Source organism: Camelus ferus, chromosome 2, assembly GCF_009834535.1.
Source record: "Camelus ferus isolate YT-003-E chromosome 2, BCGSAC_Cfer_1.0, whole genome shotgun sequence".
Classification (NCBI taxonomy): domain Eukaryota; kingdom Metazoa; phylum Chordata; class Mammalia; order Artiodactyla; family Camelidae; genus Camelus; species Camelus ferus.
In genome coordinates, this window is record NC_045697.1 from 38,621,661 (window position 1) to 38,692,137 (window position 70,477).

Consider the following 70,477-nt stretch of genomic DNA (forward strand, 5'->3'; position numbering starts at 1 on the left):
GCAGAAAATCACAGTTTTAGCCGCTATTGGACTCAGTGATGCTAAAACAAACAAATCAAAAGGCAGCAATATTTGCCCTGAGGGCTGAGGTAATAAAATTCGAACCATGAAGTTTTGTGGTCCAGGAGTGAGGTTTCCTTTGTGAGGTTTCCTGATGTTCGTTGTGGAGCTCCTGTGACTCTCCTTGAAGGCTTGGACAGTGAGTTGTGTGGCAGAAATTTTCATTCCTAAGACACTTGTCACCTCAGAACCTAGATTACCTCACAGAAATGATTCCCAACGATAAAAGGACAAAGGATAGCTTTGGGTTTTTTCCCTGCTTCCACATCACACAAACCCAGTGGGTACTAGTCAAAGAGGTAACACATCTAAGATGCGGGTGGAAATTTAGATCATGGACCCTTAGAGTCTCAGAATTGGATTATCATTTATTCCACCAGTACATGGTACACGAATTAATGGAAAAGTTCGACAAAACAGGTAGTGGATGTGTCTTTTTGTGTCTCTCCAGAATAGGACATTGCCAGCGTGAATCTGTTCCCTGTCTGAGCTGTTGTCTGAGATTGACTCTGGGAATGAGAGAGCTGGTGGGAGGGCAGTGATTCTCGAAGGATGGCTTCATCCCCACAGAGTGCTCTCCAGTGAGAAGAGAGTAAGGAGCCAAAAAAAATAAACGTGCTATTAGGGGGGAAAAATGGGGTTTGGCTCAAAGAATAGCCTGGCAGGACCACCTGACACAATCTGGAATACTGAGACTATAGAATTTTATTGGGAAATCTTTTAAAATAGTTTTAGGTTTTTTTGGTTTTTTTTTTTCTGTTTTCAGAAATGATAGCTCTACCCTTTGGTAGTCACAGAGGACCAGGTGAGGTCTTACTCCTTTCCTAGACCATGTGAACACTAATGGTTTCATTCTGTTACCACTTGGGTCTGTATTTCCTGGGTCATGTACTCAACAAGCAACAAGCACTTTGCCCTATGGGTCCAGGAGTGTCACTTTGACCTTGATTCACTTTCAACTAGTACCATCTAGAATCCCTGCTAAATTTATCAATAATTGATGCTCACATAATAGAACCTAGTGACTTCTGTCACATCTCTAAGAATTTTACAAAGGTGTGGTTCCAGAATTTGACCCTCAAGTCATCTTTTATCTAGAAGGAACTAAAATTGCACCTGCCCCTAAGTTAAAAAAGAAAAGTATTAGTCAATCAAATCATTCTGAAATCTGTAACTTATTATTTAGCTAACCTTAATTGAATCTTGTATTGTCAATAATTACTACAGTTTTTCTTATAATTTTCAACTGTCTAACCATTTAGCTCATTTCGCATTAAACTTGTGATAGTCACATAAGTTAACAGAAAATCCTCCATTCAACAAGCCTCAGTAAACATTGACATTGTTCAGGGCTCTTCTCTGGTGTATCAGTACCACTCAGCTCTCAATTTAATGAAGGTACCAATGTACAAACATAAAGATTTTGAAATTGTTAACAGTTCAGGATTGAAAGAATATCAGACTGAGACCACTGAATCTTTTAAAAATCAGTTTGTTTTTAAAAGAAATAAGTGACACATAATGATGTCACAGAGGCTACAACCTTGCAAACGTGGTGATTGGACCCGGTGAGCAGGAGGCAGCAATCACTCTAGACATACTGGCCAGACATTTTTGTGACAGAGGATGGGAAATAAATTCCACTGAAATTCAGGGGATTTTCACATTAATAAAATGTCTAGGGGTCTAGTAGTCTGGGGCATGTCATGATAATCCCTCCTAAGGAGAAGGCTAAGTTGTTGTATCTGACCCCTCCTGCCACCAGACGTCCACTGCCTGGTGGGTTTTGGAGGCAGCATATTCCTCATTTGGTCTGCTTCTCTGGCCCATTTACCAAGCGACTCGAAAAGCTGTTCATTTGGAGTAGTGCCCAGAGCAAGAGAAAGTTCTGCAGTAGGTCCAGGCTGCCGTGCAGACTGCTCTGCCCTTTGATCCATGGGACCCAGCAGATCCAGAGGTGCTTGAAGTGGCAGTGGTGGATGGGGACGCTGTCTGGGGCCTTTGGAGGCCCCTGTAGGTGAATCACAACACATACCCTTAGGGTTTTGGAGCAAAACCCTGCCATCTTCTGTAGAAAACTCTCTCCTTTTGAGATACAGTGTTTTGCTTGCCTGTGGTAGGTGTTAGCAGAGACTGAACGCTTAACTGCAGGCCACCAAGTTACCGTATGACCTGAGCTGCCCTTCATGACCTGGGTGTTGTCTGACCCACCAGGCCATAAAGCTAGGCATGCACAGCAGCCCTCCATCATTAAGGGAAGTGCTATATATGAGATCAGGTTCATGCAGGCTCTGAAGGCACAAGTAAGTTACAGGAAGAAGTGGCCCGAATGCCCCTGGCCCCCACTCCTGCCCACTGCCTTCTCTCTCCCAGCCTGCACCTGTGGCCCCATGGGGAGTTCCCTACGACTAGTTGACTGAGGAAGAGAAAATTCGGACCTGGCTTAGGGATGGTTTTGCATGATATTCAGGCACCACTTGAAAGCTGTCACATTCTAGCCCCATCCTAGGACAGCCCTAAAGGACAGTGGTGAGTGGAAATCCTTCCAGTGGGCAGAACTTCAATCAGTGCATCTGGTTGTTGATGTTTTTTGTTAGGAGAAATGGTCAAAGGTTTAAGTCTGTAACAAGTCATAGGTTGTGGCCAGTGGTTTGGCTGGTCGGAAGGAATACTTGGAAGGAATATGATTGGAAGATGGATGACAAAGAGATCTGGGCAAGAGGTGGGTTGATAGACCTCTCTGAGTGGGCAAAGCATTTTAAGATATTTGTGTCTTAAATGCTCTCCAAAGGGTGACCTGAGGAGGATTTTAACAGTCAAGGGATAGGATGACCCATTCTGCGGATACCTGTCAGCCTCTTTTCCCAGCCACACTGTCATTGTCCAGTGGGCTTATGAACAAAATGGCCATGGTGTTCAGGGATGGAGGTTATGGACGGGCTCAGCAACTCTGACTTCCACTCACCAAGGCCCGAGACCACCATTGAGTCCCCAGTATGACACCATTCCCTCAGTCGATCAGCTAGCTACCAGTTTCAAGTTCATTAAATTGGACTGCTTCCATCATGGGAACAGCAGCGCTTTGTTCTTATTAGAACAGGTACTCTGGATACAGATTTGCCTTCTCTGCACGCAGTGCTTCTGTCAAAACTATCATCCATGCACTTACAGACTATTGTATCTACTATAATGGAAGTTCACACAGCATCACTTGTGATCAAGGAACTTGATAGGTCCTTGCTCATGGAATTCACTGGTCTTGCCATGCTCCCCATCATTCTGTAGCAGCTGGCCTGGTACAGTGGCAGAATGGCCTTTGGAAGACTTGGTTACAGTGCCAGCGAGGTAGCAATGCTTTGTGAGACTGGAGCACTGTCTTCTAGGATGCAGTGGGTGTTCTAAGTCAGTGTCCAATATGTGAGGTGCTGTTTCTCTCATAGCCAGGCTTCATGGGTCCAGGAATCAAGGTGTGGATATGGGAGAGGCTCCATTCTCTGTCACTCCTAGTGATCTAGTCAGAAAATTTTTCTTCCTGTCTCCTTCACCTTAGGTTCTGCTTCTCTAGGGTTCTTAGTTCCAGTGGGAGGAATGCTTCCACCAGGAAACACCACAGTGATTCTGTTGAAATTCTTGAGACTGTCACACAGCCTACTAGAGGGGCTACTCCCATCTCTCAATCAGCAGGCAAAGAAGTGGGCCACTGTATGGGTTGGAGTGATGGACTCTGATTACCAAGGGAAAATTCACCACTGCTGTATAATGGAGGTCAGGAAGAGTATGTCTGGAATACAGGAGATCCTTTAGGGCATCTCCTGGTATTCTTGTGTCCTGTGAGGGAATCAAAACTACAACAGCCCAGTTCAGGGCAGCTAACGGACCAGGTTCTTCAAGAATGCAGGTTTGAGTCATCTAACCAGGCGAAGAACCATAATCAGCTGAGGTCCTTGCTTAGGGCAAAAGAAATATGGAATGGGTAGTGAACGGAGATCGCTATAAAGACCAGCAACAACCACATGGCCATTGCAGAAACAACCCATAATAGTTATAGGCAATTCTTCCTTATTTTGTTATGAATACATTTGTATATGTTAACCAAATGTTTTTGCTTTCTCTCTTATCTCCTTAACATTAACATGAGATGTATTAATAATAACTTTATATCTCAGTATATAAATTGCAGAAGTGTGAGCATCATCCAAGGACTTTGCATCTCTTTCTGGGGGATGGCTTAGTGTGTTTTCAGATGTAGGCAGGATAGTTGTATCATGTCAGTGGAAGTATGACTTTGTCGTGGACTCTATTTGGAAAGGAAGTATGGTTTAAGGAGCTGTGCACGAGTGCCAAGTTGACAGAGGGTGGAGTGTGATGGCCATTTTGATGTGTCAGCTTGGCTAGGATATACTCCCCAGTTATTTAATCAAACACAAATACTGTTTAATTGAGCTGTTGGTGTGAAGGGATTTTGTTTGAAGTTAAAGTACATCATCAGTTGACTATAAGCAAGGGAGATTATTCAGCATAATCTGGGTGGGCCTGATTCTATAAATCGAAAGGCCTTAAAAACAGGATTGAGGCTTCCCTGAGAGAAGAAATTCCACCTGTGAATCAGCAGCAAATTCCAGCCTGCCCTTCCTGAGGTCTTGCCCTGTGGGTTTCAGACTTGTTTAGCCAGCCCCCACCTGGCAGATGCCAACTCCTGGCAATGAATCTCAATATATCTTACATGCACACACGCAGGCACGCACGGACGCAAAACACCTCCTGCTGGTTCTGTTTCTCTGATTAAACCCTGATACAGCCTCAGATGTCCCTAAAAGCTTTTGTTTGAACCATCAGTGCTGCCAGCTGGGCCCCTGCACTGATCTTATAAGCTATTGGGTGTTCAGTAATATGTGTTGAACTGAGATGAGTTTAAGGTGTTCAGCCTTTGTGTAGCGGTATCCTCTGTTGAGGCTGTTTGCTACTATACTAAGTATGCAGGGCAAGGTCGCAGGCAGCTCCCCCTGCCATTGTTTTCCACTCAGAGTCAGGTATTGATTCACAGCACCCTCTGAAACTCAAGTGAAAGAAATTGGCAGTGAAAAGAACTGCCACCCATACATTTCCTCGTAGTGGGAGAGATGTGGCCAAATACTGAGGCTTCCCGTTAAAAATCATATCTGCCTCTGTTACTGTTTCTCAGTATTATTTGGATTCTCTTGTGAATTGTTGTGAAACGTTCTTAAAAGGGGGTTCTGAGATAAACCAATGGGAAAAACTAGAAAAATTAAAAATGGATGTGATTTTGAGTAACGTAGGGCCCAAGAAACATCCAAGTAGTTATCATTTTCATTGGTAGGTCCTTACCTAGATCTAGCAAGTGCAGTACAAACCTATTTCAGTAGGTTCTGTTCAGTACGTACAGTCAATTCTCCTGTCACGTGACATGTGTGTTGCTAAAAGTCAATGAGCTATGCAAAATCACAAAATGAAAACCAAGGGCTAATGGGAAAAATGGGATAGCAGCACAACACACAAAAAATTACCAGTGAGATATTTAAAACAGTAGGAACCTAACAAAAGATGCAGCACAGTTTTACACATGTTGAATGGTAATGAAGTAAATCAGTACTACAATAAGTACGGTACTTTACCTTGAACAAGACCTGAAGTTTGCTTGTGGACCAGAGCATCGGAGGAGGGCTGCACCTTGTACATTATTGTGAGGCGGTGGAAGGGGGGTTTTCTGACATCAGACAGAAAGCTGTAACCCCACATGTGCATGGGTTAATCTCATAACACAAGTGGCAGTGTGGGGAAACTGGTAGACATTTGAGGGGTGTGTGTGTGTGTGTGTTGTGTGTATTCCTATGCACCTCCATTCAGCAGGGTGCAGTGTTCTGCACTCACCTAGTGTTTCTCATGGATGAGACAGCATATATTAATCACATTGGAACAAATTTGCATTTTCAAAACAAGTGTGATTGCGGAACTGATTGTATTGCTCAAAGAGATCACCATCCTTTTTACCTGTACTTTCAAAATCCCAAAAGTTCTTTGTAAGTTTGGCACAAATTTGTTTGTTAGCAAAAATTAAGGTAAATAAATGCTTTCCAGAAACACTGTATTTGATTATAAATGCCTGTCACAGACCCCACTGGGATCTAAATATGCCTCTATGCAATCTGAAAAATTCTGATTCCTAAAACACATCTGGCCCCAAGGAAATAGGGAACGGTTGATCCGAATATTGAGTGTCTGCTTTGTGTCAGGCATTGTGATAGGGGCTGCAGGTAGAGAATGAACAAGGTGCAATCCCTGTGGCCAGGGAAGTTGCATCCAGGAGCTGTGGTGTGCTTCGTGGCAGTGTAATAGATGTCTGCATATGCACAGATGGAGAACAGAGGAGGGAGTCGATCTTTCTGGCCAGAGTGTTCAAGGAAGGCCTTCCAGAGTATGTGACTCCTGGACTGTTTGGGGGGATAGTTAGGAGTTCTCGAGGCAAAGGGAGAAAGGCATTTCAGGGAGAAGAAGAACATCTGTAAAAGCTTGAAGGCACAGAGTCCCAAAACAGATCCAGAGTGATCCTTTTTTGATATCACACAACCACAATGTGGTATGTCAGTTCACTAGGGCTTCCATAACAAAGTACCACTGACCCAGTGGCTTAGCACAATTTATTTTCTCATTATTCTGCAGGCGAGATGTCCAAGATCAAGGTGTCATTGGTGTTGGTTTCTTCTGAGGCTTCTTTCCTTGGCTTGTAGATGGCTTGTCTTTTCTCTGTGTCCTCACAGGGTCTTCCCTCCATGTGTGCCTGTGCCCTAATCTCTTCTTTTAAAGATACCAGTCATGTTGGGTTAGGGACCACCTTAATGACCTTTTTATCTTAGTTACCTCTTTAAAGACCTTGTCTCCAAATACAGTCACATTCTGAGGTACTTGTCGGGTTAGGACTTCCACATATGACTTTGGGCAGACACAGTTCAGCTCATAACACACGGTGTGGCACAACAGAAGTATGAGCAAAGTGGACAGAAGCCAGAGGAAGGTGTGCTTAATTATCACTGGGCTTGGGGATTTGGGAAAAGCTTCAAGGACATAGATCTTGAAGAATGACTAGAATTTCATCATATTGGGAAGGAAGAAATGACATTTCTGGCCCAGGGGTCAAAGCCAGTCCAAGTGCTGGGCCTGCCTTGCAGGACCTCAGCATGTGCCATGACCCTTCCACCCAAGTGTCCAGGACCTGCCATTCCCTGCTGTGGGTCGGTTACCACCATCTCTGCCTTTGACCCCTGACTTGTGAGAACCACAGTGTCTACCCACCTGGAACTTCTCACCATTTGTTCCAGGGACCCCTGCCCTCTTTTAAAAGAGTTTTATTGATGCTGTATCTTCATTTTCTGCAACAGCAAAACAGCAAAATATCTTTCTCCCTCTATGCTTCCCCGGAAGAGGAGACAGCTGTTCCTTCTCCCCCCATGTGACCTGATAGGTGCCACCACGCCCCTTCCTTCCTCTCCGGAAGTAGCATCTCAGTCCTCAGTCTTGTTGTGGTGGCACCAGAGAGCATGGCCCATTTGACATGTTGCCAGCACCTGAGTCTGAACTGAAATATACTGAGACCATGTGGTCCCTTAAAGATGTGCCAGCCACCAAGTACTTGTGCATCAGAATGTACTTCTGCTATCTTTTTTTAACTGAACAGTTTCTTCTTAAAAGTATTCTGGTGTTCCAGAGCTAGGAAAAGCCCTGCAAAATTCCTCTTAGATTAGTAAAATTATAGGATTCAGGCAATTGCTGCGTACCGTGTCCTAATATATGCTATTTACACGCGTGTTTGAAATCACAACTTGGCCACATTAGGTTTATTTAACCAGTAAGACCCCACATGTTTCAGTTGACTCACTCATGTTTACTGAGCGGTGTGCTCCAGGATTCAGGGAGGTGTGTGTGTAAAAGATATGGTACCTAAAGAAACTGAAAGGTGTTTGAAAGAAATAATGAAGACATTGTTTCCCAGAGTATGTGCAAAGGAACACTAGTCACGGTGAATATCCAGAAAGTCGTTTCCACGGCCAGACAAGTTTGGGCAGCACTGCCTAGTCTCTGATCTTTTGGAGCACAGTAATGATATCAGCATATCAAAGACTCTGAAAGATCCCATAGTAAAGAAGCATACTTAACTTTGTTTTATGTGGATTCTCAAATGTACTGATCTTTGAATGAGAACCTGGTGCTGCCCCCACAGAGCATATCCTGAGAAACTCTAGCCTAAGACATTGATGATGTTCCAAATGAACTGTGAGAGGAAATTCTGCTTCTCATTTGGAAGTGTACCATATAAATCCAGTGCTGAGAAATTGTATGCTTTTATTATTTTAGGTTTAGAAATGAAAATGTAAGAATTGCATCCTTATGACAAATGGAAAATGAATCAGATTTGCTTGACTTGCCCGTTGATTTTTAATTTGTAGAATCTTCTGTATAAACTAGCAATTACGATGATGCAGCCATCAAATGGTATGTAATTATACCCATGAAATAATGGATTGTGAGCACTTTTTTAAATGAAAAAAAAATCCCTAAAGTAATTATTGGATGATGAAAATAAATTAATTTAATTCAGTACTTAAAGAAGGAAAATTACTGTGATCCCTGAAGCAATGTATATGCAGATACAGGTTCTTTCATGTGAAAAATTACAGCCAAAAAATGCTAAAATATTAAATAAATGTGGCACCCACTGCTTTTTCTCCTATAAATTCAATTAAGATGGCGGATTTCCACAGAGGCTGGTAAGCAGATGTTACACAGCTAGTAAGACATGGGATCAGGATTCGGGTCAACTACTCTTGTCACATACACTTAACCCCTAACTTGAGCTGCAGTTAGTAAAAAAAAACCTTAGTAGAAATTATATTTCTTTCTTCTCCACTTCCCCTCTCCCCACTGCCGCAACTACCTAACAAAAGTAAATTTCTGTTGTAAGATTCTAAAATGCCATCCTAAATACTTTGATGTCGGAAGCTACTTTGCTAAACCATACTCTCTCTACATGACCATTGTATTTTGGAATATTTCACAATAGCATTGCAGAAGTGCTCTGTTTTACTACATTGTGAAAATTGCTTTAATCTTTCAGGCTCCATCTGTACAAAAATACTGACAGTAACAGTTGGCATTATTAGTCAAGAGAATAGCAGTTAGTGATGACCATGTACTTAACCCAGTTGATTATGTGGAGACAGACTGTTAATACAGTCCCCAAATCATAAGTTGATCATAAAATAATTTATTGAATGGATATGTGTAGACCACAAGCTCAGGTTTTCATGATGATGGTTGTGGCATAGAATTGCAAAAGCTTCATAAAATTTAGGTACTTGGTTTTTTGATATGAAAGATCTTAGACCTATACATTGAGAATCAAACTGGGGAGTCAAGTAAATAAGTGTGTAACTTCTTTCCTGATATATAAAATTTCATTCCCTATTAAGTTGCTTAATCACCGTTTGCTGTCTGAATGTTGGATGGGCCTAATTGCAATTACTGAGTTTTTTCCAAAGTTAATCCTGGAAAATTAATTGCCACAGTCAATAATAAAATAATTGTAAAAATAAGCTTTTCGATTTTATTTGAAATTTAAAGATACTTCTGAAAGGAATGTGTAATTCATTTTGCAAGTGAGCATGGGGATTTTTTTTTTATAACTGAGATGTCACCAAAGACTAAGACTTTGAGGCAGACTTCTAACAACAGTGTCTGTGTTCTGACTCCTCCTTCGAGGAAAGATTGGCGTTAGGGGTTAGAATTTTTTGTTTTCTCATGGTAAGGATTGGTTGTTGGATGGAGAGTTCAAGTAGGTTTTACTGTTTCTTTACCTTCCCAGTAATAAGTAAGGCATTGATGAAACAGCCTTTCCCGATAGTTTATGAGAAGGGTGCTGTCTGACATCTGGACTTTGGCACGTCTTCCAGGATGATGTCTGTGGACTCACGCCAAGTGATTGCCTACATAACCTGCAGCATAATGTGCCAGATTGCCTGGTTCACAAGCAATTCTCAAGTGGCCAGCTCTGCAGATCGCCTGACAGAGACCATTTTCTGCTTGCATGAAGCCACCAAGTTCTCCAAGCTGAGGCTTCCATCTCCTGGTGTCCTCTCCAAGACTGTCTGTTCACTTTCTGTCTGCACCCCCACTGCCCAACAATATGACCAATGCAGCAAATATTGTATATGGTGGCTGCCACCATTTAAGACAGTGAGGCAGTACAAAGGCCCTCATCAGCCTTCTTGGCTGACCATGTAGACCAAGTTGCCCATCAGTTAAATACACAAGTAACTCATTCAAGGAGCTATAATTTGTCTTTAGTTATAGTTACTTCCCTTGGTTCCAGCTCAGCTGAACCCCACCAAATCTACCCCGACTTCAGAGCAAGTGATGACTCCTTTTTCCTGAGACTTTAGAGCAAGTGATGACTCCTTTTTCCCGACACTAAATTCGAACAATCTAAAATTCTCTACTTAGTTTGAAAGCTAGGTGTATGGATCCAGGCTGGGGGTAATGACGTCATAACTGATACTTTTAGAATTTTGCTGTGCTCTTTTAGAATATTTCTGATTAGAGAATTTGGGGTTAGGTATTTCTACAGTGGGGAAAAAACAATTGACATAAAAGAAAAAAAGAATTTACTTCAGAAATAAATGAAGTGTAACATAAAGTACATGTTTGACCATTTACTGTGATGCTATCAAACCTAGAAATCAGATGTCACTTACATATTTTGAACCTTGGACAGTCGTAGTGAAAGCATTCACTTATTTCACCAGTTGGTGCCCAAGACCAATTATATAATAATGTAATGATACCTGTGGTGCCTTCTAGAATTGTTTTATTAAAATTTTTTCAGTTGACTCATTTTATATAGAGTCAGTTCTTCTAACACTTGCCTAATGTGCTTTGATGGTCTTCAACAACTACTGACTATAATTTTTTAAATTCTCTGTTGGACATTTTACTGATGGGAACCAAAAGTAGGTTTCATAAAAATCTCTGGTCTATACTCCTGAATAAATAACCACTGAAAATATATAAACATTCTGAAATCAAATCCTCCAGTTTTTTTACTTTTTACCATTTTTAAATGATATGATCTCAGTTATATTGCACATTCTCTTGCCTTTTCAATAATGCACAGTGAAAATAATTTAACTCTTTGAGGACTGCATGCCTAGCACAATGCCTTATGTATGTGGGGCATCTGCTGTGTTATAAATCTCCTTTCCTTTTATTATTTTTTTATTTTATTTTGTTTTTTATTGAAGTATAATTGATTAATTGATTTACAATGTTGTGTTAGTTTCAAGTGTATAGCAAAGTGATTCAGTTATACATGTACATATATATATATTCTTTTTCAGATTTTTTCCATTATAGGTTATTACAAGATATTAAATATAGTTAGTTCCCTGTGCTATACAGTAGGTCCTTGTTGTTTGTCTGTTTTATATATAGTAGTGTGTATATGTTAATCCCAAACTCCTAATTTATCCCTGCCCCCTACCCCTTTCCCTTTTGGTAACCACAGTTTGTTTTCTATGTTTGTGAGTCTTAAATCTCTTTTACTTTAAAGGGTGAGATAAAACATTGTTTTGGGGATTGATGAAGTTTGAAAGTGTGTTTGCACCTGTACTAAGGATCCCAGACTGTTGTCTATTGTAATTGGTGATTATTCTTTCTGTGTTCTCCCTTCCTCACATCACATTTTCTGTGTGAACTCTTAGTGAGGCCAGAACTGCAGGTCACCAGAGGAAATGAGATGACTGCCTTGAACATCATTAACCTGGATCTTTATACCCAGATCTCTCCGTAGACTTTGGCCAGCAGAGATCTGGGGACTCTGATACCCAGTTGGGGGCTCGTACCTGTGTGTTTTTTGCAGGTACTTTTCCATACACCAATGTGCTTCCATCTTTCCTTTTCCCTCAGAGCTCCTGGCTCCCGCTTCAAAGATATGTTTCCCATGACAGACAAGTAATTTCATCTCTCTGGGCATCAGGTTCCTCATCTGTGAAATAGGGATGTTAGTAGTATGTATCTCCCAGGGTTGTTTTGAGGATAACTGAGTTAATATCTGTAGAGTTCTTTGAGCAGTCATGCATAGTAAGGGTTTAAAAAAAAAGAGGGGGGAGGGTATAGCTCAAGTGGTAAAGCACATGCTTGGCATGCATGAGGTCCTGGGTTCAATCCCCAGTATCTCCTTTAAAAAATAAATAAATACATAAACTTAATTACCTCCCCTCCACCAAAAAAAAAAAAAAAAAAAAGATTGACCACTGGATAAATGACTCTAAGCTTCTTAAAGAAAAGGAAAGATCTGAGAAGATGCTCCTTCTAATAGAGGGTGATTTGTACTTTCTTTTCTCAGGGAAACATGGAGTCATTTGGAAGAATTTGTATCTTAAGGAGCAGAACTGAAAAGCATTACCTAAAATATCTGTAGGAAGTGCTGGCAGTGAGCCTGGGTCCCGACTGGATCAAGTAATATGTGGAAAGATGTTCATAGCAAGTCCTTTGGGGCTCTTCGTGGGAGATCTTAAAAGGGTACAGGAGGAATTAACTAGAAATATATGGGGATGGAGGGAATTGCGGGCAAAACTTACACCAAGTGTTGGCAGTTATCTTCTGTAATCTAACAAAGTGTGAAAGAGAGTGATTCTCAGGGGAGATTTATATTGTATATAATATAAATCTTTTAAACACCTGTCTGACGTCGCTGTTTTTCTCATCCTCTTCCGTGGAGAGGGGCCCTGGCCATCTGCTTTGTCAAGGCAAGCAGGCACCACCTTTGTGCAGGGGGTGCCGAGCCGGCCACCATGAGGCTGGTTGAGAGCGGGAGGGCAGAGGCCGGGTGTCCTGGGCCGGCCTCGCTCGATGCTGCCGCGCGGACCCGCTGCCCGTGGGCGCTGGCGCGGGCCCCGGTGGCTCCTCGCTCCCACGGCCGCCCTTTGCCCCCAGCTTGCAGCGCAGCTCGGCTGTAATTCGCTCTTCGGCTCACAGGTGCAGCCCTGTCAAACTGCGGCGTGTGTTTATCTTGTGATCCACAGACAAGAAGAAGGGAGGCAAATTCCAGCCTTTTAAGAAGTTGTTTGGCAGAAGGAAAAAGAAAGGCACGTCGGTGTCCCGGGAGGGGTCTGCGGGACAGAAGAGTCGCTCTCCCCCGAGTGTCAGCAATGGGACCTTGTCTTCCGACGAGGAGATCCTGGAGGACAGTCTGAGGTAAGAACTCTTTGCACTTTGTTTTCAGATCTTTGGTGGAGTTCCGGGGTGGGAGCGGGGTCCCGAAGGAGGCAGGGGGCAGCAGCCCGGATGGGTTCCACCTCCGGGAGGGTGGACTGGGGGACGTGGTGCGTCCTGTGCGGAGGCGCCACCTCGGGGAGTTGACACACGAGGCTGGCCTCACTTGCTGGGAGAGCACAGGGACCTGCGCCTTCATTTTGCTGCCCTCACTGGTGGAGGAAGGCAGCACCTCACTGCCTCGGCTCAGCAAGCTTCCTTGGACTGAAGGAGATAATGTCCTTTCTCCGGTTGCCCGGCAGGGAGAAAGGGTGCTTCATACACTAGGTTTTACTCCTGCAGACTGTTCAGGCACCAGGTGTCACCCTTCATACCCCTGGCCATCTCTAGCAGCTTCTGGAACCTGCTTGCCATGCAGCTTTCAGTTTCTGCTCCTTGTTCCCCAACTTCCCTCTCTTCCTCTCCCCTCTCCTACCTCCTCCTCCTCTCCCCTCTCCTCCCGCCTCCTCTCTCTCTCCCCCTCTCCTCTCTCTCCTTTTTCTCTCTCTCTCCCTCTTAGAGCACAGGCACTAAGTCTGGCTGTGACAGTGTCGAGAACTCAAGCAGGGTCAGGAGGTACTTTCTCACCTGAGTGCTGGGAATTGAAGTCAGAGTCAGAGACTGTTAAGCGCTGCTACTGACAGCTCAGAAGTGGGCTCCTCTGAGAAGCCCTTTTCCACCACCTGGTCTGATTTGCTGGCCCTTGATTGCTTTTCCCCAGCATCGCGAGCCTGGTTCCTGCAAAGAACTTAGCGCTTTCTGTGGAAATGATTGATTGGCTTGTCTGTCTCTCTCACTCAGCTGCCAGGCCCACAAAGTCAGGGACCAGGTTTTATTCAGCCTCATTGTAGGTGCTCAAAAAGTGTTTCCTGTGACTGCCTGGCACGGCATTAAGTTGCCCTAGTACATGTTGAAGCCATAGATGATGTAATTTGTGACCCTACTGTGTTTCAAGGACAAAGATAAAAACACCCTCGGTGGGCTGTCTGTGTCAACTACACTTGAGCTCAGATTACAGAATCCTCAGGCAAGCTGGGCACATTAAGCTTTACAATATCCGCAACAGCATTTGTTAGTCCTAAGTAATGCTGATTCCTTTCCTCCAAAGGCCTGTGTTTATTTAACATTGTCTTTAGTAAGAAAACTATTGAATTTAACCGAAGGAAACTATTTCACTGAAAGGAGAACACAGCTAGCACCAAACTAACCCAATTGTTGGAATGTCAGTATGGATGTAGAGTTGAGGATTGTCCAGCATGAATCGGGTTTGATTTTACTTCAGTTTCTTCCCTTGCAAAATAAGGATGTGAACCTTTTTTTGCCTCACAGCATCAGAATGAGGTATACATACTAAAATGTGACCAAGTAGCAGTTTAATGCAAAATGAGATCAAGCCTGGATAGTTCTCCTTTGGAAGGACTGTCCTTTAAAGACACAACCCATCCTTTTTACAGCAGGTTATGGTTTTGTCAAGTCTCTGATTGGACTCCTAGAGGAGCCTGGACCCTGGTTCTCTTCCCATTGAAGTTATATTCCATTTACCTCTTGGGGTTTTCCTTAAGGTTTTAAATTTTATAAAGCCTTGGGGAAATCTGCATTGGATCAAACAGCTGCATTTCTATTAAATATAGGTAATGCTACCTGTTCTTAATATTGACTTACTGTTAAACCTATATTTATGAGACATGCTATATTTTAATTATTCAACATTTATTTGTATAAATAGGAGGCCGGAAGGGTAAACTTTGGATGATGAGTTTTAAAATGGCTCTTTATGTGTTTTTAAAATGAAAAAAGATAGGCAAATAGAAGTCAATTAAAATATATATTCCCTTTTTTTTCTCAGAAATTTTCAATTGCAAAATAGTTCCACCCATGAAGTATTACATGCATTGCTTACGGTGTAGCTGAACTTCTGATTATTCACCCTATTTACAGATGGAGAAAATGAAAAATGTTGTTTCCAACAATTCTTACTGTCAGCTCACTGCTCAGTTAACAGACATGTTACATTACGTTGTGTAAGGATTCAAAAAATGTCTGATTTATTTGCTATCTCCAAAATGGGCAGCTCTCACTTAAACACCAAACTCGCGATTTCATGGACATGATTTTGGGTGGAGGTTCCCAGGAGGCAGATTTCAGCCCATTGTGAGAGAGAATTTCCTCATTACCAGAGTTGCCTAGACATGGGGAAGCTGGGTGTGTGCCAAAGGGATTGGGACTGATGAAGGGGCATTTCTGCACTGGGTGGGCGTTTAAAGAAGCTGAACTTTAACAGGCTGTCAGACTCTAAGAATCTGTAATTCTAGAAATGTCTCCGTGGTCAAAAATAGCTCATTATCGATCTGTTCCTTCTGCCTGAATTTCTCTCATTTCCTTTGGGTTTTCAAGCATTCTGTTCTTTCTCTAGGTTAGAAGCCTTTATTTCTCCTAGGCTGCTGCTTTTAAGTTATACATGCCTGTGGGAAAAGCAAAATAGTAAAACATGATCAATTTTAACAACTTAATATGACTTCCTTTATTAACTAAATACAGCTAATATTATGTTTCCCAAAGTGTTATATTTAAAAAGGGGGAGAGGGTCATTTTGACAAATAGGTTTGGGAAATTCTGGACCAAAATGAATTAAATAGGTTCCTTTACATAGGACTTTTCAGAGCTTTTACTATGCCAGTGTGCTCTGGGAATCTCCAAGAAGAGAGATGTACTTGGAAGCTTTTCCAAGATTCCTTTAACCACAAATCTTTTTTTTTCCACAGAGAATACCCATTGGTGCACATTAAAGCTGCCACTTACTAAACTTAACACAGTGTGTTTTGAATAGGTGAACTCTTGTAATATTTACCATGACTCTCTGAGGTTGACATTATTACTCCCATTTCAAAGATGAGAAAACCAGGGCTAGAGAATGACTTGCTGGTGAGTTGCTGAGCCGCCAAGCAGTGATGAGTGCATTCATAAGCATCCACTGTTCTGCCTCTCTATTCTGCTGCGGCCTTACTAGGGAGCTGATCACATGGTCCTGAGCTGTCCTGCTGGTCCTCAGGTCTCTTCCTGCCTTCAGCTGCCTGACAGAGGCACTGCTGGGACACGACTTGCCCTACTTCCAGTTTCTGCCTGACACCCAGCATTTACTGCATCATGCTCAGCTACGGCACGCTATAGTAAGTGCCAGCTGTAAGCATGGTGAGAACTGAAGGGGCTCCATGGAGCGGGGGCTCACTCTGGGACTGGAGCAGACAGGAAGGGGCTCCAGAATGAGGAGGCCTGCAGCTGTCTCCCAGCAATGGTCAGGACTTGGACTGGCTGAGAGGCACGGATGTTCCAGATCAGGATGGCATGAGTAGAGACTTCCACACAAGAATGACTATGGCAAATAGTAGAAGAGAAGGAAGCTTTCCAACTCACTCTGTGAGGCCAGTGATATCCTAATACCAAAACCAGGCAGTGACATCACACAAAACAGAAAACTACGGACCAATATCTTTTATGAATAAAGACATAAAAATCCCAAACAAAAGACTAGCAAACTAAATCTAGCAACATAGAAAAAGGACCATGGCCAAATGGGATTTATCTCAGGAGTACAGGGTTTTCCATTTAACATGGAAAAATTAATCAGTATAACATACTCTGTTAATAAAAGAAAGGACAAAAACCACATGATCATCCCAATACAAGCAGAAAAAGTATTTGAAGAAATCAAACACCTTTAGTAGTAAAAACACTCAAAGCTAGAGATAGAAAGGATTTTCTCCAACTTGATAAAAGACCATCTATGAAAATCTGCAGTTTACATCGTACTTAATGGTGAAAGAATGATCCCAGTGCCCTTGGGATCAGGAAAAAGACAAGAATGTCTGTTGAACACAGTACTGTACCGTAAGTTATAGTTAGGACAGTTAGGCAAGGAAAAGAAAGAAAAGGCACCAATTTTGGAAAGGAGGAAAAAGAGCTATCTATTTGCAGATGCCATGATCTTACATGGAGAAAATCCCAAGGAATCCACAAAATAAACTATTTGGCTAATAAATAAGATTGGGTAAGACTGCAGAATTCAAGATTGGGGCTTTTGTATTTCAGTGTGTTTGCTGCTCCTGAGAAGAGTCCAGGCTTCCCACAGCCCTCCTTTTAGTCCCACCTGCCCTCCAGCCAGCCGGGGGGCTCGTCTTCCCTGTGTTGGATGGACCCTAGGACTGGGGTGCCCAATATGTAGCTTGAACCCCTCACTCCCCAGGGAGGATCTCTTCCCTTGTAATCTCCATTTTCCTCTGAGTACCCTCCCTGTGGCACAGGTCTTCACACCCATTAGGAAGGCTATAATAGAAAAAAACAGACAATACTAAGTGTTGGTGAGGATGTGGAGAATTTGGAGCCCTCATATGTTGCTGATAATGTGAAATGGTGCAGCCACCTTTGAAAACAGTTTGCCAGTTCCTCAAAATGTTAAACATAGAGTTACCATATGACCCAGCAACTCCACTCCTAAGTATATACCCAAGAGAAATGAAAACATACATTCACACAAAAATTTGTGCACAAATGCTCACAGCAGCATTGTTCATAATATCCAAAAAGTTGGAACCATCCAAGTGTCTATCAAAAGATGAATAGATAAATACATTGTGGTGTATATCCATACAATGGAATATTTGGGGGGAATTTTAAAAATGTAGTACTGATATGCATGGTATGACATGGATAAACTTTAAAAACATTACATTTTTTTAAATATATTTTTCTTGAAGTATAGTCAGTTTACACTGTTGTGTCAATGTCTGATGTATAGCACCATAGTTCAGTCATAGGAACATTCATATATTCGTTACCATATTCTCCTTCACTATCGGTTACTACAGGATATTGAATATAGTTCCCTGTGCTATACAGTATAAACGTACTTATCTAAAAACATTATGTTAAGTGAGGGAAGCCAGTTAAAACGTATCACCATTATATGATTCCATTTATATCCAGTGTTCCAAATAGGCAAATCCACAGAGATGGAAGGATTAGTGATTGCCAGGTGCACAGAAGGGTAGTGGGTGACGGCTAATGGATACAGGATTTCTTTGGGAATTAAAAAAATCTTCTAAACTTAGGTGGTAGAGATTGTTGCCCAGTTTTGTGAATATACAAAAAAAATCATTGAAATATACTCTTTAAAAGGAAGAATTTTATGGTATGTGAATTACATCTCAATAAAGATGTTTAAAAAAAAGGATGAATGTAGCACTGATGAGGTCATACCTAGCTGAGGTGGTAAGTTCATGTTGGCAGGGGAGAGAAGGGGCTTATTTGCCTCCTCTGAAACCCTAAAACAGGTGGTAGAAATTTGGGACAGAACAGAAAGGGATAATTTTGAAGTAGGGCATAATTGCAGAGTATAGCAGGCTAGCTTGGACAGATAAGCTTCTCCCGTTTGCTAAAGGGTTTTGTACCCTGCATTGGGGTACATGGTCATCTTGACAGGAGAGAGGACAGATGTGGGGACAGATTCAGGGCATGTTTGGGACTAGCTACCTAAAATGTTTGCCTCTCGTTGACCCCATGACCCCTGCCTCCCTTGTCCAAAAACTAATGGAAATTCTGCTCCTCTTATATGATACCCTTATTCATTAGTATCTCTCCTTGACCCCTCTCCCACGAACATATTAAAGGTTTAAGGTAATTTTTAGTCCTGATCCAGTACCTTCACTTTACAAGTGCTATTCGTGTTAGAGATAAGACCAGAATTCAAGCCAGCTGATTTTGCACATGATCATCCTTTTGTCTGGAACAGCCCCACCCCCTACCTCCACCTCCTTCACCGAGTTCATTCCTCTACATCCTTCAGTTTTCTGCACAAACTCACCTTCCTCAGGGGAACAAACTTTGTCCCGTAAGCCTAGGTCAGGACTCTCTGCCATTGTTCTCACAACTTCCTTTACTTTTCCATATGAGTACGCCTGCATGGCTTGTCTTTCATTGTATTTCCAGCCTCTAGCACAGTGCCTGGCACATAGCAGGCATTATAATGATTGATTCAATGAATGACTACATGAATCCTGCCCTTCTTATCATACTGACTCTTCCTACTGTACCAGTCAACGTTTGTCTAATTCATCCTTCAGTTTCCCCCCTGTGGTAAAGAGTATCTCTCCCTCTGACCTGCTGGAAAAGGAAAATCACATGGTTGCTGTAGTGAGACAGCATGTCACCGATGAAACGACAGTGAAGCTCGGCTCCCTCATTACCGAGTGTGCCTTAGGTCCCCTGGCCTTGCTGCTTTTCAGAGGATGAAATCAGAAAAGACTTATATTACTTGATCATTTATACTGCAACCATAGAAACCTAGGATGTGCTGAAATTGAAAAGGGAGTAGAGAAGAGGTACTAAAAGCATTAAATGCATGAAAATTAGAACTAAGCAGGAGATAAACAACAAGATCCTACTTTACAGCACAGGAAACTATACTCCATACTTTGTAATAGCTTATAATGAAAAAGAATATGAAAAGGAGTGTATAAGGAAAAGGAATCACTCTGCTGTACAGTGGAAATTAACACAACATTGTAAATTGGCTATACTTCAAAAAAAAAAAAAAAGAAACTAAGCAAGAGAATTAATTGAGCTGGGCTGAGTAAATCTGGGGGAAGAAGGCTGATGAATCAGTTAGGGTCATTATTGGAGACAGAAGATGTGGGAGAGGAACAGATCAGAGGCCAGGAGTCCTCTTGTGAATCCAGGTGCTTTCACTCAAGAGCTGTGTGACCTTAACCAAGCCAGCCTCTTTATCTGTCCATGGATATGGTATCTTCCAGGATTATTATGAGGACAAAAAAATGCGCATAACATTACACTATCTGCTACAAAAAAGCACTTTACAAACCCAGGGTAATATTATTACTGAGATGAAGAGGAGAGAGATGACTGAGATAACTAGTTTTCTATTTCCAGAGCATAGACCAAAACTAAATTGATTCCAAATTCCCCTTGAATTTTTTATGACGTATCCTGTTTCTGTCGTAATTATTAGGTAATTTGGTACTCTGTAGCCCATTGAGGACCATATATTTTCATAGACAACCAGAGTGTGGGATGAACCTCCAAGATGCTACACAAAATATAGTCTGACTTCAGTCTCTTCCAGCAACTCTAGTTTGTTTGATGAGGATAGTTAATTGCTCTTTAGCATTTCATTTGAATGAGACTCACGGATCTGTTTAGGAGGAAAACTGCTGATCAATTACAATTGCCCCTGTTGTCATGGAAACGAGCTGCAATTGGACTATAATTATATTTCCTTATTCGTGAAGTGAATCCCTAATCATTGCCATGGTAATTACCCAATATCTATGGTCCCAAATTACATGGTGCTTGTCCAGAAAAGACAAAGGAGAAGGAGTAGGAGGGCTGGCCTGAGACGTGTGTTAACTGTGCAGCTGCAGAGAACCTTCTCCTTTTTGGGGGGGGGGGGGACTTCCCCTTTGTAGGCTCCTACTCCAAGGTCAGATGATGTCAGTGGGTCTTAGATGTGCCCAGAGTTTATAGTAGTGGCTAGAAGGCTGTATCAGGTAGGGTGATTTCGGCTGTAACAGAAAACCAACTAGTCTAATCTTCAACAGTAATGAAATATATTATCTGATTCCTGATAGTCTGGAAGACTTTCCAAGTTCCAAAGTCCATTAATGAAGCAACCCAGCAGCAGCATCAAGATCCAGTCTGATTCCTTTTTCTCTCTGGCATTTTCAGGGAGTAAGCTCTTGTCCTCAGGCTTCTTTTCTCATAGCCCCAAGATGGCTGCCACAGTTCCAGGTGTCACATGCAGATGACAAAGGCCAGGGACAGAAGGGGGATGATCCTTGTCTTCTGTCATGTTTTATGAATGGGGAGAATTCCCATTCCCAGAAACATCTCCCCCAGCAAACTCTTCCTCCCTTTTCATTGTTCCTTTCACACAAGACCCCACTGCAAACAGTAGTTCCAGACAACAGAACTGAAAATGAAGATGGCTCTATTTGACTCCTCCCTACTCTCCTTAGCACTGAGTGCACAGTGGGAGAGGGGTGGAATAGCAAGACTACAGGGCTAACTTAGTTTGCTTTGCTTTCCTGCTCACCTTCTCTCTCTGCTGTCACCTCCTAGTGCCTAAGCACCAGGCCATAGGCCCATCGTGCACCCTCTATCCAATCTTCTGCAGAAAACCATGGGCACAGGGCACTGGACCTGGGCTTGGACATCCTAGTAGCATGGGGCATGGCACCCTTCGCTCTCAGGCAGCAGCACGTGCCACCAAGAAAGAAAGGCAGCCTCTTGGAGGAGAAGTAGAATCAACACCAGAGAGTCTTCAAATGAGCTGTCCATCCAGATGGGCTCAGTGGGAAAGGAGAATTAAAAGGAAATCCAAAAGCATAGTGCAGTGGCTGTTTTGGTAATTTAGGGGCTAGCATCTAGTTCCTTTTCTCAGGAGCACCCACATTTCCTTCCAGGGAATCAACTTTACCTCCCTCTGTGCACTTCTGACAGGACCTAGTGTCTGCTTCCTATCACAGACGCCAAAAGGACCAGGTCTTGTTCTTTTAATTGAAGTATAGTCAGTTACAATGTGTCGATTTCTGGTTTACAGCATAATGTTTCAGTCATGCGTATACATACAGATGTTCATTTTCGTATTCTTTTTCATTATAGATTATTACAGAATACTGAATATAGTTCCCTGTGCTATACAGAAGAAATTTGGTTTCCTGTCTATTTTATATATAGTAGTTAATATTTGTGAACCTCCAACTCCTGGTTTGTCCCGTCCCACTCCCTTTCCCCGGGTAACCATAAGTTTGTGTACTGTGCTAAAGGGCCAGATCTTCTACTTGGCCTCCCACTGCAGCCTGGCATGAGCTGGGCCCATCAGTCTTTGTCTCCTAGGGCTTTGACTTGGCAGGTGGGTCCAGGAGGTAAGGACGCATGACAGGAGCAGCCTGTAACTGGCCTTTTCCCACAGTGTGACAGCTGCTGCGGTTCCTGATGCCTAGAGCAGCAGAGCTCTCTACGCCTGTCTTTCTGCGAGCCTTGACACTAGCTTTTGTTGTTCTTCGAACCCTTGTTGTCGAACCCAAGTTCGTGTGCCCAATGCACAGTGAGGCCAAACAAACCCAAATGTCTTGAATTTGGAGCAGGGAAAGGTTTATTGCAGGGCAGGGCCAAGCAAAGAGAACGGTGTGGCTCATGCTCTGAAGACCCAAACTCCCCGATGGATTTCAGGGAAGCATTTTTAAAGGCAAGGTGAGGGAGGAGAGTTGCAGGGTGTGTGATCAGCTCATGCACAATTCTCTGATTGGTTGATGGTGAGGTAACAGAGCGGTGTCACAGGGGTTAACAATATCTATCTTCAGGCTCCAGTAGGTCTGGGGGCTGCATGCTCATGGCCATCAAGTAGTTAACGTCTTCCATTTGGTGGGGTTTAGCATCTGTAAAACAACTCAGGAAATGTGCACTAGATACTGTTATCTGGGTACTTCAGGGAGGAACTAAAGATTCTGTGACTGTTTAGATTCTTGCCAGTCCTCCTGGCCCAACTATTTTTGTCACTACGTATTCACACCCTTTCAACAATTCTTGAGCCAGGCTTTTGTGACTCAGGGGAGGCCTGGGAGACTCCAGCTTTTCTGGAGGCAGGCAGAGGACATGGGGGGAAGGGTCTGTGCCAGGAAGGCCGCGGATGGTCCTGCTTGGTTACACCTTCACTCTTCTCCCAGGAGATTTTCTTTCGGTTGAGTGAGACAAAGTTAGTGCCTGTTGCTTGCAGCTAAGAACTATAATTGACATGGAGTGAAACCTGGAAAACTTGATGAGAGAGAAGGTATGAAATCGCAGGTGGGAAACAAAACCTGGTGCAGTTCCCTGTTTTGAGTTGAAAAGGAGGCCTAGACGTGACTTTAAAGGTGCTGAACATCCTGACTTGCTCACCCTTTGGCTTCTCAGAACTTTCCACCATGGCCTCCTATGTAGGCCTGCCCTCCCTGAGAAATACCCACCATCTGAAAATACTCCCCTCCTCCCATCAGTATGTTTGCATCTGCAGTGTGCTTTCCTCTCCCTCAGTAACTTCTTTATGGGAAACTCATCTGATAAACGAACTACCCTACAGCATTAATCCTTTACTCATCCACTGAGAAAATTCACTCACAAACTTTATTTTGTAAAGCCCTGTGGGAGAAACAAAGATCCTAGATGTGACCCCTGCCCTCATGCAGTTCCCAGTACTGTGGTGGAGGCAAGGTGAGACCATTATCATTACCGGAATCATGTCTGTGTAGCACTTCATATTATGCAAAGGACTTCTACGTTCCCTCTCATTTAAGGCATGATTATAATAACCATAACATAAACATGTAAGTAACGAGATACATGCATAGGGCTTTCAAACGGGAAAAAAGACCCACTTCTTCCAAGGAAGCAGGAAAGGCTGTGTGGGGGTGAGAAGATGTGAGCTGGACCTTGAAGGATGAATAGGAGCTGAACTGAGAAATTGGCCTTGGGCAGTCAGTCCATGGAGAGGAAGAGCCTGTGCAGCGAAGAGCCCAGAGAGGAGATGTGGGGAACTGAGTGGTTGGGTTGACCTTGCAGGGTGTTTGAAGTAGGGTAGCATTTGATGATAATGGCTAACACTTATGTAAGCACTTACATCATTTTAAGTTTTTTGCATACGGTAACTCATCTAATCCTATCAGAAGCTCCGTGAGGTAGGTCCTGTTCTCATCCTCATCTACAGATAAGGAAACTGAGGCACATGGAGGTTTAGTGACGCCCGAGGCCACACAGCTGGTAAGTAGTGGAAGCAGGTTTCAGAGGCAGGCGCACTGGCTTGAGTCGGAGCGCTAAATCCCTCCACTACATGACTCCATTTCATGGAGCCAGGGTGGTTTAGGGTCCTTAAATGCCAACTTGAAGAGCCTCAAATGCCAAGCCATCACTGTAGCTTCATCTGGGAGGATTTTGGCAAAAAGGAACCACTGGAGGTTTCTGAGCTGGCAGATTAACTGCTTGAAGATTATGGTAGGGTTTGCGGGGAAGTGGAGTTGAAGAGGACTCTGGTTGGAGACGATTTGCAGATGTCAATGATAATACCGAAATAAGCAGAGGATCCGCCGAGGGCAGTTGAAGGGCCAATGAGTGTCTTACTGTCACTGTCCCCTGGCTGCAGTTCTGTCTTGATCCGGTCTTTCTCTTCACCTCCCTGGGGCCTCACCTTCTTTGTCCGAAAGGATTCTAGTTGTGGCCTCCGTGATCAGAGTCAGCAGTGACTGCTGGCTGTGTGAGGACTGCCATCTGTCGGAGCTGACGCTGCCCTGGGTTAGTGCCTAGCTCTTTTACTGCTGGCTTCCTTCCCGGCCCCTCTTGAGGTGTGGTGAGCAGCTCTCTGGGCCTCCAGGCGCCGTCGTGGAGGAGTGTGTCAGGAAGAACCGAGTGCAGGCTTAAAATGGGTCCAGGAGCTCAGGATTCCAGGTCCAGGATTTGCACAGATTTGATTTCTGTGTTAATTTTGAAGGATATCTGCATGTGAAAGGACGGTTGCTGTTACTCATTAAAGACTTTTGCCCTCTTCCTTTCCTCTAACCTGGAGCTGACCTCACTTACAAAATATTATAGCACATAGCGTGAGGGATGAGAGGAGCAAAGAAATACGAAAGATTGTGGTTTTGTGGGAAACACCTGATGAGTTTGATGTTGTCCGTGTTGAGTTTGCAGAGACAGTGGGAATAGCCAGGCAGCAGGGTCCATTGTGTAGCCGGAGACCCGTGGGTAGAAGAGAGGGTCATAGTGGAATTAGATAGACAGCTATTAAAAGTGATTGTTACAGCCCAGAAGGTAGTAGACTCAGGCTCTCCTACCCTCTCTGCCTTTAGAAGGATAACCGGAGGAGTCAGTGAAGAGTTGAGAGGACGAAAAGCTGGTTTCCATGGGCTGACTCAATGCCTCTGATTAGATGTTTGGAATCCGAACCTCTCTGCCAGTAACTATATTACCAGTGACAACAACAACAGCAAAGCCAGGACAGAAATATGGAAATGAGACTTACGACATGTCAGCTGTGCCTCTGTCTGTCCATAAGACCCCAGTCATTTCTGCTCTTTGGACGTCCAAGTCCAAACGGACCATTTTTCTGACATCTATAAGTCATGGCTCTGTGGGTCTTCTCTAAGCTCAGAGCCCAGTGTTCTCCTAAATTTCCCAAATGGGCCTCTCTTCATTCCTTCCAGAGTTTGCTTTTTCCTACATGTGCTTTGTTTTTAACTTCAGATCTTGTTTAAATTAAAATGACTGCAAGTGACTGTATTGACGATCCTTCAGTTAAAAATCTGGGGGATTTTAGAGGTCTTCTATTCATCTCACAGCCAAGCATCACAAGAGAAAGTTCCCCCACAGCTAGTCCTGTGTCTTCCGTGAGCAGATATTCCAGGGGGAGCGTTGGATCATTGAGGCTCAGTGGCCCCTCCCCTCTTGGCTCATTCCTAATGAACAGAAGGCGGACGGGGATTGGCCTGTTTCACAGCCAGTTGTAAAAGGTCTTTAAATGTCAAGAATAAAAAAGTCCAGATGAACTCTGCTAAGGTGCAGTTTGTGGTAAATTGGCCCTTCACCTCCCAATCCTGTAATTCGTAGTTCCCAGCTGGTTAAGGACAATGGTCCCACCAAGCTCTTTGTTCCTTAGAACATAGTTTCAAGCTGAGATCTCCACAGGTGGGCTATTCAGTTTCCATTCCAGCCCTGACTTAAAATCTGGAACATTGGGTGCAGGTCAAGGGATCAAAAAGGCTCAGGGCGGCTGCCAAGAGGAGGAGAAGGCAGCCGAGCTGTAGGCAATCTCAGAGCAATGCTGGGCAATGTTCTTACCCCCTCTTTGTCTCAGCTTCCTCTTCAGAGAAAAGGAAATCATCTATATGGCAGAGTTGTTTGGAGCCGAAGTTGGTAACCATGATCACCAAAGATTTAAAGTTACGCAAATTGCCAAGCATGTAATGTTAACTTGCATTACAGAAACAATTATTTCAAAGAGTGTTCATTCATGAAACTAATAAACAATGACCATTCTCCTCCAGTGTTTCTTCTCAGAGCTTTAAAGTGGGATGAAGCCCAATATAAGAAGAAAAAGGTACAAATATTTTTCATCACTTTGAAAAGTAATCCTCTTAAGAGCAACGGCCATATCAATAAGTAGTTTCTGACATGGGTAGAAACTTAATAAATATCAAAAAGTTATTTAGTTACTTTCACTTCTGGCTGTGATGAAGCAAACCACGGCTCCCACCAAGAACAACTAGAAATACATATAGAATGGTAAAACAAAGACATTTGTCTGAAGGTGTCAGGTTGCTGCTAAGGCACCAGACTGAAGCAGTGAAACCTTGGAGAAAAGGGAAGCCCCATGGAGTTGAGCCCAGCTTCCTGCATATTGCTTCTCTCCTGTGGGCATTAGTTTTCTCCTGGGTGCAGGTCAAGGGATCAAAAAGGTGCAGGGTGGCTGCCAAGAGGAGGAGAAGGCAGCAGAGCTGTAGGCAATCTCAGGGGGCTGGGAACACAAAGATTAGAGTCCGAGACAGCCAGGACTTGAGGGACTAAATTCCCCAGGAGAAGAAAAGCTCAGAAGAATGAACCTAAATCTGGGCAGCAGTTTTCCTTTTAAGGCACCTGTTGATAAAGCTGCACAAGGATAGCGGCTGAAAAATCAAGGCAGAGTTTTTGGCAGCCTGTGGTGATGGAGAGACAGAAATTGGAGAATGAGACCCACCAAGGAGAAGGGGCTTAGGAAGTAACCTGGTTCTTAGTTGAGACTCCAGGAGGCCTGTCCCCTAGAAGTGGGACAAAGCAGAGGTAGTCTGAACCTTACAAAGATTGCTGACCAGCCATGATTAGCTTGGTCCCTCATGGGATTGAGGTGAACTGCTCCTTTGCTGCCTGTGAGAGAAGCCAGCAGATCCTCTCTAGAAGGAGAAAACCTACCCTCTACAATTTTTCAGGCATTATGTGTAGAATTCAATTAAAAAAAAAAATTACCAGGCAGTTAAGAAACAGACTATGGAGAAAACATGATAATAGACCCTATGAGGACTAAGATATTGCAGTTTCAGACAGAGCCTTTTAAAATTGTGATTCATATATTCAACAAAATAGTTGACAAGATGGAGAATTTCACTAGAGAACTGGAATCTATTAAAAAAATCAGATGGAGTGGGAGAGGGTGTAGCTCAATGGTAGAGCACATGCTTAGCATGCACAAGGTCCTGGGTTCGATCCCCAGTGCCTCCATTTAAAAAATGAATAAATAAATGAACCTAATTACACCCCCCCAAAAAAAAGTAGAAATGAAAAGAATCTAATGGAAATTCTAAATCTGAAAAATGCTACTGATAGTAGGAACTCAGTAGGTAATTTTTAACAGCAAACTGGACACCACTAAAGATTAATGAGCTGAAAGAGGTAGGTCAGTAGGAAAATCTAGACTGAATCATATTGGGTGAAAAGAATGACAGATACAGAAAAGAGCATGAAAGACATGTAGCTCATGTGGAAAAGTTCAAACACTGGAGACTCGGGGGGAGTAGAGGAAAAATAGGGCAGAAGCAGTATTTGAAGAAAGAATGGCTGAGAATTTTTCCAAATTGATGAAAGATACCAAGCCACAAGTTTAAGGGACATTATGTACCACAAGCTAGATGAATTCACATCTAGCCACAATAGAGTAAAACTCAGAAAACCAAAGAAAAATCTTAAAATCAGCTATAAATAAGACACTGTGTGTCTTTTCAAAGAAGCAGTAATATAGTGCATTGGCAAAAACTCTATAGCTCATGTCATAACTTAAGGTAAAATCTTGAATGCTTTTCTGCTCAATTAGGAAACATGACAAAGTCTATCATCACCACTTGTATGTAAGTTTGTGTGAAGATCCTAGATAATGCAGTATGGCAGAAACAGAGAGAGGGAGGGAGGGAGGGAAAAGTAACATTGAAAATGAAAAAATTAAACTGTCTTTTGCCATAGACAACCTGATTGTATACACAGAAAATCCAAAAGACACAACAATCATATGATTAATTAATAAATTTAGCCTAGTTATAAGATCAATAATAAAAAACCAAGTGACATTTTAATATTCTACCAAAAAACAATTAAAAAATAAAAATTTTAACTTATACCATTTATAGTAGATTCAGAAACATCAAATATGTGTAAGATTTCTACACAGAAAACTACAGAACAATATTGAGAGAAAGTAAAGAGGATCTAAGTAAACGAAGGGATATCCAATGTTCATGGATTAAAAAATTGACTTGTAAAGATGTCAGTTATCCCAAAATTTATATATGGATCTAATGCCATCACAGAAGTAGTCCTAGGAGTGTGTTAGAGAATGTGTGTGTGTAAGTTTATGTAGAAATGCAGAGACAAGAACAGCCATCTGGGGAAAAAAAAAAAAAGCTGGGGAATATAAACTGCTATATATCAAGACTCATTAAAAATCGATGGTAACTAAGACAGTGCGGGATTATTGCTGTGAAAACAGACAGACCCATGGAACACAGGCCAGAAACGGATTCACACGTACACAGTCACTTAATTTATGGCAGGTGACTCACCATCTTCAAGCCTTAGTTTCCTCATCTATAAATAGGTTTAATGAGAGTGCCTACCACATAAGGTTTAAATATTATCTATCAAAAGGATTCTGGTGTGTATTAAAGAAGCTAGCACATATGCAGGGGACATAGCAAGTGCTCAGTAGAATTTAGCCAGTTTTAGTACTTCCACTGTGACTACCACTATTATTACAATTATTACTACCACTATTCCTACTCTTCATTTTCTCTATTTTTCAATATGACCATCTAGAAGTGGGGACATCAAATCCTGGCTGGCAACAAGGAACATCTGGGGCAACGCAGTGAGCAGGAGAGTGTCCGTTCTTAGCCTTCCTGGAAAAAGAATGAGAACAGGAGTTAAACTTCATGATTCAGTCAAAAGATTGACTTAGAAACTATAAGAGAGCTTGGCCTAGTGCTGGTGTATCGTGTACATGCAACTGTGAGACATTAGTCAATGCTTGTTAAGCATCTGACATGGACTTGTGCATGTGTGTGTCTGTAAGAACAGCTGAGAGCCTGTGTGTGTATATAAACCATTTATAAAAACGCTTTCTAGAAAATGACACCAGTTACCTCTTCCTTCATCTGAATCATAGCCTAGGGATCTGAGAAAAAAGTTTAGACGGGGTATTAAAAGGTCTGATTCCATTACTTTGAATGAAAAGTTTATCTCATAGCATCTTTAGGTGAACTTGGAAGTTCATTTTGTAGCATAGGTCACAAAGTCTCTGAGGACAGGGAGATCGTGACATGTCTCATTTCCTTTCACATTAACATTCATATCCTAAAACAAAGCCTCATACTTCATCAAGTGGGTTGCTGCTGCACAGTGAAGGCTTACCCATCATTCCAGCTATTTAGCATCTCCAACGCTCCCATATTGCAGCCCACGGGGCACTAGCATCCTGTCTTCCTCTCCCACTGATCCGCCCAAACTCCATCTCACTCATGGGAAGGAATACTGGAGCCCTTCCACCACTCTGAAACACAGGCAGCTGCCTGGCATGAGACTGTATTCAGTAGATCTGAATTCAGTTTCTCCCACGGCCACTTGTACGTGGGTGACTTTAAATAAGGTTATTTACACCCTGAGTTTTATTCGCAGCAAGTTTTGGTGATGAGATAATGAAAGTAAAACTTTCCGCATGGTGTTGTCACCAAAGTAAGAGCAGGTGGTGGTGATGATGGTGATGATGACGATGATGATGATGATGATGATTACCAAAGATCACACAGCCAGGAGGCTCACATCCAAGCATTTGCTTCTAAACCTCATGTGCTTTGTTACCATGCTGCTTGTTATTTGGCAAATTTGATGATATGATTTGGTACTGAGTCTCCCCAGGTAGGTCTGGACCTGGTTGGGACCCTGCCCACTGTCTTTCTGTAGTTCAGTTCAGAAGTACCAGCCAGAGGACCCCTTTCCCCCAGTGCTGGCTCTTCCTTCCTGCCGTTGGTCACTGATAAAACCTCCAGGTGGGACCGCTTTCTGGGGAGGAGAGAGAGTGAGGTGGGGTACTATCACCCCAGGAGAACTGCCTGTGTGCCTGGCTTCGAGGAGTGTGCCTGCCTTGCCTTACGGAGGGTGTGTGAATCTGCCTGCCCCTGTGTTTTCCTTCCCAGAGATAACTTAATTTCCAAGATCAAGTAAGGAACGGCTGGCTTCTGCAGTTCACCCAACCTGTATTCCCAGTCAGGTAGAAGTCCAGACTTCCTTGAAGTCCAGCCCTTCAACTGAAAAATGTTTATTGCTGGATACATACCACCAAAAGCTGCTCAGTGCATGAAGCCCATCGGAATCTTCCTAACACACATTTCTCCCCCTTTCTCTGAATTTCTAAAGAGTCTCGACAGAGAGACTATTCCCATAGTCCTGGTCAGCAATTCGAGTCCTTGTCAAGTCCTTATTTGAGATGCATGTATCTTTCTTCCTAATTTGATTGCAATCTGAAAGAAGCTCTTACCTCTTACTTCTAGATCTGCATGTTACTTAAAAAGTACTGGCTGGAAGACTTACGAGAGTAAAGCTGATAGTGACAGCCCATCAGGAGAAAGTCCCCTGCAGTTAAAATTCCTGTAGCAATCTTTGAGTTCTCCCAGTGAGTGGCTCTGAAACATTGTTGTGTTGGAGACATGCTCCCTTATTCCTGTGGGACCCTTCTGTCTACCCAGCTCCTTGGCTGACCCCTATCAGAAAAGGACCCCATTGCTGGAAGTGCTTTCTGAATGAGACAGTGCATGTGGGTGGAGTCCCCTAAATCAGGAGGAGCAAGAAACTGAATTGCCAGAAGGAATCTTATCATCCTAATAAAATGAAGCACATGATTTGCATTCCAGGTCCTTCAACTATTCTTTGGGAACCCGGGCGTTTTCCCATGACAGTATTTTTATCCCTGATGGGGGAGCAGAAAGTGAGCAGACAGTTCAAGCAATGTCACAGGACAACATCCTGGGCAAAGTCAAAACTCTTCAGGTAAGACAGCTTGAGATTGAAGGTCTGAGCCATAGGAAGGGGCCCAGCTACGGAGGGAAGTGGGAAAAGTTCCGAACTTGGCCTTGAGTAATGGACTGGGAGGTCCAGGGGCAGCTCCTGCTGAGAAAATTTGCTTTCTCAAACCTGACTCAGTTTTCTGGAAGCCTCTCTCTGTCCACCTGTGAGAAGTACACTGTCACCACTGTACCCACCTACGTAACACCCCGTCTCCTTTTCTCCCAAGTTGCTCCCTTGTTTTTAACTGGACTTCATGGGACAAGTACCCACGAGAAGCTGCAGGACTTGGGTGGGAGGAAAGAGCTCCTGACTAAGTGTTGGCCGTGATCCCTGAGCACAGGGTTGACTGTGAGCTGACGGTGCACAGCAGGTGTTCCCTTTCCAAGTCTCCATACTTGAACAGTGGATGGTGAGACACTTTATCATCCTGTTGTGTTTGTAAATCTGGCTCCCCTGGGCAACCCTGTCTCAGAGGGATGTCATGAAGCTCTCTCACCCGCCTCTTGTCCACACTGCAGAGCTGGGAGGTTTTCCTACATGAAATTGACTCAGGTGGTAACTCCTTAATAATGAAAATATAAGAAAATAATTCTTCACTAAATGCAATTGAAATAGTGGGGAATCCAGGAAAAAAGCAAGGGGAGCAAAGACACCTGGAATCTGACTCTTCCAGGTTTGCCTGAATGCTGAGTAGAATCCATTCACCCAACAGAAAGGCCTTCTCTGAGCTGGGGGTGTTTGGAGGCGATCCAGATTATGAATGGGAGGCACTCTGGTTTGCTGGTGTCCATCTGTCTCTGAGTCTCCAACAATGAATGAATAAATGAATGAATGAGCAAAACAAAAAGGATAAAGGGAACAGCTGGTTTGAGCTGCTGACACAATGAAGCACTGAACTCAAAGGAAATTTTCTATTTTCTTGTAATGTTCTTGTTTCTACTGACTATTTGCTGAGTGTTTTGTGATCTGTGTTTGGTTACACATTCCACACACACTCAGCTGAATCTAGCATATGGCCAGCTGGGGAATAGCCAACACCCTGGAACCATACCCGGACTTGCCTCGATCTTTACATCCACTGCACCGCAGCCCCGGGCCAGAGTCCTGCCCTCAGAACTAACCTAGGCACTGCCTTCAAATTTCAGCGTTTCCTAACTAGGGCACTGAGGGCCCATTCTTGGTTCTTGCTGGTTGCATTGCCCCATTTTATAGCTTCAGAAGAAAAAGTAAGCTGTCACCTCTCATTAGTTGGAGAAGAGAGATGGGTGGTGATGGCCAAAGAAAACCTTCACCTCCCCCACTCTTGTTTTTCCCTCTTGAAGTCTTTTGAGTCCTGGGATATTATTCCTAAGAAGTTCTGAACCCTCAAATCATCCCCTTTCTAAGGGGGATGACTTACAGATTTCCATCTCCTAAACAGCTGTATTTTACAAGGGCCTTTCAAGGAGGTCTTTAAAAATTAGATAATGGCCTATTGTCTTAAAACGGTATCTGCTTTGTAACGTCACACCACATGGCCACTGCCACCCCAAGAAATGGATCTGGAGTTGTAAAAAATGGATAATTCTGCAGTAATGAAAATAGAGAAGCTCAGTTAAAATATGTAAATGCCTGTTGTTCGTATTAATGATATAAGGCATAAGTTTAAAGGATCTGATTTCGTAATGAATAAAATGGAAAGCAGCCGACCTCCCTGAAGTGACAATTCTGTTAACACAGGAGGAGAAATATGGGTGAAGCTATCTGAGTGCTAATCGGAGTGCTCTCCTTTGGACAATAACTGCTTGGGTCTGCCTAATTTTGCTTCTGCTGCGTGGATTCACAGCTTCCTCATAGCTCTAGAGTTACATGTTTTTAAACAGTAAAATAAGAGACTTTGCTCTTTGAGGAGGGAAATGGGGACCATTTTTGTAGCAAATGTGATTTTTTTGGAGTGACATAAGATGTAACTGTATCACCCCCAAAAGACTGTGCTTTATTTTTCAGTCGACTAAGCAGTATGTTCCTGGTAAGTCGTAGCAATCGTAGTTAATTTTATTCCCTTGCATGGATGCTTTGCATTTTTCCATGGAAACGTTATGCTGGTATTGATGCTCAGTAAGCAGCAGAGACTCCAGCATGGAATGAGGGTGTCTAGTTACGTCAGAGGCATGTATGTTTTTCACGTCTGAAATTGTCTTTGTGTATGTGTATGTTTATTAAAAAAGAGAGAGAGAGACAGAAGTCATGGATAACACCTATTTGACAGTAAATGTCCTAGCAAGCTGATAAGCCACCACTATTAAGAGATTCTTTTGAAATGCGATTTCTACTGGAATGCCATTAAAAAAAAAAAAAACTTTTCCTCTGGCTTAAACTTACTAGCCCTTGGAAAGAACTGCGCCTGTAATGACTGCATTTGGAAAGGTTGCCCCCTAGTGTCCACATGTAGTCGTCTCAGCTAGGACTGTTCTGTGTGGTACCGGTGGTGGTTAGTATCTGTCTCCTGAGTACAGAATGACTGAATACAGCATAAATCAGCCTACACTTTTCTGAATAAAGTGAATCTACCACCTGCCAAAATTTCTGTGGCAAGCAACTGAACCTTTAAAAGAAAAAGTACCTTTTTCCCCCTGAGTGTAAAAATAATACATGTGCATAGTGAGAACAAATTTGAATATATGGGACAGTTATAGGGACAAAAGCCACAATGGTGTCCTTTTTGAGGACCCTATACATAACAGTTAGTTGTTCTATGGCCAGTGGGGGAAATATAAAGCCCACGCCAGACCTCCGCCACCATCTGGCTGTGTGGCCTCAGGGGAAGCCATTTAACTTCTCACCCTCATTTTCCCCATCCGAAAAACAAGTGGATGCATGTGATGGATGATCTGAAGGGCCCCTCCTGTTCTTAAAATCTGCCATCAATAGAAGATCACCATTCACCTGCTATAGCACGAGGTGGCTTTGTAAGCGCTGCATTTCGTTGCATTTGGACCGCAATGACCTTGATGTTCCCTGCAGCTGCCCAGAGCATGGATCAGCTCTGGGTGCCTGTTTATTTCAGATCAAACGAGGCTGTGAAGTCTGTGTGTACCTACTGATGATAAAACTCAGAAACGTCACAGTCTAAGCCTGCAGGTGATTTTTAGAATTAGACCACCCCTTTGTGAGAAAGTGCTCAGTCTGTTAGTCCACGGACTGTTTACCTCAGGAGGGAGAACCTCCATCTTCAGCAGCTGCCGTCTCCTGCTGAGCTGGATTTCACTTTAAAATGCCAAAGAGTCTTTCCTTTGAGGATTCTGGCACCTCACGCAGCTGTCAAGGACACAAAGAATAAATACGTGCTCTTGGCCCCTTCTGCACAGAGCCGACGTCTTTAAATCTCTGTGCTTTCGCTTTTTCTTATTCTTTTAAATCCGTTTTAATTATGGGAGGATCCGTAGTTCGCTCAAGAGGACAGCAACTTTATTTTCCCTTGGCTTTGTTCTTACAGAAGTGGTCTGAAGGCTGGCTGTGAAAAATCTGGAGAAATCTAAACTGGCAGTGTGAGAGCTGCAGAATATGATGTGCTTGGAATTTCCACACCAGAGGGAAAAAGCCTCATAAATATGGATGTGCATTCTTGTAACATCATTCTCCAACATTCCATATTCCACCAAAATGGCCCAATTTGAATGAATAAAATACAGCTTTTTGCACGCATTCCACCCTAACAGTAACTCCATTCATAGCCACAAATAACGTGGACTCAGTCTAGGCACAGTGCTTCCACTCTCTCCTCGAGTTCTAATCTCAGTGCGTATAAAGAATCCATGGGTGTCCAAAGAAATATCTATATGTGGAGGGAGTGGTAATAGTTTATTTCTCTGAAAACTTAAGGGCAAGCTCATCTTAACAGTCTGGTTTTCAGTGATTTCTGGTATCACAGTTCTTCTCATGACAGTGAGTAGTGGGCAGAATAAAAATCACCAAAAAGCCACATTTAGCTTTATATTCAATTCACCCAACACCTGCGATTACCAAATAGGATTTAGCAGTCACCTTTTAGCTGTCAGTAAACCACACAAAGTACCCGACAGCCCTGTCTCCTTTGAGTCAGCTGAAGGAAGCGTTCGGAGCAGGAACCACAAGGTGGGGAACTCGTGCAGGTGCAGAAGCCTTGGCCTTGAGAGCCTGAGCATCAGTCACCATGGCCTTGGACCTTCAGTCCTGCCTGGCCTGTTCCGCTGTCTCGTCCCTGACCACTGCAGGCTGTGTCAGGAAGACAGCCCCTCGTCTGCACAGAGAGGCAGCAGCCCTATCCCGAGATGGAGGCCATCATTTTAGTGACCTGGGTCCCCCCTCCTCCCGAGCTCCCTAGCCAGCAGCCTGGAGCTGTTTTCTTAAGAGGGATTTGCAATCAGTTGCCTTCTGGAGGTGCACATCGTCATCCTCAAAGGCAACAGCATTGTGTTTCTTTTGCAGGATGAGCAGATCCCTGACGTAAATCACCGCTCTGATATGCACACGTTCTCATTCCCTCTCGCCCTCTCCTCCTTCCTCCTTCCGACCCCCCTCCCTGCCCCCTCCAGCGGTTGCACCTGCCATCCGGGCTGCAGCTCCTCCCTGTGCCTCTTCGCTGCCCCCTGCACCCTCCCCTCAGTTTGCTTCTTTGACCCTCCGCTTCATTTGTTAACATCACTCTCCATTTCCCAGCTTAGTCCCGTGTGCCTTATTTCACCTGTTTTTATTGCATCTAGGTTTCCCCTCATTTTCTCTTTCATTTTCCATTTGTAGTCTTGATAGCCATCCCGTCTTAGGAGTTTATTTCAGTCTGGCCTGTGATTAGATTTTGCCTGTGTGTGTGTGTGTGTGTGTGTGTCCTGAGTGTCAGGTTGGACCAACATCAGTACTCTAAAACATGTGCTAATGAAGAAAAATATCAGCATGTTCATTCTTTTTTGTGGTGGTGGCAGAAATCCTAACTAAATGGCCTTAGGGTATTAAGCCAGGTTTTCCTTAGAAGCCCATTAAAGAATTACTCTTTCCATTATAAGTAGAAGAAATACCCTCATCTTAGTCATTCAAGAGCACGGGTAGATGTCAGACCCTGACAACAGGAGGTCTCAGTTTAAGGAAATTCGCAACAATTTTTACCTCTTAGCCAACACGCCTAGAGAAGAGATAACTGGTCAACCAAAGGCTGGGCTGGGAGTTGCAGAAGGAACTCCTGCTCGGACTGTCACTGGGATGCAGGGACTTGTCCCCCTTCTCCTGCCCAGGTCCCCGTCCCTCCCCCACAGGGCAGCAAGTGAGGCGGGCCAGGCTTTGTTACACCTTGTCCTCTTGTCTAACACCATCGGCTGTCCTAACCGTGCCTGCTTACTGATCTGCTTAGAGTAGATACTAACTGCTGCTTCCTGCTAAACTTGTTTTTAGAAGTTGCCCTTCCACAGCCTTCTCCTCCCCAAACCCTTTTAGGTTGCTCAAGCTGTCCTTCACTGGCTGAACTCGGGCCGTGGATGTGTGCTCCCTCCCTGTGGTGCCAGGGGGCCAGGCTCCAGCTGAGATACCAGCAGACCCAATACAAGTCCTTGTCTCTCTGTGCTCCTGACTTGGCATGCCGGGGTGCCGGGGGGCGCGGGGAGGGGAGCCTGGGGCTCGTCTCTTTCATGTCTCTGCAGCCTCACTGCCCACCATGCAAGGCCGAGGGGGAGCTGGGTGAAGGTGGGTGGATTCCATACCCTTGAGTTCAGGGGGAAAGGGGGCATTTCCCTCAAGGGGTTCCTCTGCTGGGGAACTTCAGTAAGGTAGTAAAAATGCTGCTACTCTTTCTCTCTGCCCCAGTAAGACGAAGGAAGTACGATGTGAAATTTATGAGAACCAGTGGAGTACAAGAAAAATAACACCGAATGCTGTTTTTAGAAGACGTAGATTCAAATCCCTTTGGGGGCCACTCATTCTTTCCATAAGCTTGGGCCAGTCACCTCTCTCCGCTGGACCTCTGACGTTTTTTTGTGAAGTGAGGACACTGGACGATGTGATTGCTAAGGCGTTTTGCAGCTTTGTGGGATTAAATATTAGCCACATTAAAGAGAAATATCAGATCATGTATTCTTTTTTTTTTTCCTTTGAAACATAAAAAGACTATGAAACCCAAGTACCTCGATCTAGAACAGTAGTTTTCAGCCAGAGGCAGTTTCACCCTCAAGGGGATATTGGACAACGCCTGGAGGCATGTTTGGTTGTCTAGAGTGAGGAGAGGTTGCTACTGGCATCTGGTGTCCAGAGGCCAGGGGTGACGCGAAACACCCTATAGCGCACAGGACAGCTCCCCACAGCAAAGAATCATCTGGCCAGAAATGTCAACAGTGCTGAGCCCTGAGGTAGAGAAAGGCAGTAGTTCATATAATACATTCAATTCAGTAGCCTTTCAGACGACCAGGACATCCCTCTTTTTCTTCCAGAGTCATTTGTTTTCTCTACCCATTAAATATTTTATATCTCATGTATCTAGCCCATGAAATACCTTGCCCCTTCATAAGCTATTATGTTTATATATTTTTCCCCAGAGAATTCATTTCCTTTTAGGTCTGGCTTTCCTCTAATTCTAAATACTATTTACCTTCCTAATTTCTATCCCCTGTGTTTTCTCCTTTCTCCCTAGCCATTCAGTGCTCTCCCACCAGGGATCAGCCCCTCTTTGGCCCTTCCTCCACTTGGCTCCTTCTGGCCCGTAGGTCACAGTAGGTAGCTGCCGCAACGCGAAGGTGACGTCCTAGTGGCAGGACAAGACTGCGCTCACCTTTTTATTTTTATTTTTAGTGGAGGTACTAGGGATTGAACCCAGGACCTCGTGCATGCTAAACATTCACTGTACCACTGAACCATGCCCTCTCCTCAAGACTGCTGTCCTCTTTTCTGTGAATTCAGCATCGATCATGGAAAGACTTGCGGACCCTGGGGCCTTCTTCCCCTTGCCAGCAGTACCCACTGTGACCCAGACATGATGTTCAAGCTAGGGGCTGGTGACGGAAGTAGATGAAACATAAGTATTCAAGAGGAGTGTGTCCAGAAGAGGCTGGAGGGTTCCCTTGTCTGTGCAGCCACAAGGGTCTTGATTTCCCCCAGTGGTTCCTGCATTTCATGAAACTATTTTCTATACAGTTTTTGTACCTTTAAAAGACTTAGATATAAATTAATTTATAGGTTAATCAAAAAGTTTTTGTCATACCCGACTTTCGGTTCAGAAATACAGTCTCTCTACCCTCCTGGAAATGTTGGCATCTCCAGGAAAGAGGTGGCTGGATGGAAAAGCTCATGGCTCGAAGGTGGGAAAGAGAAGGAGAAGTTGTTAGACAGGATCGGTCACTGCGGGCGGCATCAGGGTTTGCTGGCGTGTTGTCTAGTCTAGAAACTAGCCCTGTACTGAGTACGCCTCAGGGCCTGCTGGGCATGCTGGGGAGCCAGGTCGTGGTTATTGGGAGCCGCTTCACTGCTTCAGAACATCTTTCTTTCGTTTCTCTCCAGCGACAGTTGGGCAAGAACATCAAGTTTGGGCAGCCACCACCCACCGCCATTCCCACGAAGAAGGCAGACAGTGGCGAGGCCCGCTTGGAAGAGGATCCATTCCTGACCAGTCCCATGGAAACTGTGACTCAGCAGGACAGCATCCTCTCTGACCCCGAGAACAAAGTAAGGCTCCTCCAGGGAATGACTCGGATGCTAATAAGCCCGGGAGGATGTTGGGCAGTGGACAGGAGCATCAGTAACACAAGGTCTGCAGTGAGGGGCGTAAGGGGGAGGGTTCCCGATGAGTAGCCCAGGGCTAGAGGGGCACGTCCTGGGTGAGTGCCTGCCCTGCAGTGGAGCCAGCGTGGAAGAGGGGGAGGCAGGGGAGACGTGCCCTTTCCACACACTCTTCTCAGTGTCTTCCTCTTGGGTTAGCCCACCTCTTCTGGGAGCCTTGCCTGGCCTCACCCACAAGCTGTCCTGTCCCCTCTGTGCCTTCGCTGTGCATCCTTAGTGCCTCTTACACATTTGTTCTCTATCTACATCTGTGCCCATGGAACTGTTTTCTCCCCATCTCAAAATGTTGAGTTCCTTGAGGACAGACTGGATCTTACACATCTGTCTCCCCAGGATGTAGCTACTGCTTACTTAGGAGCACTGAATAATTACTTGTCAAGTTGGACTAATTTAAAGGGAAATGAGGAAAGAAAGAAGTATGTGCTCAATAAGATAGAACATATCACACAGACCAGCTTGAAGTCTGCTTAGTGTGGAAAGAAATTCACATTGGTCCAGCACCGTCCTCTCTGAATGTGGTCTTTTGACACTTTGGAAGAAACCCAGTGAGCGTATCCTGAAATAAGACTCCGAGCAGCAGAAAGGATGCCCTCAGGCCTCTCTGGGAAAAGGAAGAGAAGTCCTACCAGCAGCTAGATAAACTGTTCTCCCAGTGAGGCTCGGAGCCTTCCGTTCGTAGAGGAAAGCGTTCTCTGTGCTGAGCCTACCATGGTGCCTGAGATGATGCTGGGTGTTATTAAAATGTCCCTGGAGGAGGTCATGCTTCTTATCAGCTAATATGTCGTAGGAGTAGTAAGAAAGATAAGCGACTTGTAGAGCAAAGGAAGGAGAAAAAAGGACAGTCTCCCCTGTGGGCCGTCTCTGCCTGGGCCGGACCCTGCTGACTCCTGGCGCCCACACATGTAGGTGGTGGGTGGGGTGGCGGGGGAAGCAGGTACGGGGCCCATCTCTCTCCCTGAGTCATCATCACAGAAATGCTCCCTCCAACTCGGGTGCTAGGCAGCAGCGATGGCCACCAGCCTTGATTCAGGGATTTCCTACGGGCCAAAGCAAATGTCTTTCCTGTTACCGAAGACCTAATAAGGGCAGGACACTGTGGCCTGGGGGAGAAGGAGGATCCTTGGTTCAGCAGGCGATACCCCGATACCCTGGCTGTGGGTCCCACAGAGATAAGCAGGATTAGGCCAGGGGCTGCCTCCAGGTAGTTTGCATTCTAATAAGAGGAGAGTCAGACAACAAGCAAGTCAACAAATAAAGACATCGCACGGTTTTGGATTAATAAAAATGCTACATAGGAAGTAAAGCAGGATAACTGAAAAGTGAGTGATGTGGTTGGAGACAGGCTGCTTCCTTAGATAAGGAGGTCAGAACTGCGTAAGCAGATCTGGGGGAGCGGGGGTGAGGGGTGTTCTAGGCTGAAGGAAGAGCAAGTTCATAGGCCCAGAGATGAGGTGGGCTTGTCCTGAAGGAGGAACAGAAAGCAGGCCAGTGTGGACGAGGGCAGGGGTGGGTAGAGCACAATATGGAGGCTGGATTGTGTAGACCACTGGAGAAGGGGTGCATTCTGTTCAAAAAGTAATAGTAATTTTAATCAGGGTAGCAACATAATCTGATTTGTGTTTTCTAAAGATGCAACTAAGTGTGATGTAGAAAATGAATTGAGGTAGAGCATGCTGATGTTAGGGCTCTGGAATGGACCATGAGACCCTTTTGTAAAAATGGGTGATGCAAGACAGAAGGTGTCGCTGGTGCAGATGACATGAGGTGTGTGTACCCAGGGCAGGCAAGGTGCATGGGGTGTGAATTGTCGCCCTTTTTCTTTTCCTTCCTTCCTTCCGTTCCTTCCTTCCTGGGCTTTCTCGCCTCCTCTGGTCAGCCACCTTCTCAGCCCAGCCCCTGTGTACCATTGAAATGGCCCTCTTTCCTTCTCATGGAGAAAAGGTCTGGCAGATGAAGGGGGTGGGAGGCAGCCAGCAAAGCTGGAAGCTCTGAGGTTGGAGCCGACTTCCCAGGTAGGGTGGCGGCAGGGAAGCACCCCAGATTCTCTCAGCAGTGGGGAAACACCTCAAGGGCGGCAGTTGGAGGCCACCTGGCTGGGAAACGTGTTGGCTCGGGGAAGAGGGGCTTGCACACTGAGCCTCAGGAGCCCCAGTGGAGTCTGGACATCAGCAGAGTCCCCTGCGTGGGGGAGGGGCGGCCCTCGCCAGCACAGACACTGAGTGCCTGGTTACCCGCCCGGCACTTCCTGTCCTAGCTTGTGACTGGAGCGCTCTCTCTACTGTTCCAGACCAGTGAGACGCCAAGTTCTCCGAGTCCTCTGAACCTGCCTGGAGCCAGAAGTGAGATGGAAGAGAAGGTAATATGATTTGAACTTATGTATTTAGCGTCCTTACTTTAACTTCCATTTTTCCTTTTTTTGGGTGATCTTCTGCCTCATTTTTCCATTCATAAATGCTGTCTTTATCCACTTCTTTAAATTCCTTCAAAATGCAACCAGTGGTAGATGTTGGAGTGTCTGTTTCCACGGCGATGCAACTGCTGGAACTGAACCCAGCTCAGAAAAATAGCCACACTCCCGGCATGCCTGTGTTTGGAGTCTCAGGTATTGGTAGTTTTCCTCAATATATCTTGTACTTCAAGACACTGGTAAGCCATTAAAAAAAGACATTCCAGAACACCTGAAGGTAAAGGGTCTCTTATTTAGAGATGCAAAAAAAAAAAAAAAGAACTTGGCATTTCTCTCCTTGTCTGTATTTTTGGTTTTTAACATTGCATTGAAACCTGGACTTGACCTGCAGGAGTCTAGGGCGCCCTGTGGAGATCACGTGCACCTTTTCTGCAGAGGCCGGTCCACTCTCATGAGGATTTGTCACCTGCACTGGGGTCCAGGTGTCCTCCTGGGGATTGACAGATAGTCTGGGGACAGGTCCTGTCCCCAAGTCTTCTGAAGGGGGTGGCTCAAGACAATTCCACCACCTAGATGACGAAGAGGCCCGGCTTGACTAACTAGAAGCAGAATATTGCATATGAATCTCAGCTTCAGTTGTTCTGTCTGTGTCTTCAATCTATCACATTTGGCTCTAACTCCTTTTACTCACGCATCCATTAGGGGATGGAAATAAATGTTTAATTCATTTCTCATCAACAGTAGTTCAGAATTTGACACCTATTATAAAGATAACCATAAATAAATAAAGGCTTAGGAGACCTAAGCCTGGAATTATTTTTCCTTACCTCCATGCTTCTTGTCATAAATTAATGTTTACTGAGCACTCATTTCATTCCTGCAGCTAGCTGGGTCCTTTTACTTTGTGCATAAATAGGGAAGGTAACTGCAAAAAGCAAAGCCATCGGCTCAACCCCAATGACCCTGCACTCACAGATGAACCTTGGCCTCAGTGGGTGCTGCACCTGTGTCTGAGCTGCCAAGAGCGCCCTCTGCTGCACAGTGCGTGGTGTTGCCAGGAGCCCTTGCCTTTGCTGCTGGCCTATGAATTCTCTGTAGTTACAGGCATAGCTTCTTACCATCTGATTCAGTGTGGCTTCTGAGCCACAGTCCCTCTGACCTAACTAAATGTGCATAGTTGATCCGAGGTTGTGGTTTTTAAGTGACCCCATCTGTATTATAGACCTGCAAGCATGGTGCAGTCCATCCTTTGAAGAATTGCCCCTCCCCTGTGTGTGGCACATTTCTGCCCTTCATGTCCTCACCCAGGCTTCCTCCTTTTCCCTTCTAGGTGAGCTTCAGTGCTCGGTGACTTTGGAGTGATTGTGCAAAAACATTTTTGCTGCTTAGGAATTTTATGCCCTAGGCACAGAGGTTATACTTTATTGTTCCTTCATTCTTTCAACAAATATTTATTGAGCACTTACCAAGTGAAATGTGCTACTTGGGCGTAAAGAAGACTGATACAGATGTGAAAATGAAATATTCCCTGTCCTAAAGAGGCTAAGGTAGGAGCTGAGGAATGTACACACGATGTCTGAGGCAGTGGAAGGCACTTAAGAGTTCTTAGCATACAGATGAGCTAGTCCAGGGCACAGCAAACTGCTACTTATTTTAGACCTTGGGGCTACAACGTTGCAACTAGCAGACTCTCCTTTGTTCTGCGCTTCCTTTGTAGTGCAGAAGCAGCCAAGAACAATGATGTGGCTGTGTACCAGCAAAACTTTCCTTACCCAAACAGGCTTTGGGCATAATTGGACCCTCTAGGTATGTCTTATTGACTCCTGATCTAATCTAACCCCCATATCACTGAGAGGAGGAAAACTAGTCCCTTAAAGATTAAATGGCCTTTACAAGTTAATACAAATTGTCACCAACAAAACAAATACTCAACGTCTTTTGATAAGCAGTGCTCATTTCACTATGCCCGTGGGCGCCCCCTGCTGGCCAGCATCGCCTGGGTAGGTCCGGGCTGGGCGAGCTGACGGCGTTATTTCCATCTCCACTGTAGGTTGCTCCATTAAAACCGTCTCGGCCAAAAAGGCACTTCTCTTCTGCTGGCACCATCGAAAGTGTCAACCTAGATGCCATCCCCCTGGCCATCGCTCGCCTGGACAACAGTGCTGCCAAGCACAAACTGTCCGTTAAGCCAAAAAACCAGAGGGTGTCAAAGAAGCACAGGCGACTTATCGGGGTACGTATGTCCTGGCTGCCCAGGAAGATGCCCTTGTTGGCTGGGCACTAATGCTGCCTAGCAGGGTGGTGCTGTGAGGGGCCTATGGGAGGAACAAGGTTTCTCCCTTCCAAGGATGTAGCCCTATTGCAGGGAACAAGGGTGAATTGTCCATTTCCTTCCCACCACCCTTTCTGACTCGTCCTCCGGGGGCTGGTGGACCTCAGAGAGAGGGGCCTGCCTTCCTGGGGGCTCCAGACACTGCATTTGCTTTGCAGCAGACAGATGGCCCACTTTCTTCTGCCACAGCTTAGCCAAAGGTTCTTCGGTTTGATTAGAGCAGACTTCTGAGTCACAAGTTTCAGGGGACATTGATGAAGTGCAAATCTCATTTTCCCCTCATATTCCTCATGCTGGACTACCGGTGATTACTCATGTGTATTAAGAAAAAGGAATCTGAGGATGACATAGAGAGAGGAAACAAAAATGAAGTGCTCCCCCCCCCCCCCGCAGTTTATTCTTGGTGTGAGAGATGCCCAAGGTTAGGGGTCTCTGCTTAGACAGGTTGCCCATCCTTTTGAGATGAGGAGGGCCCCCCACATTGTGACTAGGATTGTAATGGTAGCTTGTGCATAAGGCAAGCTAACTCTGTCCCCTTTCCCAATGTTAGGATCGACAGAACGAGCATGGTGGCCTTCCACGTCAGCTGTCCCTGGACCAGAACGGACACCCCGGAGAAGAAAAGCCCATTTGGCATGAAGAGGAGCCAGAGCTGCTGGACTCGGAGGAAGAGAGGCGACGCCAAGAAGAATACTGGCGAGAGCTTGAGGCCAAGTGCAAACGGCAGAAAGCCGAAGCTGCGGAGAGGCGACGCCTGGAAGAACAGAGACTCCAGGCCCTGGAGAGGAGGCTGTGGGAGGAGAACCGTCAGCAAGAGCTCCTGGAGGAGGAAGGGGAGGGAGAGGAGGAGAGGGATGTCCAGGAGGAGGTAGAAAAGAGGCAGCGTGAAGCGGAGAGGCCGAGCCCGGAAGAGCCGGGCTGCCGAGGCCCAGAGCGGAGGGAGCAGGAAGAAGGAAGGCGCGCGGAGGCCGGGGAGCCGAGGCGTCCGGAGGAAGAGGCGCATCAGGAGGAGCCGGAGGCACTGAGCCCGGGGGAGGCCCCGAGGCAGTCGCTGGAAGAGGAGGAAAGAGAGTTGAAGGAACTCAGAAGACTGGAGGAGCTGGAGGAGCAGAGACAGCAGGAGGCCGAGAAGAAGCGGCTGGAAGAGGAGAAGAGGCTGGAGGAGCTCAGGCGGCAGGAGTTGGAGGAGCTCAGGCGGCAGGAGGAGGAGAAGCAGGAGCAGAGGCGGCGGGAGGAGGAGGAGCAGCGGCGGCGGGAGGAGGAGGAAGAGCAGAGGCGGCAGGAGGCAGAGGAAAAACGAATGGAGGACCTCAGAAGGCAGGAAGAACTGGAGCTGCAGAGGCGGCAGGAAGAGGAGGAGGCGAAGAGGAGGGAAGAGCTGAGGAAGTGGGAGGACATGGAGGCAAAGAGGAGGCAGGAAGCGGAAAAGAAGCTTCGGGAAGCACCGAGAGGGGAAGAGGAGCATCCGCCGCAGCTGGACCACAAAAGGGGCTTGAGGAGCCCATTTCAGAGCGACTTTGCAGAGAAGCTAGAAGAACACAAACACCTGAAACTCAAGAAGCCAAGAGAAAACCCTGAGGAACCAAGTATTTGCGAGAAGCAGAGCCCAGTGGCCGCCGAGCCATCTGGAGAGCAGCAGGGAAAGCAGGGCGATGTTCCCGGGGATGATCGTTGCGGACATCAGGAAAAGAGAGAAGAAACCAACGCACAGCCTCCACAGAGACAAGAGGCACAGTTGGAAGAGACGCTGGCTCCACGGGAGAAGAAAGAAGCTGCTGCTCCAGAAACAGACAGAAAGATGGAGGAACTCAGATGGCAGGAAGTGGATGAGAGGCAGACCATGCCCAGACCCTACACTTTCCAGGTGTCGTCAGGAGGGAAGCAAATTCTCTTCCCCAAAGTCAATCTGAGCCCGGTGACGCCGATGAAAGATGCAGGACTCGCCTCCACTCCCCAAGAGCCAAAAGCGCCCAAAGCCAGCCCGGCCTCCCACTCCCTGCCCTCCTCCCTGAGCATCCCCCACACGGCCATTCTGGTCACGGGAGCACAGCTCTGTGGGCCAGCTGTCAACTTGAGCCAGATCAAGGACACAGCTTGCAAGTCTCTCCTGGGCTTGTCAGAAGAAAAGAAGCACGTGGATGTCCCCGCCCTGGAGAACCCACCTCGAGCCCCCGGCGACCCCCGGGCAGGTGGTGGGAAGGCCAGGCCCCCGCAGGAATCTCCGAGCAGTGTGGCCGCACTTGCTGAATGGGCTTCCATTCGGTCCAGAATCCTGAAGAACGCAGAGGGTGACCATCGCAGCGAGAGAGACCAGGCCCGGCCCGGTGATGAGTACCTTCCCAGGGGCCGATGTGATTCCCGCGGGAACCTCCGGAGGACCCCGCCGGTAAACGCGAAGTTCTCCATTAAGCCTGCCTGGCAGAAATTCCCTGATGGGGGCGCGGAGGCCTCCAAACAGAACACAGAACCGGAAAGCATAAAAAAAAAATTGGTGCCGGGACCCAGCGAAGAGGCGGCGCCCCAGCCCCCTGCTGCTGACACTCATGAGCCCTTGAAGGCTGCAGGGAAACCGGGGGCGCGCCAGGAGCCAACGGATACCACAGAGGGGTACAAATTTGCCAAAGACCTTCCCTCTTTCCTTGTTCCAAGCCTTCCTTACCCTCCGCAGAAAGTAGTGGCCCAGGCAGAGCCCGTGACCACTTCGGACAGTGAGACCACAGGTGGTGTAGGAAAGCCAGACCCCGTGATGCCAGGTGGAGAGGAAAAAGCCTCCCCTTTTGGAATAAAATTGAGAAGGACCAACTACTCCTTGCGCTTCCACTGTGACCAGCAGACAGAACAAAAGAAGAAGAAAAGGCACAGCAGCATGGGGGACAATATCGATGGGGCGCCACCGGCCCCGGGGGGCACAAATGAAGAGAAGGAGAGAGAGGCTGCGGCCCTCAGGCATGGCCCGTCCTTCCCCCTGGAGAGGAAGCAAGCCCCATCCACCTGGAAGGACCTCACTGAAAGCCCTTCCAGCCATTCCCCTCCTGCAGGCCAGCCCCGGCCCCCACCAGCCAGCAGCCAGCCGCCAGCTCCAGAGCACGACAAGGCAGCGAACAGAATGCCCTTGGCCCAGAAACCAGCCCTGGCTCCAAAGCCCACAGGTCAGACCCCACCGTCCTCCCCACTCTCCAAAGTGAGCCGGCCCTACTTGGTAGAGCTGCTGGCTCGCCGGATCGGGAAGCCAGACCCAGAGCCCAATGAGCCATGCAAGGAGGGCCAGGACAGCGGTGACCCCCGGCCACTGTCTCCCCCACCCCCTGAGGAGAGGAAGCGGCAGAAGTGGGATGAGGAGGAAGAGATGGAAACAGAGAGGAGACCAGCTTCCCTGGCTCCTACTGCAGCCCGGCAAGAGAAGCCTTCTCTGACCCCTGAAGCCGGGAGGAAAGGTGCGTAGCTGTAGGTTGCAAAATTCTGCTTCTATTCAGCCGGTTGTCTGTGTCACAGCTAAAGCCAGAGCTGCCCAGGCCTGGGAGTAGCCCACAGAGCTGATGTTGGGGCACTTCCCTTCATTAGAGGCTGGTGCGCCATTCCCCAAGGGCCCTCACTTGTGAGTCATAGGGAAAAGCTTTACTTCTCTTTACAGCTGTGGACTGACTCTCTTAAGTGGCCGACTCCCATTAATGATCCTTCCTTACACAAGTAGTAACACAGAATGATACGCTTTCACTTGACAATGGAAGTTGAAATGTGGTCTGGATCAATGCAGATGTCATTAATCTTGATGAGGGGTCCATGCAGTTACATAAAGACTGGAGTTTCCTAGACCAGTGTCTGTGCTGTCTCTTGGCAGTAGCTGCACCGAGGTGGGAAGTTAGGGGGCTGTTGATGGCTGTATCCGCCCAGGGAGCCTAGGTGTGCATAATCAGCTTGGTCTCACTTTTATGCACAACATTCTGCCTGTGCATCCCCCACGCATCAGCTTTCCACCGTGATGCCCTCCGATAACAACATGGTAGAGCAACCTTTACTCCTGGCTGCCCCTCGTGTTTCTTCATACTGCGTGTTTGGGGCAGCTCGGCCATCACTTAGATTGGCTTTGGTGCCCCTGAGAACATTCATCTGATACTTTTTCTTTTCTGTTTTGCAGATTAGTTGGTCAGGTGTGGGTAGTAGCCCAGGAAGTTACATTTCTCAGAGAAATTCTCCCCTTAGGTTTTTTAAGGGCAGCTTTAAGCTTTCTCTCTCTCTCTCTCTCTTTTTTTTTTTTTAAATAAGGAGACAGTGGGGCATAGTGACACTTTATTTCTTGTTTGTTTGTTGTTTGCCCCTTCAGAGTCAGAAATGGTGGCTGGCACTGGAGATACAACAGGTAACATGACACAGTGTTACCTGCTCTTGTACCTTCTTCTAGACACAGTTACAATTCAGTGTGATAACAGAAATTCAGCCAAGTGCAGGGGCTGTGAAATGAAACAAAAATATTATTCATCCCAGGTGTGGGAGAGGGCAATGGTCAGGGAATACTTTCTGGAAGAACCTCTGTTTAAACTATGACATGAGAGAGAAGTAGGGGTTTGCCAAGCGATGACAAGCAAGGATGTTACAGGCAAATATCTGGAAGCCAGAAAGTGTGTGATGCCTTCTGGAGAACTTGAAACAGTTCAGCATTGCAAGAGTTTAGAATGAGATGGGGTGTGCTGAGAAATACCACTGCCAATCATGAAAGGGTTCTCACTATGTTGAAAAGTTTGTACCAATTCTTAGGAGCAGTAGGTGTCTACCCTAGGAAGGTGCTGCCTGCCTTAACTGTAAACCAAGCAGCCTGCCGTGAGCTTGACATTCATTACCTCAGTGTACCTCCTCAGTACAGTTCAGTAAGGTAACTGCTATTTTCTTATTCTCACAGATGAGAAAACCGAAGGTAACCATGTTTAGGCAGCTTGCTCAAGATCGAACAGCAGCTCCTAAGTAGCAGAGCTAGGATATGAACCCCAATTTTTCTGATTCCAAAACCCTCCTGGATGTGTGTCACTGTGCCGGGAATGTGGTTTATGGCGAGTGTGTGTCTCGGCCTCTGCTACCCATTTCCTTGTGGGTTTTTTTCTGTACACCTGATGTGGAGGAGTCACTCATCTAGTTTGTGGATTTGTTTTAGAAGGAATTGTCCTGTGTGTGGCTGTAAATTCAGTGTGTCTGTGGAAGGAGGGGAGTTCAGGATCCTCTGATGTCACCGTCTTGAACCGGAACCCCCATGTTTAGTTTTGACATTAGTGTCTGTGTTACTAGCTTCCATGGTATCATCAGAGTTCCTCTCAAGCCTATTGATGGACATTTGGGTTGCTTCCATCTCTTGGTTATTGTGAATCATGCTGCTGTGAACATGAGTATGCAAATATCTTTTTTAGATTTTACTTTCAATTATTTTGGATAAATAACCCAGAAGTGGAATTTCTGGATCATATGGTAATCTATTTTTAATTTTTTGAGAAACCACTCGATTATTTTCCATAGTGGCTGCACCATTTTATATTCCTACCAGTGTCACTCAAGGGTTCCAATTTCTCCACATCCTCACCAACACTTGCTATTTGTGGGTTTGTTTTTTTTTAATAATATACATTCTAACAGGTGTGAGGTGATAGCTCATTGTGGTTTTGATTAATGAGCACCTTTTCACATGCTGTGGGTCATTTATATGTCATCTTAGGAGAAACATCTATTTAAATCCTTTGTCCATTTTTTAATTGGGTTTTGTTGTTGCTGATTTGTAGGAGTTCTTTCTATATTTTTTCAGTCCCTTTTAATAGTAAAAAATCCTCTAGGCACCTTTAGTGATAACTCTCTCATGTTAGTAATTAATCTGTTGCCTCCAGTGTCATAATCAAAACTCCAAGCTATATTTCAGACTAAGTGTCTCCCTTGTAATTTGGCGTGCTTTGGGCTGAAATGCTTATAGTGGGGACGCAGACACAGTCCACTTCTGCCCTTCCTTCCAGCCCAGAAACTGGCTCCACAGCTGGGGTGAAGGAAGGGGGAGGGGTAAAGCAATGAAGTTTGCTGCATTTGGGGGATACAGTGCTGATTCTTCTGTGTGTTCCTCAGACCCCTCACCTGCCACTTTCTCTTCCTGCAATTCCCCTATTTCAGTGGTGCCTCCTCCAGGCAGCCCTGCCCCTCTCTCTGCCACCCACTTGGCCCGCACCTGAACCTCATGCAGCACTCAACAAGTGTCGTCCCAGCACAAGGGCCTCTTTTCCAGGCCCCTGGCAGACACTGTCCTTGCCTTTGAACTTGTCCAGGTGTGAACAGAACCTCAGGTGTGCAGTTTGCCCCACAGACTCCAGGAGACCCATCAGTTCGTCTGAGTGGTCTCATTGAGGACCTTCTCCCTTGGCTTAGCCCCCTTCCCTCTCTAGGGGAGAGGATGTGGGAACACACCATGCTCCAACAGTCTTTTCCAAAGAAATTCTCTGGCTGCTTTTGCCTCAGCTCTGATATTTCTATGACCTTAAGGTGGCTGTTTGGCCACCTCATAGGCCAGTCCTGAGTAGGTGGTTGAGCACATCTGCTCAGAATGAGGGAGCTGGTGCCATTGATTATTTGTTACAGACGTCCTGGGGCTTCCCCGGCTGAAACTCAGACAGGAGTCCCATTTTAACATCCTGTTTTCTGTTTATTGATCCCCAACTACATCCAGACCTGTTAGGCCCTTTACACATACTACATTATAGCCTTTTTAAAAGTCTGGTCCGTAACTCCAGGATGTGCTACAGATCTAAGAAGATAAAAACCTGGCTAGAGATTTACCTTTTCAAGTTATTTTAGTCAACTATAACTGTAAATAATTATGCTTTAAAGATATTTGGGCCTTTGTGATAAACCCAGTCCAAGTTGTTGGCAGGAAACTCGCCCGTTGCTTGAAGGACCTTCCCAAGCAAGTTCAAGTACGATTCCCTCTTACATAACTGCTTTAAGTGGAAATCAGATCTGGGCAATTTGGGTTTTAGACATTTTACAAACAGGTGTTACCCAGCCCTTGAGTTGAAAAAAAAAAAAAAAAAAGAAACTCATTTAGTTCCTGTGTATGTCAGGTGTCTCAGTTAAGCACAATGATTTAAGTGGTAAATATTTTTAATTTTCTGGTTAACTGAAGATTAATCAAAAACTCCTTTCAGTTTGAGTTTTAAAAAAAACTTCTGAAATGTGTTGCTTTTCTTTCCTTTGTTAGATCGTAACCAAATCTTTATTTGACGATTAGGAATATTGCAAATGCCCAAGACTCATTATAAATAGGAATTCTCCTTGTACAGCATTATAGATCTAAAAGTTGTAGAAAATTAAGAGGAATCTGCCCTTTTTTATGCTTGAATTCCTGGTTTGGTGGTTCTCGATATGAAGTTCAGTTAACTTGGAGCCCTGATTGGTAACAGGTGTATCATCAAAGTGTAAACTTTTGTTTGGTTTCAAAAGAACAAGACTTAGAGCGAGCCCTTTCCCTTGGAGACAGTGAAGGATTCAGTGTCAGAACAGTTATCTCTAAAAGTATGTAATTTTCACCTGGGATCCCTTTAGTCAGAGATCATTGTCTCACAGACATAAGTAACAAGAGCACTTGCCTTTGTGGAGTGGTCACTTTATGCCAAGCACTGTTCTAAATGTTCTTATACCCAGGACCTCTTTTAATCTTCACAGCAGCTTGATGAGGCATGCGACATTCTCATCTCCATTGTATGGATTAGAAAACGAAAGCTTAGGGAAGTAGCATTTCTGACGTCAAACCCAGGTCTGCTCAATTCCAGAGTCAATTACAACCTCTGATCGCATCCACCTGGGAAGTCTGTTGCCGCCAGTTGCACAGGCGAGACAGCCCACCAGGAGAAAAGCCCAGACCGGGAGTCCGAAGTCCTAGATTCAGGTTTGAGCCCCAGCACTAAGTGCTGGGTGACTCTGGGCGCTGCTCTTGGCTGTGGACCCAAGTACTCACATCTATCCAAAGAGGCCCTGGACCATTTCCCACTGTGCTCCTTAGAGTCCTGCTGTCCTCGGCAGCCCCTCTACGCAGAGCAGTGCCCCGCTTTCCTCCTTGAAATACTGGTATTCCACTTGTTTGGTGGAGGGAAGAAGGTCCCACTGAAAAAATTAAAAAGCAATTAAAAAAGAACAACAATTAATGAAATAACTGCCTCTGTAGGCCTGAGGGTTTTGACATTGAAGACTATTTTTTCTTCCATTTTGAGGGAAGAGGAATGCTTGTTTTCTTTTTCTGTTGATTGAAGATGTTATTTTCCCACCCAGTGGAGTCACTCAGGCATCAGTACAGCGTGCATTAGAAAGGGATAGTTGACTATTTCATGGGCTGATTAATATGTCACAAGTTTTAAGAAGTGAGGGACTGAGCTGAGTGAGCAGTTGGTTTCACTGCACACCTGCTTTTGTCTTTACTGATTATGATCTCAATTTCAGCATGTTGAAAGGGAGTGGCCGCTGGGTTCTCACACCACCAAGCAGTTCTGACACCAGCTGGTGTCAGTTCAATTTAGTTCTGACATTTTCTGCCCGAAGATAGCATCAGATCCCACAGGTTAAGGGCTCAGTCCTACCAGGCTGCATCTAATCTAGATGCCAATCACAAATCCGGGCTGTTAATTTACTAGAGCAGCTTACACAACTCGGGGAAATATTTTACTTGTTAGATTATCAACTTATTATAAAAGGGTATAACTCACACAGCCAGCTGAAAGAGGTGCACAGGGAAAAGTATGTGAAAGGGGCCTAGAGCTTCCTTGCCTTCCAGGCAAGTCACTCTCCCAGCACCTCCCCATGTTCCCAACCCAGCTCTACAAACCAGTCCTTTTTTTGTATGGAGGCCTCATTACATAGTCATGATCAATTAAGTCATCAAGAACTGCTGATGGAACTCAAACTCCAGCGCCTCGCTCCTCCCCGGAGGTAGAGGTGGGACTAAAAGTTCTAAACCCTCTCTAATCAGGTGATTGGCTCCACTGGCAGCCAGCCTCCATCTTGAGGTGCTTTCCAAAAATCACTCATTAACAGAACAAAAGACACCTTTATGCTCTCATCATTTAGGAAATTGCAAGGATTTTAGGAGTTCTGTGCCAAATATGTATTTCTTACTGTGTATCACAATATCATAGTCTCTTTTTCCCCACAGAAAAGCCAGTGCTTCAGAGCAGACACTCTCTAGATGGCTCCAAACTTGTGGAGAAAGTTGAAACCCCGCAGCCACTGTGGATAACGTTGGCGCTGCAAAAGCAGAAAGGATTTCGGGAGCAGCAAGCGACTCGAGAGGAGAGGAAGCAAGCTAGGGAGGCCAAACAGGCAGAAAAGCTCTCCAAAGAAAACGTGAGTAGCCTGGTCTTCAGCTTTAACTGTGTCTTCCTGAGCTTGGCTCTCTGAGTTCACAGGATTTCTTTTTAAATGTCGGTGGGTGGGGGTGGCTAGCTGGGAGTGGTGGAGAATACGTAGAAAATAGAGCAATAAATAAGTTGACCACTGTTAAACCAAGGAGGCATTTTCAGTTAGAAATTTGATTTGATTTCCTGATGCTCCTAGGTTAACCAGATTCAGCAGAATCCATGCACACAACCCTGATATAAGAAATATGAAAATGATTTTATTTGAGCAATGAGTTGAGAGGAAATTAGGAGCCTTGCTCCGTGGCCCTGATTGTATAGCTAGTCCAGTGGGGCTCTTCTAGGAAAGTACAAAGTACATAGTGTCCCGTTTGTGACATTTGCACTGAGCTGCTCCACAGCTGGGGCCAGGGTTGAGCGCACGCTGCTCCCCCACGCGGTCCAGCTCTCCCTCTGGGAGCAGAGGATGGGGGCTGGCAGGTGGAAGCCTCCAAGGCCTTGCACAGTCCGTCTTTCCCTGTCCTTGGGTTGAAAACAGGCTTTCCGTGACTTTCTCTGCCCACCCAGGTCAGTGGCAGCCCGCTGCCGGGAAGCAGCAGTGTCAGCAGAGGCAGTTCCCTGCACAAGTCCACCGCTCAGCCAGAAGAAAAGAAGCCAGAGACGGCAGTGTCCAGGCTCGAGCGCAGGGAACAGCTGAAAAAGGCCAACACTCTCCCTACATCTGTGACAGGTAAGGGAGCAGGTCCATTCCTATTTAACTGTACTTTAAGGTTTTTCTCTTTAGGGCATGTTTTATTTCTCTAGTGTAGTAACTAGCACTTCAGGCATTTCAAAACATAGGCTCACAACCCCATTCATGAACACTGACACTGATAAAGCTCGTCTGATAAAGAGGATCAGAAACTCCTCCACTGTCAATGGTGTGATGATGAACATTTAACATTCAGCTCTTCGGGGAATGGAGAAACTGATTTGTACTATTTGCCATTTTCCGTGGTGTAAATATGGCCCCCATAGCCAATTTCAAGTTACCAATGTAATATCAAGTGGCTTATTAAATTCTTGAATTTTTAACAAGGTGATACGAGCCTTCTCCAACTCCACTGTCTGTAGTTGATCAAAAAAGGTTTATTAACTTCTTGTAGCAAGGAAGACTGAATACCATAAGAACCTTCTAATCTTATATTAGGGTTTGGGGGAAAGGGTGAAATTTAGGTAAAATTTAAATGGAGCAGTGCTTTGATAGGCTCAAAGCAAGGCAGCTGACATCAACTCTGAGCTGAAAAGCAGGAAAAGGCCCTGTTTCCCTTCTTAAGATAAATGTGCAGAAGCTGTATCTAAAAACCCCTACCTGGAGCTCTGCTCTGGTTGGAAATAGAAGCTGTTTCTCTGAATCATGGTGATTTAAGTGGCTCCGATGCTCCGGGCAAAAGTGGGGCGGTCCCTTCTCACTGATGTGATTTCAGACAGCTGACCCAGGTGTGACTTTAGAGTGCAAGGTTGTTCTGCTCTAAGTCCTTGATGTTAATTAACAACAGCAGTGTATAGGTTCATGCCACATAAGAGACATATGCACATTTTAAAAAAACTTCTTTATTCTGTTAAGAGATAAAATGATCCCGTAACATTTACAGCTATTTCCTCGTTATATATCCCTTGGAGGATGGAGAGTCTGAGAGAGCTTCCTCCCAGAGGTTGTTATTAGGGCATCTGTTTCCCCCGCTAGGCAACTCTGGTCCTCACACCCAACCTCTAGACCCAGGATTCTTTTATGCCTTGGATACCTACTAGCTGAAGTCTGGAAATGTAAAGACGTTTCACTATTAAAGCTACATTTACTATTTGGTGAAGAGGGAAAAAAAAACTTTGTATTTTGAAAACCACTTTGGAGCAGTGTACAGTTTCTTAGGACCCTCCATGGGCATTATTTCATTTGATCTTATACCCAGGAGTTAAGGGTTCTAAACATTCATTATATGGGTGTGTCAAGAGAAAATTCTTTCAGAATAGTGAAAGCTCCAAAGTCAAAGAAATCAGCCTTTCTCTGTTTGATTTCTTGGAAGCACCGAAGGGTTAATGCAGTTAAGAGTGGCTGCACCTTAGTAAAGCAAGCCTTCTGAAGTTTCTGTCTTTTCAATATTTCCTGAATTCTGCATGTTTGTGCCACAGGCACTAAGTATGAAAGGATAAGATGGGACCCCTCAGCTTATGAAGCCTCCAAGTTCTAGTAAATAGGATAGGATGTGCAGGAACTGGTAGAAAAGACTGAGTCCTAAGAGCTGGCAGATCCATGGGCCTCAGAGGGTGGAGGCACCCAGAGTACGCTTGGTAGAGGAGGTAACTTTGGACCTCACCAACTACTAAGTTCAGACTGCTCGTTTCATCTTTTGCCTCATGAAACTGGTTGTGTGACTAGAATCACAGAACTTACCTTTACTTGTTATTATCATGCAGGCATAGCTTCTGTGCACAGAAAAAATTAGGCTTCTAGGAATTCTCAGAAATGAGGGTTGACTGCACTGTGCTCACTGGAGTTCTGTATGAAACAGTTATGATCCCATAGCTTTCTTTCCCTAATTCTGCTCCCCAAAGATGCCCCAGTGTTTCACTGGGTTTTCCCTTCTCATCCTTTGATAAATCTAAACGTGGCTCTGACTTGTTGCTTTCTGCTCTTCCCTCAAAATGCAATCTAGTGGAGATCTCCGATTCGGCTCCCCCAGCCCCCCTGGTGAAGGAAGTCACAAAGAGGTTCTCTACGCCAGACGCTGCACCCGTGTCAACAGAACCGGCCTGGCTGGCTTTGGCCAAGAGGAAAGCCAAGGCCTGGAGCGACTGTCCACAGATTATTAAGTAAAGAATGACTCTTATCCATTTCTTTTGCCAGTTACTGGCTCTTCTCTTGCCCTTTTTATTTATTTATTTTTTATATGAGGTAAAGAAACCAAGCTAGGGAAAAGAAGCATGTTTTATAGGCTCTAAAATAATGTTTAGAAGCTGAACTGGTGGTGTTCCTTGTAAAAAGTGTATTTGCACAACCCTAGGTCCTGGTGCCTTGAGCTCCTCCTAGTTCTGAAGAGAAAAATTCCGTCCAAGGGACCACACGAAGCAAAGTCTCCAGACTAAGAATTCCTCACAAGAGCCTGCTGTACCCATTCTGTGGCCCTTCCACACATGCACACCCACACACCATTCAGAACGGGTACTTATGCCAATCTCTGTAATGGTTTTTTAATTCTTTACTCCAGCTTCTTTTATCCAAACCATTTACCATATCTTTGGGGATTCCTACCTTTTTCCATAGTAATAGTGAAAGGGTCATATACAGAAAGAAACAAGAATGCCCATTCTCCTGACTGCAGTAAGCAACTGGAAATTGCAAGTACAAGTCTGGCTCCTGGCTCTGTGCCCATGTCCACTTTTCATGACTTGTCCGCAGCCGGACCCTGTGACATAGAGAGTGAGTCCACCACACTTCTACCCCTCTGCTGAGCTGCAGGCCCTGTTAGACCAGAACTCTCCTTAAGAACATGTTAACCATGTGGCCCAGCTGGCTTCTAGGGAATATTTTTATTTCAAGTGATTAAAATAAAAATAAAAATAAAAGGAAGCTACAAATTCTCTGTCTCTGAGCATCCCCATCTAGTGTAGTTGTTCTTAAGATGTCCAGGCTCCATCCCAGACTTACTCAATCAGAGATCCTGTGAGGATGGGACCAGATGTGTATACTCTGGCAGAAACTATTCAGATAAATTCTGGCATATCAGAAAGTTTGAGAACCTTAGGATACACTGCTTCTAGTGTAATCTAGTTTTTAAAACTCCGAAGGGGAGGCTCACTTCATCCAAATCAGCAAAGATGATAAGGAAAAATAATAAAACAACCCCCCAAACCAGCCATTTATTATAAGGCACAAGAAGCTATTGACATTACCTGTCTCTGAAAATTCTTTAGGTCTTTAGGGAAAGTTAACAGTAAGATAAGATTTGAAACCTTTGTACTAAGGATTTCCTGTGGGAAGTTTCTTTACCACAGTCAAGTAATTCATATTTAAAGTCAAATGTTCAATAACATTTATAATGTAGAGCATTCACCTTGCTACCTTTAAAAACATCTCAGAGTTTTAAGTGGCCTTGTTTTATACACATGTGCTACAAAGAAGGGACTTGGCAACTTGAAAGCCACATATATTCACTTTTATGTTCCCTAAATTTGCTTTACATGAAACACATACAGCAGACTCACACGTTGTTAGTAGTAACTTACATTTCATGGTGTTGGGCATCTTCCCCTTTTCTTAGATTCTGACTTCAAAATCTAAGTACAAATCCTCTGCCTAGTACAAGGGAAGGAATTACATCCTTTTATCCTCTCCTACAAAAACACATTTTATTAGTGTCATTTTCCTTTATGCTTATTCAATAGAGTGTGCTGTTATTCTACTATTTAAAGGATGACAGCAGTTATTTACCTTACAGAAGGCATTTTCTTTCTGGAAACGATGGCTCAGCCTCCTGGTAGCAGCTGGCACGTGTGGTGAAGCGCACAGTTGTACTTTTTGCAAGGTGGAGTTAATACTATATATAGTGGTCCTTCAGACTGTTAAGACTCAATGGAACTTTAAATTTCTATGGCTATGAGAAGCAATTAATATTCCACTGCACGTTTTCCACACTCATGTTCATTTCTAAATCAGATATGTAGGCATTTGTTAGTTTCAATGATTTCTTCACTAACACTTTTAATAGGAATCTTTCCACTTAGAGCCCTGGAAATACAGTGCTACATTAATTATTCTGAATGGACTTTTTCTTTCATCCTATCAGCTCTGACTAATATCACAGTAATGGTAGAAAACAGGTGAAGAAATCAGATCATTAACAAAGAGTGGTACACAAGTTAACTGTACTGGCTTACCTACCACTGAGCCCATACAAGGAGAAATACCTCAGTTAAAAAACTTCCATCAGAATCTTTAAGAGTGTACTGAGGAAATGACAGTCACAGCACTTAACTTCCAAAAACTTCTAAAGGCTACATGTTTAATATTTCATGCAAAAATTACTCCAAATTTGCACTAAATACCAATGAAGTGTTATTTTGCTTTAGCTGTGTTGCAGTCTTTTCTGATCAACAAACTATGGGGGAAGTTCTGTAAAGCATATAAAAAATACAAGACTTAAAAAACATGAATGATTGCTATGTTAAATACGCAAGCTTAGTTTTTTTTTTTTAAACATATACATTTCTGGCAAGGTTATAGATGATTAACCTCTGTTCATAAGACTTATATATACAAAACTAGAGTTTTTATGTTTACTTTTTTAATTTTTCAAGTGCAATTGTTTCTTATACAACATTAATTACTATTAAATTATCATTTTAGCCAGTTATTAGCAAATTGTAGTATGTATTGTCTCTTCTTGTGACGTTTAGTTTTAATTGCTTATTTTAAAGCAGAAACATTAGAGTTACAAGTGTCTTGCAATATTTTTATCAATAATAAAATGAAGTAGAGACTTAACAATGAAAATACCTTAGTGTGATTTTAATATTATTTTGAGATTTTGGTTGTATAAAGTTTTAATGTAAAATGTTCACTATTGAAGGAAAAAGACCTTTCAATAAAAAATACCCACAAGATCTTTGGCACTGATGGAGTTTCCTTTTCAATGACCATTTATACCAAGCTCATGCTTACACAGATTTTGTCAAGAGAAAAATCTCAAGGCATTTTATAGGGTATCTTATCAATTTTCCAGTCAAGATGGCAGAGTAGTAGGACCATGATCTTGCCTCTTCTCACAGCTACGAAAGAACCACAACTGACTGCTAACCAACCATCGAAAAATAGACGGGGGCTTTGCAAAAAAGATCTCCTTCAACCGGAAGCTTAAAGGGGGAACAACAGTGGGATGGTAGGAGGAGCGTGCTCATGATATAATCAGGCCCCATACCTGCCCAGGTAGGCAACCCACAAGCTGAAGAATAATTAAGTCACAGAGGCCCTCCGACAGGAGTGAGAGTTCTGAGCTCCACATTAGGCTCCCCAGCCCAGGGTTCCACTACTGGGAGGAGGAGACCCCAGGACATCTGGTTTTGAAGGCCTGTGGAGCTTAACTTCAAGAGCCTCATGGGACTAGGAGAAACAGAGACTTCATTCTCTTGGGAAGCAGACACAGAATCTCGTGTGCACCAGGTGCAAGGGCAGAGGCAGTGATTTCATAGGAACCTGGGCCATACCTACCTGTTGGTTTTGGAAGGTCTCCTGAGGAAGGAGGGGACATAAAAGCTAGTGCCAGGAGTCTTCATCTACATGAGCTTTCCTGGTGGCTGCCATCTTGATTGGATCAGTAGCACCAAGACATAGACCCACCCAACAGCCTGTAGGATTAAGGGCTAGGAAGCCTCAGGCCAGACAACCTACTGGATGGGGACACAGTCCTACCCATCAGCAGACTTCCTGAGCCAAAATGCCTCTAGACACAGCCCTATCCACCAGAGGTCCAGGACCAAGCTTCACCTAGCAGTGAGCAGGCACTGACTCCTCCTGCCAGGAAACCTGCATAAGCCTCTAGTCCAGCCTCATCCACCAGGGGGCAGATACCAGAAATAAAACAATCCCAAAGCCTGTGGAAGGAATCCACAAACACAGGTCAGACTGTACCCTGGGACCAGCTGGATGCCGGCCGTTGGGTGACAGGAGTGTACTGCTAGAACTCATAGGACATCTCCCACAGAGAGCCACTTCTTCAAGGCTAAGAAACATAACTAACCAACCTAAAAATACAAATAGCAAGATAGACAATATGAGGTGGCAGAGGAATATCTTCCAGGCCAAGGCACAAGATAAAATACCAGAAGAAGTGATGAGGAGATAGGCAATTTATCCAAGAAAGAGTTTAGAGTAATGATAGCGAAGATTTTCAGAAAACTCAAGAGGAGTGTAGATGCACAAAGCAAAGTTTTTAGCAAAGAGTTGGAAAGTATAAAGAATACCCAAACAGAGTTGAAGAAAAAAATCACTGAAATGAATAACACACTAGAAAGAAACAAGAACAGACTAAATGAGGCAGAAGAACGGATCAATGAGCTAGAAGACAGATTAGTGGAAATCACTACTTCAGAAAAAAGAAAAAAGAATGAAAAGAAATGATAATAGTTTAAGAGAACTCTGGGACACTAATAATCACACTAATAATCACAGGGGTCCCAGAAAGAGGAGAGAAAGAGAAGGGACCTGAGAAAATTTTTGAAAAGAACATAACCAAAAATGCCCCTAACTTGGGAAAAGAAACAGTCACCCAAGTCCAGGAAGTGCACAGTTCCACACAGGATCAACCAGCCGGGCCCAGGCCCAGGACTGGCCATGCCTACTAACACAAGCTTTGGGACATCCTGGACCCCTTATGCAACTGTGTTGGGAACCAGCCCCACCTCCACACCAGCAATCTGGCACCAGCTCTGGAACTCTTGGGCCCAGCAACCAGACTCTAGGACTCAGCTCTGCCTGCCAGTAGACCAGCACTAACCTCAGGACTTGGCTTTGCCCACCAAGGGGGGGAATAACAGCCTTGGAGTATTCTAGACCCTGATTATGCCCACCAATGAGCCAACACTAGCCCTGGGACCCATGAGGTTTTGCAGTCAGCAGCCTCTGCAAAGGGCAGGGCTTGGCAACCAACTAGACTAGGGGCCAACCAAGCCTAGACAGCCTACAGAGTTAGCCCAGCACAACAGAAAGACCCACACAGCACTCACAGTGGGACCTCCTAGAGCATATAGCTCAGGTGATGAGAGGGGAGGGCACTGCTGGGACACAAAGGATGTTTCCCACAGAATGCTACTTGTCCAAGGTCAGGAAACATAATCAACCTACTAGATTCATCAAAAAAAAAACAAAACAAACAAAAAAAAAAAACAAAAACAAAACCCCACAAAAAACCCCCAGCAACTTAGGCAAAATGTGGCAACAGAGGAACATGTTCCAGATGAAAGAACAAGATAAAACCCTAGAAGAACTAAGTGAAGTGAGATAGGCAAATACCCAAGAAAGAGTTTACGGTAGTGATGGTACAGATGGTCAGAGAACTTGCGAAAAGAATGGATACAGAGTGAGAAGTTAAAAGTTCTAAACAAAGAATTAGAAAATATAAAGAAGCAAACAGAGATGAAGAATACAATAACTGAAATTAAACATACACTAGAAGGAATCAACAGTAGACCAAATGATACAGAGAAATGGATCAGTGAGCTGGAATACAGAGTAGTGGAAATCACATGCTGAACAGAAAAAAGAATGAAAAGAAACGTGGACAATATAAGAGACCTCTAGGACAACATCAAGTGCACTAATATTTTCATTATAGGGGTCCCAGAAGGAAGAGAGAAAGGGGCTGAGACTATATTTGAAGACATAATAGCTCAAAACTTCCCTAATCTGGGAAAGGAAACAGGCATCCAAATCCAGGAAGCACAGAGAGTCCTATACAGGATTGACCCAAAGAGGAACACATGAAAATACATTGTAATTAAAATGGCAAAAATTAAAGACAAAGAGAATATTAAAAGCAGCAAAGGAAAAGCAACTAATAACATACAAGGGGACTCCCATAAGGCTATCTATCAGCTTATTTTTTCAGCAGAAACTCTACAGGCCAGAAGGAAGTGGCACAATGTATTTTAAGTGATGAAAGGAAAAAACCTACAATGAAAAATACTCTATGCAACAAGGCTCTTGTTCAGATTTGATGGAGAGATCAAAAGCTTTACAGACAAGAAAAAGCTGAAAGAATTCAGAACCATCAAACCAGCTTTATAAGAGATGTTAAAGGAACTTCTCTTAATGAAAAAGAAAAGGCCACAACTACAAAAAGAAAAAGCTCATTGGTAAAGGCAAACATATAGTAAAGGTAGGAAATCATCTACACACAAAGCTAGTAGGGAGGTTAAAAGACAAAAGTAGTGAAGTCATCTACATCTACAATAAGAAGTTAAGGGACACACAAAACAACTAGAGGTAAAACATGATATCAAAAAACTACTGTGAGGAGAGGAGAATACAAATGCAGGATTGTTCAAATGCATTTGAAATTAAGATAACAGCAACTTAAAACAATCATATAAAAACTTAATGGTAAACCACAAAACTTCCTACAAGCCAAAAATCTGTAATAAATACATACAAAAAAAGGAATCCAAATATAACACTAAAGACAGTTATCAAAACACAAGAGAAGAGAAAAGAAGAAAAAATGAACAAAAAACACCTACAAAAACAACCCCAAAACAATGAGCAAAATAGCAATAAGAACATACATATCAGTAGTTACTTTAAATGTAAATAGACTAAATGCTGTAATCAAAAGACACAGAGTGGCTGAACGGATACAAAAACAAAACCCAAATATATCCTGCCTACAGACGACTCACTTCACATCTAAAGACATACAGACTGAAAGTGAAAGGATGGAAAAGGTATTCCATGCAAATGGAAATCAAAGAAAGGTGAAGTGGCAATACTCATACCTAACAAAATAGACATTAATATAAAGACTGTTACAAGAGACAAAGAAGGCCACTACTCATTATACTGTGGATCAATCCAAGAAGAAGATATTGTAATATATATAAGCACCAACATAGGAGCACCAAAATACATAAAGCAAATACTAACAGACATAAAGAGAGAGATCAACAGTAACACAATAATAGTAGGGGACTTTAACACCCCACTTATGTCAATGGAAGATCACCCAGACAGAAAATCGTAAGGAAACATCAGCCTTAAATGACGTATCAGACTATATGCACTTAATGGATATATTTAGAACACTCCATGCAAAAGCAGAAGAATACACGTTCCTTTCAAGTGCACAAGGAACATTCTCCAGGATAGATCACATTTCAGGCCACAAGCCTCAGTAAATTTGAGAAAATTTAAATCATATCAAGCATCTTTTCTAACCACAGTGCTATGAGACAAGAAAATAACTGCAAAAAATACAAACATATGGAGATGAAAAAATATGCTACTAAACAACCAATGGATCACTGAAGAAATCAAAGAGAAAAAAAACAAACAAACCTGGGAACAAATGAAAATGAACAATGATCCAAAGTCTATGGGACACAGCAAAAGCAGTTCTAAGAGGGAAGTTTATGGCAATACAAACTTACCTCAGGAAATGAGAGAAATCTCAAACAAATAACCTAAACTTATACTGAAACTAGAAAAAGAAGGACAAATAAAACCTGTAGTAGAAGGAAAGAAAGATCAGAGCAGAAATAAATGAAAGAAACTAAGAAAAACAATGGAAAAGATCAATGAGACTAAAAGCTGTTTCTTTGAAAAGATAAAAAAATTGACTCATTAGTTCAGACTCATCAAGAAAAAAGGAAAGAAGGCCCAAATCAATAAAATCAGAAATGAAAAAGGAGAAGTTACAACTGACACTACAGAAATATGCAAGATCATAAGAGACTACTAAGAACTATATGCCAATAAAATAGACAACCTAGAAGAAATGGAAAAATTCTTAGAAATGTACAATCTCACAAGACTCAACCAGGAAGAAATAGAAATTATGAACAGATCAATCACCAGCAACAAAACTGAATCAGTAATTTTAAAACTCCCAACAAACAAAATCCAAGACCACATACCTTCACAAGTGAATTCAACAAAACATTTAAAGAAGAATTAACACCTATTCTTGTCAAAATATTAAAAAAAAAATTCAGAGGAAGGGAGGCTTATGAACACATTTTACAAAGCCAGAATCACTGTGATACCAAAACCAGACAGATATCACAAAGAAAGAAAATGACAACCCAATATCACTAATGAACATAGATGCAAAAATCCTCAACAAAATATTAGCAATCTGAATCCAGCAATACATTAAAAGTATCTTACACCATGATCAAGTAAGATTTATCCCAGGGATGCAAAAATTTTTCAGTATCTGCAAATCAATGTGATAGACCACATTAACAAATTGAACAATAAAAACCACATGATCATCTCAATAGATAATGGAAAAAGCTTTTGACAAAATTCAATATTCATTTGTGATAAAAACTGTCCAGAGAGTAGGAACATACTTCAACATAATAAAGGCCATTTACGACAAACCCATGGCTAACATCATACTCAATGGTGAAAAGCTGAAAGCATTTCTTCTAAGTTCAGGAACAAGACAAGGATGCCCACGCTCACTACTTCAACTCAACATAGTATTGGAGGCTCTAGCCACAGCAATCAGACAATAAAAGGAATCCAAGTTGGAAAGGAAGAGATACAACTGTCACTGCAGATGACATGATACTATACACAGAAAATCATAAAGACACCACCAGAAAGAGAGAGAAAAATATCATATCACTCATATGTGAAATCTAAAAAAAAAAGGACAGACACTATGAACTCATCTACAAAACAGAAACAGACTCATAATCTTTTGGCCACTGGGAAAAGGGGGTGAGAAGGGATAAATTTGGGAGTCTGAGACTTGCAAATGTTAACCACTATATAGATAGATGAAAATTTTTTCTTCTGTATAGCACAGGAAGCTATATTCAGTATCTTATAATAACCTTTAATGAAAAAGAATATGTAAACAAACATATGTGCATCTATATATATGCATGACTGGGCCATTATGTTGTATATTAGAAACTGACACAACATAACTGACTATACTTCAATTAAAAAAAATGGGCAGAAGGCCTGAACAGGAACTTTTCCAAAGAGGAAATGCAGATGGCTGATGAAAAGATCCTTAACATTGCTAATCATCAGGGAAATGCAAATCAAAACCTTAATGAGATATCACCTCACATCTATCAGAGTGGCTATCATTAAAAGGAACATGAATAACAAATGTTGGCGAGGATGTGGAGAAAAGAGAAACTCGTACACTGTTGGTGGTGATGGGAACTGACGTAGCCATTATAAAAAACAGTATGGAGGTTTCTCAGAAAACTGAAAACAGATCTACCATATGACCCAGCAATTCCACTCCTGGGTATATATCCAATAAAAAACAAAGACACTAATTCAAAAAGATATATGCACCCCAATCTTCATAGCAGCATTATTTACAATTGCCAAGATACAGAAGCAACCTAAGTGCCCACCAACAGATGAATGGATAAAGAAGATGTGGTATATGTATTTGATGAAATACTACTCAACCATAAAAAAGAACGAAATTCTGATATTTGCAACAACATGGCTGGACTTGGAAGTATTATGCTAAGTGAAATAAGTCAGACAGATAAAGACAAGTACTGTATGATATCACTGATATGTGGAATCTAAAAATATAAAAGTAGTGAATACAAGAAAAAGGAAATACACTCACAGATATAGAGAACAAACTAGTGGTTACCAGTGGGGAGAAATAAGGGAGGAGGGACAAGATAGTGGTAAGGGATTAAGAGATACACACTATTACATGTAAAATAAATAAGCTACAAGGATATATTGTACAACACATGGAATATAGCCAATATTTTATAATAACAATAAATGGAGTATAACCTTTAAAACTTGTGAATCACTATGTCATAACTTACATATTATACATTAACTATACTTCAATATAAATAAATAAACAAACAAACAAACAAACAAATCCTGCTTAAAATAGCCCAAATTGACTTCTACTGCTTGTAACCAAGAACTCTGGCAGGTCTGATAATTGAGATTCTACTGGTGAATAAATGGACAAATGAAATGATACTGCAGCTGACTGTACAATTAGGGGAAAGGTCAGCAACAGAGTATAGCTGGGGTTGGCTGGAATGCTGGGGGACATATCCTTGGCTGTCACTGTTCACTGGCTCCTGTGGCTCTTCTCAGTGTAGTCTTAGCTTGTGGCTCCCTCACCCCATGGCTTCTCCAGCAGACAGCCAGACTGATGTAGCAGCTCAGGGCTCCCTAGGCTATAAAAGCAGAAGATGCCAGGCCTTCTTGAAGTTTAGGCTCACAAGTGGCACAGTGTCACCATCACTGCATTCTGTTGGTTAAAGCAAATCATAGATCAAGCCCAGGCGTAAGAGAAGGGGGCTGCAAAAAGGGCATGACTAGCAGAGGAGATACAGTTCCCTGGGGGCAATTTACTACCAGGTAAATGGAAGTATAAGCAAAGTGCTATGGGACTAAAGAAGCAACATAAAGCATTATGAGATAACATGATACTTAGAAGTATATACAGTTTTTCTCTTTCCTAGTTTTTTCCGTGTTCCCTATCTTCAAGCCACTGAACAACAAAAAAGAGTGTTACAACAATAAAATCTAATAAATTGAAAAACACAGGTGTAAAAATATTCACCATCCAAGTTCATATATCAAAAATTGAGAAAAGTGTGTCCACTTGAAACTATACCGTGTATATGTTATTCCACATTAGTACTTTGTTCATTTAAAAATATTAAATTAAGGAACCTAATTTGATAAATAAATCCTATCTTTGAAAACCGTTTGTTATGAATCTCAGTATAAATGAGTGAATGGTGGATTACCTCACAGACTAAATTTTTAACCCAGCAAGTATATTCAGATCATTTTTCCCTGAGGTCTTTTATAACAAAACCAAAGTAGAACATCTATAGCCTAATTTAAAAAGTCTTACTTAATATGTTGATGTGTTTTGTTCTATAATTCCTTTTAAAAGCATCTGTTGCTCCTATAGGAAGTAAAATAGGGTTATTTTCCAAGAAAGCATAACAGACAAGTTTCTTAAACAAAATATAATCTTTAACATAAAATAAGACTATTTGCATCCTCTATAACATAAAATATTTTCAAACATCTCACAGATATATTCTAGTAAGGAGTGCACTATTTTTGTTTGCCACTCAATAAATCCAGACAGTAAACATAATTATTTCTACATCCAATAATAAGCATTGATTCCCAGACCACAGGAGAAGAGAAAACTTCTCCAGGAAGTTGATACACACTTTGCAACTGTCCACTCTTAGATTCCAAGATCCATAGTTTCCCATCAGTAGATGCTGCTGCCAGCAACATTTCATTGCTACGATTGTGGTTATGGAAAGCAAATGGTGTTGAATACACCCTTGAAGTAGTTTCAAATTTCCACTGGAGGTGACCTTTCATACTACAACAGTAGATAAAGCAATCATGGGAACCAAAAAATATTTCTTGCTCTGATGCTGAGGTACATGGAGATGAAAATATTGGTTCATTGGTAGAGAATTTCCATACCTGAAGGGTGATAAAGGCAGAAGTAATTCATTCATCTCAACAATTCTGTAGAATAAATTTTTATAAAATTCTTAATAAAATGTGAGAGATGTAGGCTATTGAATGGTAGCTATACATAAAGAAAATAATGGCTTTCTCTGAAAAGTAGCACACTCAGATTAGACCTCTGTTCCAGTAGTACAATCTAGCATAAAATGTACTAGAGTGTCATTATTACATGTCTTACTATTATTACTGCCATGCATATTATGAAGTAAAATTCATTTTGAACCCATTCAAAAGTTATTACTAATATGTTCAGAGACACTGAGTTCAAAGATAAAACTGCACTGAGTTTTCAATGTACCTTGTTAAAAATTGTGTCTTATTCTAGTTTCCTAAAGTAGGAAGAAGGAAAGAAGTACACTGAGAGGAAAAGTTTATGTGCAACAATTTAAATTAAAGCTTTAAATAAAAAAGCTTGTGTGTCTACTCTGTAGATATGTACTATTTGCTTATTTCAAAGCAACTACTGATAAACCTGTCAGCCAATATTTAGAAGAAAACACACAAGGAAGAAAAGGCATAAGTCTAAAGTAGTGTTTACAAATCCATACTAATAGCAGTATAATAAAAAAATAAAATCAAATAAAGAGTGGGCATATTCATGAAATAAGACTTGTAACCTCAATTCTGTCCCTGATTTAGACAAAATCAACTTTTTTTTTTGGTTCATACAGAAAATAAAAGGAGATGGGTAATAGCAGTTGCCTCTTCTTACATTTTAGAAATCCAAAGATGAGAATATATTCAAATTATTTTATAAATAAAAAATATTAAATGAACTTAAAGATTTCACCACAAAGTAAATGTCACACAGAGCAAAAGAAACTGCCAGGCTACAATGGGCCAACTTATGTTAGAGCTAGTACACTCTCAAGTCCACAAAATAATCCCCCAAATCAAAAACACAGTAGAAGCTGTGCCATAGTCACTTGTGGATACTTAAAAAATAGAGACTATGACCCCAACAAAAGACCTAATATATCCCAGATGGAGCCTACCCTGCCGATCAAGAAGCTCAAGCTGGAACCTCTATACAGTGGAAATTGGGTTATGTAACAGATCATGTTTTTATAGAAAAAGCAGGGGTTTCTTTCAATTTTCATAACCAGAATAGAAGTTATAATAGAGTTGGCTAAAAACTGGTAACATTTTCAAATTGGGGAAAGAGGATGGCAAAATTAAAACAATGTTTGGATAGAATCTTTTATATCTGGTATAGCATCATTTAAAAATTAAGAAACCCATGGCTTGACAATGAAAACAGAACTAGTTTTCAATACGAGCTGAATGATGTTTAAAATTTTACTTCAGTTGTTACCACATACTACACCTTTGAGAAAGATAAGTAAAACAGAAACAGAAATTCTTACCTGTTCTCCAAAGTGAGTAAAGCAGAGTAAATTCCCATCTACACAGCCAATGCAAATATACTGTAGGCAACACCGTGGGGAAGAAAAGAGTGGCTTTCCACATGAATATTCCCAAACTCTGTTCCCAGTAGCCTGTCACGGGCAAAAAGCAATTAATAGCATTTAAATCATTCTATTAATCAATTATTCTTTATAAAAAAAAAACTCATAAATCTCCTAGTGGTAAAGCTAGAAACATCAGAAAATGCTACAATGGCATGCTGACATTATAAATAAAGCTAGTACACATATACACAGCTATAAAATTAATAAGTATCATTTATGAGAGCTCAGATAAAAACAACAATACAACCAGGAAAGAAATAAATAGCACATAAACTCTGTCTTTACAATGGACACAAAGTTCTTGATGGGACTGAGAACATTCTGTCAATTAAAAAATTGATAAAAGACATACACAGAACTTAGATTTTCTCATCTTTTTAGACTTCATGTCAATCATTTTTAATGAATTCTGATTCAGTAACATATGAACTATATCTAATTGAAATCTGCTTCAAATTTTCAGAATTCAAAGCAAAAATTTAAAAATATTAAAGAAAATAACTAATAATATCAATAACCACTACTTTATGCCTACAGGATTTATAGCCAGTAAAAGTCCTCCCAGTGTAGCAAAATACAAATGGTGTGGAATCAGGCTCAAACAAGGAGAAGAAAAAACCGTTCCTCCGCATTTCAACTTCCAAACACACTTCTTTTTCTGCAAATAAGAAAGTAAATTAAAAAAAAAAAAGCAAATTACTGGGCTTCTGCTGGTGGTTAACATATCCACATATCCTGTCCTTCCTGATCTTATGTCTATTTAGTTAATATGATTTTTATTTTTAGTATAAAAAACATACTCACTGTGGAGAATCAAGTTAGTATAAAGGAATTGACAAAGACCACCACCCAGAAATAACCACTGTTAATATTTTAGCATTTTCCCTTGTGATCTTTTTAGTGTGTGTACACACACACACACACACACAGTTTAATATACTTGCGATCATTCTGAATATACTTTGTATCTAATTTACCTCACTTATTTTGTAAAACTCTTTAAATATTAATCCCGTAGGAACATAAAATAATTTCTCTCTCCACCTTATCATTGAAAATTGTTTGGAACTAATTTCTTGTATTATAAACAACTTGGAAATAGACATACTGGTGCATATATTTGTCCATGTTTCTTATTATTTTGCCAGGATAGATTCCTGGAAGAAGAATTTTACTAAATCAAAGGATAAGAAACTGCTATGTAAAGTCAAACTGTTTTCCTCAGAGGCTTACCTCCCACTGCTCTCATCAGCATTTAATGTTATCATTCTAATCTAATTATCATTTGCTTCTCTATCTCAAAGTTTTAAATTTTCATTCCTTTGATTCTTAAAGGCATGAAACATTTAAACA

The 70,477-nt window shown here is 43.4% G+C and overlaps 2 protein-coding genes across 9 annotated transcripts in view; one reads left to right on the forward strand and one right to left on the reverse strand.

Annotated features, from left to right (window-relative positions):
* The first annotated feature begins 31,402 nt into the window (after nucleotides 1–31,402).
* On the forward strand, nucleotides 31,403–58,712 carry CRACD (capping protein inhibiting regulator of actin dynamics). The gene is made up of 9 exons (XM_014552944.2): nucleotides 31,403–31,479; nucleotides 33,484–33,505; nucleotides 38,989–39,153; nucleotides 41,555–41,623; nucleotides 43,725–43,907; nucleotides 44,557–47,440; nucleotides 53,167–53,357; nucleotides 53,936–54,098; nucleotides 56,062–58,712. Exons 1-9 carry the CDS (start codon nucleotides 31,403–31,405, stop codon nucleotides 56,220–56,222), a joined length of 3,915 nt encoding a protein of 1,304 aa, XP_014408430.2. The 3' UTR covers nucleotides 56,223–58,712.
* A 7,178-nt stretch (nucleotides 58,713–65,890) lies between these two features.
* Nucleotides 65,891–70,477, reverse strand: part of AASDH (aminoadipate-semialdehyde dehydrogenase) — a 26,815-nt gene continuing 22,228 nt past the window's right edge. For 6 of the 8 annotated variants that reach the window (XM_032497958.1, XM_006177328.3, XM_032497951.1 and 3 more), the window contains 3 exons: nucleotides 69,660–69,782; nucleotides 69,020–69,151; nucleotides 67,109–67,604 (listed from right to left, as the gene is read on the reverse strand). In XM_032497958.1, the coding sequence (XP_032353849.1) occupies nucleotides 67,215–67,604; nucleotides 69,020–69,151; nucleotides 69,660–69,782 (645 nt within the window). In that variant the 3' untranslated portion in view covers nucleotides 67,109–67,214. Of the gene's footprint in view, nucleotides 66,391–67,108; nucleotides 67,605–69,019; nucleotides 69,152–69,659; nucleotides 69,783–70,477 lie in introns of those variants that run through there. The other 2 variants (XM_032497980.1, XM_014552945.2) reach the window with 2 other exon arrangements.

Coding starts and splice junctions, on each gene's coding strand:
- CRACD (XM_014552944.2), top strand. CDS start 31,403: ATGGGGGAGCAGAAAGTGAGCAGACAGTTCAAGCAATGTCACAGGACA. Junction 31,480..33,483: donor GCAAAGTCAAAACTCTTCAG/GTAAGACAGCTT, acceptor TTTATTTTTCAG/TCGACTAAGCAGTATGTTCC. Junction 43,908..44,556: donor AGCACAGGCGACTTATCGGG/GTACGTATGTCC, acceptor TCCCAATGTTAG/GATCGACAGAACGAGCATGG.